The sequence below is a fragment of the Sylvia atricapilla genome, chromosome Z, assembly GCF_009819655.1.
Source record: "Sylvia atricapilla isolate bSylAtr1 chromosome Z, bSylAtr1.pri, whole genome shotgun sequence".
NCBI classification, from domain to species: Eukaryota; Metazoa; Chordata; class Aves; order Passeriformes; family Sylviidae; genus Sylvia; species Sylvia atricapilla.
The window spans coordinates 1,029,334-1,099,569 of NC_089174.1; the positions used below are offsets into that span (position 1 = coordinate 1,029,334).

The window sequence follows — 70,236 nt, forward strand, 5'->3', positions numbered from 1 at the left end:
CAGGAACAACAGGCTCCCGGTCAAGCAGCGGGTCCGTCCCGTCCCGCTCCGCTCCGCTCCGCTCGGCGCGGCTCCGCGCCCGCTCCGCTCCCGTCCGCGCCGGCCCCGCCCCGGCCCCGCCCCCCGGCCGGCGACGCTATCCTATTGGCGGCGGCGCGGCGCGCCGGTCCCTCCCCCGAGCGCCCATTGGCTGCGGCTGAGCGCCGCCCGCCCCCGCGCCGCCCGCCCCCGCGCCGCCCGCCGGCGCTCCGGACTGCGGGCAGTGGCGTGCGGCCGCCGCAGCGAGCGCCGGCGGCAGCGGGCTCGGCGCGCCTCGCCACCGCACCGCTCGGCTCCTCGCTCCTCGCTCCGCTACCGCTCGGCTCGGCGCCCCGCTTCTGCTCCGGCGCCCGCTCGCTATGCCCGGCCCTTTCTCGGCGCCGCCGGCACGGAGCTCCTGAGCGGACGGCGTTGGCGTGAGCGCGGGGAACCGCGGCTCCGGTGCCCGCACCAGCCCGCCCGCCGCCGGGGCAGCCCGGCGGGCGCTGCCCGCATGAGCGCGGCGGGCCCCTGAGGCGCGCAGCCGGCGGCCGTCGGGGCGCGGCGGGCGGAGGCGGCGGCGCGGCGATGGGGGCTCTCCCGGCGCTGCTGGGGGCCGCCTTGCTGTGGGCCGGCGCCGGGGCCCTCGTCAACCTCAAGTACTCGGTGGAGGAGGAGCAGCGGGCCGGCACGGTGATCGCCAACGTCGCCAAGGACGCCCGGGACGCCGGTTTCGTGCTGGACCCCCGGCAGCCCGCCGCCTTCCGGGTGGTCTCCAACTCGGCCCCCCACTTGGTGGACATCAGCCCCGGGTCCGGGCTGCTGGTGACCAAGCAGAAGATCGACAGGGACCTGCTATGCCGGCAGAGCCCCAAGTGTGTCATCTCGCTGGAGGTGATGTCCAGCTCCATGGAGATCTGCGTGATCAAGCTGGAGATCAAGGACCTAAACGACAATGCGCCCAGCTTCCCCACCGACCAAATCGAGCTGGAGATCTCGGAGACGGCCAGCCCTGGCACCCGGGTGCCGCTGGAGAGTGCCTATGACCCGGACTCGGGCAGCTTTGGTGTGCAGAGCTATGAGATCACCCCCAATGATCTCTTTGGGCTGGAGACCAAGACACGGGGTGACGGGTCCCGTTTTGCTGAGCTGGTGGTGGAGAAGAGCCTGGACCGTGAGACCCAGTCCCACTACAGCTACGTGATCACGGCGCTGGATGGTGGTGACCCGCCCAACTTCGGCACAGTGGAGCTCAGCATCCGCGTCATTGACTCTAATGACAACAACCCCCTCTTTGAGGAGCCAGCCTACACCGTCAGCGTGCCTGAAAATGCCCCGCCGGGGACGCCGGTCATCCGCCTCAACGCCTCCGACCCGGACGAGGGCACCAACGGCCAGGTCCTCTACTCTTTCCACAGCTACGTCTCCGAGCGGGCCCGGGAGCTCTTCCAGATCGACCCCCAGAGCGGCCTCATCACGGTGAGTGGTGCCATCGACTATGAGGAGGGTCACGTCTATGAGCTGGACGTGCAGGCCAAGGACTTGGGGCCTAACTCCATCCCTGCCCATTGCAAAGTGACCATCAGCGTCCAGGACGCCAACGACAACCCGCCCCTCATCAACCTGCTCTCTGTGAACAGCGAGCTGGTGGAGGTGAGCGAGAACGCCCCGCCGGGGTACGTCATCGCCCTGGTGCGGGTCTCGGACCGCGACTCCGGGGCCAACGGGCGGGTGCAGTGCAAGCTCCTGGGCAACGTGCCTTTCCGCCTCCAGGAGTACGAGAGCTTCTCCACCATCCTGGTGGATGGCCGGCTGGACCGGGAGCAGAGGGACCAGTACAACCTCACCATCCAGGCTAGGGATAATGGCATCCCTTCCCTGCAGGCCACCAAGTCCTTCACGGTCAAGATCACCGATGAGAACGACAACCATCCCCACTTCTCCAAGCCCTACTACCAGGTCATCGTGCAGGAGAACAACACCCCAGGGGCCTACCTCCTCTCGGTCTCGGCCAGAGACCCTGACCTGGGCCTCAATGGCAGCGTGTCCTACCAGATCGTGCCCTCCCAAGTCAGGGACATGCCCGTTTTCACCTATGTCTCCATCAACCCCAACTCTGGAGATATCTATGCTTTGAGGTCCTTCAACCATGAACAGACCAAGGCCTTTGAGTTCAAGGTCTTGGCGAAAGATGGGGGTAACCCCTCTCTGCAGAGCAATGCCACCGTCAGGGTGATCGTCCTGGACGTCAATGACAACACCCCCGTGATCACGGCCCCGCCGCTGGTCAACGGGACGGCCGAGGTGTACATCCCCAGGAACGCGGGCGTTGGCTACCTGGTCACCGTGGTCAAGGCAGATGACTATGATGAGGGTGAAAATGGCAGACTCTCCTATGAAATGGTGGAAGGAGACAGAGGGTTTTTTGAGATCGACCAGGTCAATGGAGAGATAAGGACCACCAGAGCCTTTGGGGAGAACGCCAAAACAGCCTATGAGCTCATTGTGGTGGCTCATGACCATGGGAAAACATCTCTCTCGGCTTCTGCCTTGATTTTGATATACCTGTCTCCGGCCCTGGATGCCCAGGAGTCCATAGGATCTGTTAACCTCTCCTTGATTTTCATTATCGCCCTGGGGTCTATTGCAGCCATTCTTTTTGTCACCATGATCTTTGTGGCAGTCAAGTGCAAAAGGGATAACAAGGAAATCAGGACCTACAACTGCAGGTAAAGATACCTTTGTTTATGTGCACCTGCGGGTCTGCTTTGATTCTTGCCATCGCAGTTACTTTTGCGTTTGCTGCCGTATACTTGGGGGTGGTGAAGAGGGGTGGCTTCGCCTTGAGAACAGAAGTGAGGTTCCTGTCCCCGCGAGAAAAAATTTCTTGCAAAGCTTTAAGAAAATTGCTCTCCGCGAGGAGAGCAGGGTAACGAATCGACTTAATTGCGCGGCTTGACAATCTGTTGCAGCATCCCCCGATCTTCCCTGCTCCAGCACAAAAAAAAAGAAGCTGGGAAGAGCGTTTTTTTTTTTTTTTTTTTTTTTTACCAGGGGCATGGCTGTTTCTTACAGGCAGCCCCCCTGTCCGCAGCGCAGCTCCCCGGGCTGGCGAGGGGGCAAAGCCACCGCAGCATCCCCGCAGCAAGAGGGTGCGAGCCGTGGCATCCCCGGGGCTGTTCAAAGGAGCTATTGTGTGGCAGCCGTGGGGCCGAAGCGCGGAGAAAACAGCGATGAAAAACCATCCCCCGGCCGCCCCCGGAGCCAGGCATGGCTGGCCGGGCTGGGGATTTCTGCGGCGAGCCTTTCTGTGCCCCCGGCTTGGATGGATGAGCGTGCTCCGGGGTCCGGAATGCCCGAGGGGAAGGTCAGCCCAGCGCCTGGAGCCGCTGAAAGGCTGATAGGGGGAAATCCAGTCCCCCTGAATATGTAACAGCCCCGCGATTATTGTCTCTCTTTTACTATTCTCTGTGTTACACAAGTTAGGAGACAAATGCTAACCACACATGAATATCAATCAGATGCCATAAAAGAGCAGCTGCAATGCCTCATAAATGGTTTAATCCTGTTACTAGTGAAATAGCCATGACTTCTCCATTCCTTCGGCACCGAGTCGTTTCAGAGAGGAGGGATGGAAATTAATTTTGCTCTACCTTGGAAACGCACGCTCGCCCCTGGCAATTCGGCGGCGCGGGGGGATGTGCGGTCTTTAAAGTTTTATTTACGCAGAAATAATGCCGGAGAGTCGGGGCATTGTACCCCGTTTTCACAGCGTAAAGTGCGTATATAAGCCTTTTTGCTCGATGGGGGAAAAATCATCTGCAAATAAAGGTCGGTCTGTGCTGTATTATGGGATGCCTAGCTTCAAGTGAAAGCTCATGGACCAGATTTCTTGCCAGCTCGGCCCATTAAAAGAGGATAGGACCTGAATGGATAAAAATCATGTTGTGGTGGTGCCCCTAACAGCTTCTCACATACGTATAAGCCCTGGGTTTTACTGTGACGGCTTAGGGATTAATGAAGTGCGGTTTAATTAAATAATTGGTCAATAGAGAAAGGACAGCAAAATGAATGCCTGCAGGAAATAATTGGGCTCTCTCATTGCCAAACTTAAACATTTAGGTAAACAAAACAATTAAAGCTTCATCAAGCATTGTTAGACGAGTCAGCAGCATATAGATTGTTGGCACAACAGAAATCCCTGCCTTCCTCTGATTTATTTGCACACTCAGGGGGGTGCTCGGGCTGTTATCAGTGTGTGTCTGAGCAGGAGTCAGCTGCAGAGGTGGGGAAGCACCAGGCAGGCTCAGCGGCAGCGACCGTGGGGCACCCTCTCCCCACGCCTTTAGGCTTTGCAGTGCCTTGTTTTAGAGATTCCTCACAAGAGCTGCTGGAGAGTCTTCAAAAAACGTGTTAATTTATGAGGCACATATGAGGGCTGTTCGACTTAGCGGCATTTTCGTGCTCAGGCAATTAGCTTTCTGGAACAAGAATATTTGCCCAAGATTCGCCTTTCCCGATAAACTGTATTATTTATTCATCCCGTTATTTCTGTTGCAGCTATTGGATTTTTTTTTATTATTTTTTTTTAAATGCTGCTATCATAGCAAGGCGAGGAGCACAATCCTGACTTTCAAATGTATATTTCTGGCTGTGCAGAGCATTTGATGTGCTTCCCGAGGAAATACCAAGCTGCCCAGTGCTCTGTGTGTACAAATTCGTGTTGGGGACTGTTGTGGTGCTCACTGTGGGGAGACGAGCCACAGTCACTCTGAGCCCAGCAGACCCAACTAATGCAAGGTGCAAATACTTTATCATTATTTGCTTGGGTGCTGTTTTGCAGTAACTTTTTTCCTCTGGTGTTTTGCAGAAGGCAAGCAAGGCACTTCATCAGTTGATTCTTTTGGCAGGTGGGAAGCAGAGAGGGAAGGAAAGGCAAAGAAAAACAAGCTTGCAGTAAAATAAAAAGGTCAAAAAGGATCATTTTTCTTTGCAAAACACACGGTTGTTGTTCTCTGATTTCTAGAAGGTGAAAGCATTTCCCAGCAGAAGGGGATGTGTGTGTCAGAGTGAGGGAGGAATGAAATTCAATTGGAGAAAAGATCAGGTATGATCAGGAGACAGTCAAAACACCAGTGATTTAGATAAAGCATTAATAAACAAACAGCTTTTGGAGTGGGAGAGAACTGAGCTTGCCAGCTAGGACTGCTTCTGGGTCTGCTTTATTTACTGCTATGGAAAATGAACCGGGAGAAAAATCTGCTGTTCGTTTTGAATTTTCATTACGGGGACCAAATTAAATCACTTTTAAAATCCTTATTATGCATGGAAATGAATGCAGGTACCCTTTTCAGTTCATGGGTTTTAACATCTCCATTTTCCTCTTCTGCAGGCTGGACTTTACTTCCAGTAGCTAAATATCAGCAATTACATACACTAGTTCAAAACAGAAGCATTCTTCCTTCCCGTTTTTTTTTTTTTTTTTTTTTTTTAAAATATTTGACCTGAAAACATTATACATATGAAAATAAGCTAAAGAGCGTGTCGTGCCACCAGACCCAAGCCGTGACGTAACGTGCATGACTAAGAAGCCTACATGGAGATGGGGGCCAAGCCCTCTGGGTTTCTGCGTGTGTGCTTGGCGGGGCAGGGTTTAGGATGCTCTCAGCTCCTCATTTTCCCCTCTCTGTCCCCCAGGATCGCGGAGTACTCCTACGGGCACCAGAAGAAGTCGAGCAAGAAGAAGAAGATCAGCAAGAACGATATCCGCCTGGTGCCGCGGGACGTGGAGGAGACGGATAAAATGAACGTGGTGAGCTGCTCCTCTCTCACCTCCTCCCTCAACTACTTCGACTACCACCAGCAGACCCTGCCGCTGGGCTGCCGCCGCTCCGAGAGCACCTTCCTCAACGTGGAGAGCCAGAACAACAGGAATGCTGGCTCCAACCACATCTACCACCACACCTTCACGGGGCAGAGCCCCCAGCAGCCCGACCTCATCATCAACGGGATGCCGCTGCCCGAGGTGAGTGCAGGAGAGGGTCGGTGCTGCCACACAGGGCTGGGCAAACAGGCTCTGCTGTGTGCTGGGCAGGGCACTCTCGGCTGGATTCTGCACGCTGGACGCCCCAGAGGGAGGCAGTGCTGCAGGATGAGCGGGGTGGCACTCACTCACCTGTGGGTTCTGGGGCAGCCCTGACCTGTGGCCGTGGGTGGATGTTTCATCCCCAGACACTGCAGAGACCCTCAGGAGTGCCCAGGTGGGGATGGGCCAGGCCAGGCTGTGTCCATGTGGCTGCTTTGCAGGTGGATTCTGAGCGTGGCGATGCTCGGCGGAGAAGACACTTGTCTTCAGAGGAGTTTTTTGAAGAGGTTGTTGAAAGGGGTGTTGGTGGCTGCTCCTCTGGAGGTGGCTGGCTATGCTGGGAGTGCAGACAGTGCAGGATGCCCCATTGTGACCACCTGCACACCTGGCCCAGTGCTGTCCCTTCACTGTTGCCACAGGAGGGATGTGTGGTACCTGCCAAAGGCAGGGAGAGGGACCACTCTGATCCACACCATCCTCATCAGTTTCTCGTAATTCTTTGGCTTTCCTGTACATCACAGGCATCATTTAATGTTGCTTGTTTGTCTTTCTTTGAATTATTGTTTGGTTTTAAGCAAAACAATCAAAGGTTTGTCATGTTTCCTGCTTTGAATGGAATAACAAAGCTGAAAAAGGAGCTGAAATATTTATGGCTCGCTCTGTTTTGTGTTCAGTGTGCTGGTGTAAATGCAAAATGCTGCTGCTGAAGGCAGTGGAGCTGCTTCAGATTCTTCCTGGTGCTGCAGAGAGCTGAGCCTGGCCCTCTGCAGGGCTGCTGGAGAGGGCTGGTGCCGGGAGCCTGGTCCTGCTGTGGTTGTATTGGCAGAATGCTCACCGAGCCCTGGGGTGTTTGACTTCCACTGAGGCAGAACCAGCTCTGAGAAGTCACGTACTGTGTTGGCCCACACGAGTGACCATTGCTGTTGGCGTGCTGTGGGCAGTGTTCCCTGAGGAATTCCTGAGTTCTGGAGTGTCTTTTGGAGAGGGTTCTGGAGTGCATCTCTGGCTGGTGCCTTGCTATGGGCACTGGAGCAGTGGAGCATCCTGTCAGCCTGTGATTCACTGCCACCAGTCACTAAATCCATCACATGCTGGCGTTATCCAGAAGTGCATGCTGGCAGTGGGAGGTCTCAGGTGCCAGGGAGGATGGAAGGACCGTCAGGAACATCATAACTCAGCTGATAAAGGCAACAGGCAGCTGCACGCAGAAGGCAGTGCTGCCTGTGCTTCTCTTTGATTCAGCAGCTGGGATGGGGCCTCATGGAAAGTGCCCTCCAGAGATTTCCCTGCCTTGTTCACCCTCCTGTAAGGGAGACGGGGTGCTTGTTTCTCCCTGTGGCTCCAGCTCACCCCGTTTTCCCATCACCTGTGCAGGTGAGCTGCACTGTGAAGAGCTGGTAGCTTGCCTGGAGAAGGAGGTCTGTCTCTTGTGATGGGTGGCTGGAGTGTCAAGTGGAACATTTCCCCGTGGCAGGGGGGCAGCAGGCACCTGGCCAGTCCCTGCAAAGAGCCCTGTGGCTCTCGTGTGAGAGAAACACATCCTGGTGGGGATCTGCTCACTCTCTGGAGGTGCTTTTAGACAAAAGGGCAGGATCAGGGCACAGGGTGGAGAAATCCCAATGGGAAGCTGTTTGGAAGTTTACTTTAGGGCGGGAATGTCAATTTTTGGCAGAACCCCAGTGTTAAGCTTCCAGCTGTTGTAGGCGAAGCTATCTCGCTGGTGGTGTGGGTTCTTCTGTTGGCTTCTAAAAATCCCAGTGACCCCCAGCCCTGGCACACAGGGCGACACAGAAACTCCACAGAAGTTGTTTCCTGGCAGGAGCATGGCAGGAAGCATGTCTGGGAGCAGGCTCTGCCGTGTGGTGCTGTGGCTGTGCAGGGTGCTGTTGGCACACCTCCGGGTGGTGAGGATTTAATAAACACAGTCCCTGCCCAGAGTATACGGAGCCAAACCATTCCCTGCAGTGCTTCCAGTGGTACTTTGTCTGGGCTGGCTTGAATCACTTCCAGTGATGAAGCGTTTCCCCCGGGGAGGCTTTATGAGGTGTCAGCATCGGGGAGATATCATTGCTGCTCCACCTAGGAGTGACTCCTCCCCATGGGAAGGCAAAGCATGGGTTGATAACAGATAAAATACCAGGTAAACGTGTCTCTGGCAATGTCACTTGGCAGATGATGGTTGTGGCTGGGGGTAAGTGATTGCCTCTGCAGACACGTGCTGCCCCAGCAGCAGTGGGTTTGTGATGTGGCTGGTCTTTAACGTGAGCCTCGTTTACTTTAGCAGTCAGGAGCCTTGAAATAAAAGTCCCTGAGGATGGCTTGTTTGTGGAGCTTCAAGAAATGTTTCTTCTAGTGCAGTGGCAGGTCTCGGGGCTGGGAATAATTGGGTTTGTTGGTGCTTCTCATCTTTCCCTGGTGATACAGAAAGGATTAAAAGTGGTGTCTGTGAGGGCTGCAATCCGCCCCGAGGATGCAGAAGAAGTTTGAGACCACCCTTATGAAGCTTTTCCCTCTGGGTGGGGCTGGGCTTGGCTGCCAGGAGAGCATCGGGAGGCAGTGGGGATACCCCGGGGTGCTCTGGCCCTGCTGGGAATCAGTGGTCCCGTGGGTGCCACGTGGGGATGCCTGCCCAGAGCCTCTCAGCATCCCTGTGGCTGCAGGCAGCGATGGCACAGAGCGTTTGTGAGCAGCCCTGGTGATCGTGGCTGACAGCGGGAGGCTTGGCCCCCGTCGGTGTTTGGACTTGTTTTGCAGCAGGGAGAGTGGGACATGTTGGAGCTGCGAGGGCATTGCTGCTCAGAGGCTTTGCTGCTGCTGAGAGCTCTTTTTTATCTTCCTTCTGAGCTGGAGGAGAAGACGGCTTCGAAACCGAAGGGGCTTGTTGTCAGGTTTTGCGTGTGTATTTCTGGGAGTTGTACCAGGAGATTAAAAATCAAAATTAATAGGAGCCATTAGGCAGCTTCCTTGATAAAAATGCGTGTTGCATTGGGGTGGTGTGGAAACTGGTCTGAATGCCGAGCCTTTTAGGATCCAAGGGACATGACTTGCATGTAGAGTAGCCACCCTTGGGTAACACTTACATGCCTGGATTTTGGCTCGATGGTTTAAAAAGTAAACAGCATGTGTGTGGTGGCTGTAGCTGCGTTTCAGAGGCAGTTTTACATCCCAGATTTGCACTGCTTTGGGAGATGATGTTTGTTGGCTGCTCCAGGATGGGAAACACCCCGGGGGACAGCAGCTCACTCTGTCCCCAGGTCTCCCGTGGTGGCCAGCCCAGGGCAGGACCTGGCATGAGAGAGGTGAGGAGGTGTGACGTGGGAGTGGGAGAACCCTCTGTGAGAGGCTGGATGTCCACAGAGCTCCTTGGCTGACTCTTTGGGCTCCAGGATGGCTCAGTGGTGGCGGCGTTGGGGAGTGGCAGCACTGACATCCCAGTGCAAGCAGAGGGATCCCTGTGACATCCCTCCCTGTGCATCCCTGTGGCTCAGGCGTGGTCCTGCTCTGGTGCTGCTTTGGGAGGGCCCACTGCAGAAGAAGGTGAAGGTGGAGCAGCCTCTGCCCCAGCAGGACCTGAGCCCTGCAGGGACCCGCAGAGCTCCCAGAGCTGTGTCCATCCCGGGGGGGCCGTGGCCATCCACTGCCTCCTGAGCTGATGGCCACCATCAGTAAGATGGGGAATTACTGGTTTTAGTGATAATCCTGGTCTAATCCCCCAACCTTGATACACTCCCACATAATCCTCACTCACACTGATTTAGTTGGGGCTCCTCCTGGCTGCGGGGATTATTTGAGGGAGCAACAGTTGCAGGATAAGGCCCCGTTGGTTTCAGATCTGCTTTGTACTACCTGGAAAGCGTTCTCCTCACTGTGGGAAATGGTTTTCTAAGCACAATAGAGCAATTTTCGTTTCAGGCAGCGCCGGCAGCTTTTGCTCTGGCTATCTGGCGGTGTTAACTAAAGCACATTTCTACAACACACAAAGATTTTTGTTTTGTAAGAAATGAAATCAGCGTGGCTGTTTCTCTTTCTCTGTCATTTCTCTACTTGTCAATTCTTTCTTCCCCTCCAGCTTATCCTCCTCTTCTCCGCTAGCCTTAAAAAGCCCCCAAAGTGTCTGTTATAATCACATTTTGTGTGTTACAACCAGAATGAATGTACTCACTTTAATATGCTGGGTTTGAGGAAATCAGTTTCTGTCTGGTATAACAGACAATTTGTTATAAACCATGCCATTTAGAAGTGAAGGGCCTTGCTTTAGTGCAGCGCTGGGGAAACGTCATGATATATAATTGGAAGGGATTTGGCTTGCTTCTGAGTAATTCTGTGTATAGAGCAGGGAAAAAGGGGGGAAAAAAAGGAGATGATTTCCAACCCGGAGAAAGTTCGCTGTGTTGAGACAGGCCAGGCTGATGGAACGAGGCTTATTTTCAGGAGCCGTAATAATTAAAGCATTATCAGAGATGATGTTCCACTAGTGGGAAGGCTGACTTCGCAGGCAGCGTTGCCAGTCTTGTTTTCTCCTTGGGAGGTCACTGTAACTCAGCACTTTTTTTTGTGCCTGCGACGTGATGCGCACCACGGCGGGTAAGAGCAGGTCAGGGCTCTCTGCTCCTGCCTTCCCGTGCCACGGCAGCCCTGGCTGGGAGCCAGCCTTCATCCTGCAGAGCCCCCCAAACAGGAGTGATGCTCTCAGCTTTGCACGTCCACTGCTCATCCCCTGCCTGGGGACAGCTGCTGGTCCCTGCCTGGGCAGCCAGCATCACTCTGCATTGCCAGGCAGCAGGGCTGGTGGGGTGGGGACCCCCAAACCTCCCTCCAGACCTCCCTCCAGGTCTGCTGTCCCTGCTCGCTGCAAATCCCGGCAGATCTCTCAGCTGCACTGCTCCCAGAGTGTTTTGTGTATCGCTGTAGGTTCCCTGACCCCTCTGAGTGTCGGCGGCTGACATTATGGAAATCAGCAGCTCTCCATTCTGCTCTGAGGTCAGCCTAACCAAATTATACATCTCTTAATGTGATCGCTCCAAGCTGTTGTATGGAGAAGTTCACTTGAGTACCTTGCAACAGAGATAAATACGCCAGCTCCCATTCATGTTTAACCATGCCATGCTCCCTGGGTCTTAGGCAAGTCCTTAGTTCCACAGCCTTTGGCTTTTCCTAAGATCATCAAATCATTGAGGTTGGAGAAGGCGTGTAGGAATGTTCAGCTAAGAGGTGAGCATGGCCAAGCTCCTCAGCAAACAGGATATGTTTTGTACTGTTGATTTGGGGCTGCCACCCCATCCTGGCAGCTCTTTGGGCTTTCCAAGGTTTTCTAGCCCATGGTAGTGTCCTGGTCAGGAGGGACCAAAGGGGTTTGCTCCAAGGGTCTGTGGAGGATTAGGATTGGTGTGGCAGTAGCTGCTTGTGTTTGGCAGCAAGACCTGTGTGCTCCCATGGGTATGATCATATTGTTATATATTCCATATGTTATATATAGATAGCAATATGTAAAACATAAATTCATATATTATACATATATAACGATATATCATATTGTTATATATATGTGATATATATATATATCATATATATATATATGTTCTGTCTTGTATTTGTGATATCCTACGTGGAATGATTTCTGTTGGGGAGGACCTCTAAGACCATCAGGTTGAAACATTAACCTAAAGCTGCCGTGTTCACACTTGTACCCCTGTGCATACAAAAAGTGTGTGTGGAATTATTACATATTGCACCTAATTATGTGAGTATATAATATGTCATATAATCAGATACATCTCATTTGTTTTTATGCTACTGCTTTGGGTTTTACGGTTCGCTTTTACTGGAAGTGGAGAGGCTCCTCTTGTTTTCATAGAATCATAGAATGGTTTGGGTTGGTAGGTTCCTTAAATATTTCCTCTTGGAAAATTTGAATTTCTCATGCATATTTCTAAAGCATAACTCGTGAAGTCTATAAAAAAAGCTTTTGGAACTATATTTACATGGCAGATAAGAATTTTCTCTTAAATTGGGAAAGATTTCTAGTAATTTTTTTTTTTTTTAAATTTCCTGAGAAGGAGAGTCTTGCATGGTACTTTATGGGCTTATCTTACAGCAGTATCCAAGTGAGTCTGTGCTGTATCGAGGGATTTGAACTCTGTGGTTTCTCCCTCTTGTTTCCTTTAGATACAGCACATGCTCATGCAGTGGCATCATGGAGACCAAGAGCAGTAGCCTTTGAATAACCTTGTGTGCATCTGCTTGGCTGGGTGGAAGAGCTGTATTTTCCAGCTGCCATTTCCTGAAGTCCCTCCTGAGGGCTTTGAGCCAGAGAAGCTCCTCAGCCAGGTGCCCTTCCACGTCCTTGGGCTCCTGCCCTCACTGCCTGTGCCCTGCTCAGGTCTTTCCTAAATTCCCATCAGCCAGCAGAGCCATCGTGCCCTGCCTGCTCCCATCCCCAGGCTCTGCCTGCAGGCTCTCCAGGAATGAGCCCTCCATCTCTCCTGGGACCCTTCTCTCATGACCTCTTGCCTGCTCTGGCAGCAGCTCCTGCTCTTGTGTGGGGGCTCAGATTTGTGGGACCCCCAGCCCTGCCCATTCCCCGTCTCCCCCCAGGCTGCTGGTGGGGCTGGCGTGGCCTTGCCTCAATAAATTATTAGATATTGTTCCCAGTAGAGGCTGTAGTTGAGTTCCAATCATTTTCTGTTAATTAAAATACAGGATGGTCTTATTTGTAGCATAAATAGTTGTAATCTGTGTACTTATAAGTGTAATTATAATTCAAATTAGAGTGTGCTCTGAATTGGCAATGGGTGGGGTGCTCTGCAGGCAGCCCTGCCCTGGCAGAGCTGTGCTGGGGCTTGGGGCACCCCACAGTTCCAATCCCCACTGTCCCCAGGAGAGCATCACCCAGGGCTCAGCAAAGGGACGCTGAGGCTGCTGGCAGCTCCCAAATTTCACTGTTTCTGCTGGGGCAGAGCTTGTCCCTGGCACCTGTTGGAGGGTTTGCTGGAGGAGACAGCACAACGTCACTGCTTCAGTGTCTCCCTCTGTTCCTCCTCAAGGAACAAAGTTTCTTGTCTGAATTTGGAGGGAAGTGATGGCTTATGTCAGCTGGACAAGTGATTAGTGCTGAGTTGAAGTGTCTCCCTGTTTAACATGGAGCTACAGTGAGTTCTCCTCGGTCTGGTGAAGGCTGGAGCACAGCTGATGGGTGCAGCAGGCAGGTGTGAGACAGAGATTGCACTTCCTGCAGCCTCTGATGGGAACTGAGCACCCACAGGTAATGCCAGCCTCGCTGGCGCCCAGGACAGACAGGGCAGTGATAAACCATGGAGGTCAGAGTGTGGTGGAACCCTTGAGGTCCTCATCTCGACACCCCGCTGAGGTCTGGGTGCGAATCCTTCGTGTTTCTCACGGGGATCTGGAGCTTGTCTGATTATACCATCGTTTGTAATGGCAGGTGTATGCCACAGGGCAGGTTTTAAAATTCCCGTGTTGGTGGATTGCATTAACCCATCCTAAGTCAGGTATGTAAAATTCCATTAAGCGAAACCCCTCTGGCATTTTCTCACCCGTGCTCGAGCTCTGCAGGCTATGCTAATGCAGTGTGTTTGCTCATCTATTAGAAGGATGATGGCTTTAAAATAATAACATTTATCTTTGGCAGCAGACCTACAATAGTGCACACCGAGTACAATTTTGTGAAAGGCTCTGCAGATGTTGCCTCATTCAATCTAGGTCAAAAAGAGTGCTTAGAATCAAAAAGGTTAGAAAGAGATCAAATAATTCGGTGGTTTTATTGCTGAATAATGTACTTGGAAAATATCATTCACCGTTATTAGACTAAGTGAGTACAGAAAACATAGGACTCAATAGTCATTTCTCAGTATTGGCTGATTTTACTGTTTTTATAATGTAGCTAAATTCCCTGTTATTGATTCTAGCATCGATTATCGATCTGTAAATGTAAATGTGAGTGATGGTGGGAGCGCAGGGAAGTTGGACAGTTAGGGAATTAGGCCTCCTCTTCCCTGCAGTGCCTGGTGGTGGGCAGCACACGCTGCAGCAGACTGCTGCTGGTTTTGGGGAGCTGTCAGGGCTCTGGGAGCCGTTTCCACAAGTGGGGATGAAAAAACAGGAAAACACCCATTATGTGTGTTCTTTTCCATGCCTGAGAGCTTATGTAAACTTGCTGAGACAAACCCAGATGGGCTGGGACGCCGGCACCAGGATGGGGCTCGGAGCCCGCGCCTGCGCCTCTGTCACCTGCTCCCTCCTGGACTTTTTCATATTCAGATTCACATCTGGATGCTCTGGCAGGGACCCAGCTTAGGCAACGTTCAGCCAGCGAATCCTCAGGGCTGTTAGCTCAGATACAGCACCAGAACCTGTCTGCCCTGTGAATCACTTCCCGGGCGCTGGTGAGCGGTTCCCCTCTCTCCTTGTTCAGCCTCCAGAGAGAGCTCTCCCTAATTATGGGGATTGGGTCAGTGAGAGAGCAAAGCTGTGTCCCTTCTGGGCTCTGTGTCCCGTGGAGAGCCCCTGGAGCAGAGCTGGCAGCATCACTGTGGGAGCCACAGGCTCCTGCAGGGCTGGGGCTTGCTCAGCCACACCATGGGTTCCTTTGTTTGGGAAAAAAAAACAAAACCGAAAACAAACAGACGAATTTTGGAATATGTTCATCTCTTGTTCTCTGCACTTAGTTGTTGTCAGCATTAATATGCCATTAACACATGCTCATTAGGAGGAGAATGATTGTACCCTGCAGAGTATGGGGGAAACCTTCATTAGGCACTAACATATTGAACTGAGCTGCAAACTTCACTTGGGAAAACTGGGGAATGTTCTGCTCGGCGTCAGGTTTCCCTGATTTCTCCTTTTGGTCTGATAAAAGCTCCTCATCTTCTGGCACGTACTTTTGGCTACAAATGAGGAAGATGTGCAGGTGAGCCTGGGCTCTGCCTGGGATCAGGGTCCAGCACTGAGATCCTTTTGGGATCTCAAATCCAGATCTAAGACTTCCTCATCAGCACTTATTTCTCCATGCAGAGAGGACACAATCCAGTGCCCTCCCTCCAAAGGGCTCTGTTGGCCCTTCAGCCTTAATGAGATGGATTCTTCACGGGGCTGGAGATGCTGGGGGGGCAGATCTGTTGAGAAAGGAGGTGTCATTTCCACATCCTCTCTCCTCATGCTGTAACAACGTTTTAAGTGTTCATCTGGCCTTGCTGCCTGCAGTCTGCAGCCATAACCTGCCGTGTGTGACAGGGCAATTGCTCGCCCTGCTGATGATTGCAGAGGGGCCTGGTGTTGTTCCCTTGTTTGCTCCAGGCGTGTGCCTGGTGCTCTCCTAAAGACAATCAATAAGAATAATTACTGAGGGTTCAGGTGGGGGTGAGGGAGGAGGGGGCTGGAGCACACAAATATTTGCCCATTGAGACCCCGTTTAGGTGCAGATTCCTCTGATAGGTAACGAGGGATGGACAATGAGGACCATATGTGGTATTTTAATCAGAATTTATGCTAAATGGAGTGATTTCGTAGGTTTCCACAGAGCTGGCAGCTGTCCTCTGTATTAGAAGTGAAGGTCCTGGCTTGTCCCTGCCCCACTGCCCTCTGCCCTGGGGTTTTGGAAGGTTTTTCAGCGTGGGCACAGTGTGGTCCCATCCTCTCTGTAGGTATAGCCAGGGGGGAATCCCACAGTTTTCACCAGTAAACCTCAGCAAAGCTAAAATGACATTTGGCTGGGCTTGGTTTGCTGTTGTGAAGGGAGCTGAGAGCACAGCCCAGTGAGGAGCACAGGCAGGTCCTGCTGGAGGTGGCTCCTCCTGCAGCCAGCAGCAGCCTCAGGACAGTGCTGAGCATTCCTGCTGCCTGCAGGACAGTCCCTGGCTGCAGGGTGTGCTGGGGATGCACTGTGGAGAGACCTGCAGTGCCAGCTGGAGGGCTTCTTCCTGCAAAGGTGAAGACAGAGAGGGGTGAGACTGTCCAGCCCAAGCTCACGTCGCCTTTGGTGATCCAACTCCCTTTTGTCATTGATCCCAAAACTAATGGAATCGTGCCAAAAACAGACCGTGATGGTCTGCCCTGGACAGGGAGGGAAAGGAGGTGGTGAGGTGAGGTACCAACACGTGGCAGGTGAAGCTTGGAAGCCTTTCAGTGTCCCCCAGTGCCTCTCTTGGAGGACCCTCTCCTGTGGTGGCCAACTGGCCACTGCAGCAGTTCAGGAGGCAGCTTGGTGGCTGTCCTAGCTCAACCCAGCTCGTGGCTATTTCTCTTCTGAGCTCCCTGACATCTCCCTCTCATCCTGCCACGCTGTCTGCAGAGGCAGAGCAGCCACAGGCTCCCGTCTAATCACAGCTCTCCATGTTGGAGATGTGGCTGTGTCCCTTTGCTGGATGCTGCATGACTCATGTAATCACCATGCGAAATGCATCATTCATAAACTGTTTAGCGTGACCTTTTGTACAGTAGCACTAATTATTATTATCACAGAAGCCCAGTAAACTAGACTAGTAATTATCAGGGATTTATTTGGATGGACAGCTAAGCTATTCTTGGCAAGTTAGTCAAAGCAGTTGTCATGACAGCCACACAAATGTGTCTTATGAATTGGGTTAATTAGGGTAATTAATAACTGTTGTTTTGCCCCTTTTAACAAGGTATTTCTGAGATGCTATCAAAAAATAGCAATTGTATCTAACAGAAATAGTCTTCTTTTAGCAGCAACCTTCACATCACGAAACAAAAGTAGTAAATACCTGTTGGGTTGTTGTTTCACAAAGAAATGTGTCATCCAACCTTGTCTTTGAGGAAAAGCAGGGGGTTAGAGGCTCTGCTGTAATTTTTCTGCCATGCCTCCCCTCCTGGGCTGTATCACCAAGAGATTGATCATCATCCTCACTGATATTATCACTATTTATTGTAATGCCGTGCTGTTGTCACAGAGAGCTCTCTGCCGTGCCCGGCTCCGTGCGGGTGGCGAGGGCAGTCCCAAGGTGCTCCCGTCAGTCAGGGCAGGCTCCACAAGGACTTGGAGCCAATTTTAAAGTTGTGACCATAAATGAGAGCCGTTCTGCTGATGCATCGTCACCGCCGTCATCGGGACAGCAGGTGCCAAACCGCCGCGTCCTCGCTCGGCGGAGCATCTGCTGCCTCTGAAAGGAGGGTTTTGCTGAATAAATGGATTTGGTTTTTCATACAATCACGGAAGATCCTGAGCTGAAAGAGACCCGCCAGGATCATGGAATCCAGCTCCTGGCTCTCTCCAGAAACAAAGCCGTGACTGTCGTGGTTGTTGCTGGCGTCGAGTGATGGTGGTAACTAAAACTCTTAATGATCAAAGAGCACCAAAAAGCCTCAAAAGGGAAAAAAAAAAACCCCCATAGTCCCCATCTCAGGGAGCACCTTGGTGGCCTTGTAGTGAGTTGCAGCCTGTGGTGGTGATGGTCCTGTCCCATGGCAGTGTGCTGGGTGCTTTCCAGCATGGAGCACTGTCTCCCCAAGGACTGCAAGATTTGGTGCTGATGATGAAAAATGACCCAAGATTATGGATGCAACTGAGGAATATTACGTAAGTCTTGTAGGAAAATGACCTGAATAGATGAGTGAAGGCTCTGGCTGGTTCTCCAGCTGCACTGAGCTCTGTCTATTTATATCACCTCTGGGCTTTCGAAACCCTCTTCTAACTAAAGCTCATTTGATAACGCATGTCTTTTAAGAAGAAAATAATAATAAAAAAAAGGAGGAATAAAAAAAGAAAGAAGGAAAGGGGGGAAAATTCCCTAAAGAAAGACACCTCTATGGAGAAGGTAGGGTTTTAATGAAGAAATATTTTATACTATTCTCCTACAACCTTAGGGCTAATAGCCTGGAACTGGTACTTTGGCTCCTTAAAAAGCCCAACAAGACAAGCCAATTACGGCCTCTGAAACATTTTTATTTTTAGTTCCTTGTAATAGCAATTTATCCTCGGCTATGGTACATTAACTGGAAGGAACAAGAAGTAGTAAGGTTTTGGCATCTTTGTAATAACCAAGGGGCTGTGTTTACCAGGCTGTTAATAATGTGGGGTGGCTGTGGGCAGGGGAGAGGGCACTGTGAGGATGGAAAAGGGCATCCAGATAGTGCCAGATTGAGATCCCCTAATCTGGTGGGCCCTTTATTGTCATTCATTTCCCTACAGTTTGTTCTGGGAGAACACAGGCTCCTGTTAGCTTGAATTCCTCAGTTTCTGCTGCCCCAGAGCTGGTAGCATGGCTCAGAGGGAAAGAAGGGCTGTGCAGAGGGTGAAGGTGTGTCCCCAGGGATGCTGGAGCTGGTGGCACCTTTGGGTTCTGAGCTGAGCAAAGCCAGGCTTCACATGCACTCCCCACACAGGGTGAGACAGCCATGGCAGTGGGAGGAAGGCCAGTCCTGCTCAGATCTGCTGCCAGTCTCATGGCTGCAGGGTAATTTTGTGGGCTGGAGAGATGCGTTTTCCTGCCCAAGTAGGGGGAAAAAAAAAACAACTAAAATAAGGGAAAACTGGTTTTGAGAAAGAATTTTGTTGTGAGCAAAATCCCCTCGAGGCTCCGAGTGGGAGCTGCCTGAGGCTATCCTGATTGCAAGCCTTCCCAGGCAATTCCAGATAAACAACGTGAATGATAACAACCATGAGCATGCAGGACAGTGTTTGTCTTGGTTTGATTATCTGCCAGTGTGGGGGGATTTGGGCTGAGGCCAGGCAGGAGCTGCTGGTGCAGAGGTTTCACTCCAGGGCTGGGTTTGGATGGCTGTGACCATGTGCCAGGGGCACGCGTGGGACCAGATCTGGCCCCTGGTGAAGCCGTGGGAGGAGGAGGACTGGGGGTGTGTGGGTCTGCTTGCCCAAAAATCAGAATAAATGGGGTTTGCAGTGGAAAATGGGCTAGGGCCAAGGTCCCTGTGCCCCCTGGGTGCTGCAGGGCTTGTGCATGCTCGGGGGTGCAGCCCAGGCATCCCATCCCTCTGATGTGCCGAGCTGGCAGCAGCATCTCACGCCTTCCCTATTTTTAACTCAACTACAATGATTTTTGGTTTTTCTTTTTCCTTTTTTTTTTTTTTTTTTTTTTTTTTTTCTTTTTCCCTTCTTCTTTTCGCGGGGAGAAATCTGTGATTTCTCCTGTTCCATGCAAAATGCATTGGTCTGACCTGCCACTCCAGAAGGTGAATGACAGGGAGTTTCATTTAGCCCTAGAGATGGGAACATTTCAAAAAAGGTTCTTCTGTTATATTTGTTTTCATTCCTAATGGCAGGAGGCAGGGAAAGGACAGTTCTGAAAGGTTTTTTAACAGATCTCTACGTCATGCCCCATCACCCTGAGCGTGCAGATTAGATCCAGATTGTTTTTTGCAATAGTTAGGGAGGGGTGTAGTCTGTGCTGGGAGCTGCATGTGTGGATCCATTACACATCTGAAAGTCCCAGGTACAGGTGATGGGAAAACCCTCTTCTATTAGGTTTATTGGCTGTTACATCCCTGCAGGGAGTTTTCCTTGGCATATCGAGGCAGGAGCCCTGTGCAGAAGGCTCAGGGGCCCTGTGCAGAAGGCTCAGGGGCAAGCTGAGCCCCCTGCCCATCATTAGGGGTACATGGGAGGGAGGCATTGCCCCTGCTGCCCCCAAATCCCTCCTGTCCCAGCCAGGAGTGAAGCACTGGGTGGCTGCCAGGGCCTCATCAGCCTCCTGGCTGCTCTTGGTCCGTGTAAGAACTCGTCTGTATGCTCCTCCCCAGTAAGCCTGCCCCAGGTTTGGGTCAGTATTTTGCTTTTCAATAGATTTTGAGGGGTGGTGGTGCTAAGCAGGTGTCTGCTGTGATGGTTCCAGTTGGGAGAGACCCCTGTGCCATGTCCCCCAAAAGGCTTTGGTGTTTTAGATACCGTGTGAATGCAAGGCAGCTGTTTTAGGATTGCATTTTTGTTCTTCGTAACCACACTGTAGATTTCTGATCTGCTGACAAATCCAAGTGGGTGACACTGTCTGTGGCTTTGTGGGGTGTAATTTTGGCTTTGTTGTGTGCTGCTGCTCCTGGATTCAATCTGAGTTTTTAATCCTATACCTTTTTTTTTTTCCAAAATCACATCTCAGCAGCAACTTTTCTCTTTCCTCCCTTCAATTTTCAAAGAAAAAAAATGACAAAGCCTGTATTTATTTGGGGAGGGGACAGGAGTTCAGGGTGGATTAGTGGGATGCTTGCACTGTAATATGGTTTGGCTTGATACTGCTGCTTAGTCTGATCAGAGGAGTGATGCTAAAGAATGAACTCTCGCAGTGATTTTTCTGCAATGCTTTTTATTTCATCAAGAGAAAATGGAGGCTGGACTCAGTTCCTTCAGTGTTTAATAATGTCCATCATAACGAAATGCCCTTTATTTAAGCTGCAGTAATAATTAGAGGCTTGGTGGTGTTAAGTAGCCATAGAGTCTGGCTCTGAGGAATGTTCATTGTACCTCATTAAATTTGGAATTACTGCTTAAAAGGCCAGAAATAAATACTCTGTTTATATTTCGGGGATAGTAAATCTAAATGGATGCTGTGTTTGCACATCCTCGTCTCTGCTCGTTCCTGCTGAAGCGAGCGAGGCACTGCTCCAGTAGGCTTAGGCAGCAGTCAGTGTCTGCAAAACAGCCTAACCCCAAACCCAACCCTGGTTTCATTGATCAAGTGCAGGAAAATGATCTGCTGTATTACATCTAATTATAAAACATCAATATCAGATGCTAAATGCACTTACTTTGCCAGAGACGCTGCGTTGGTAGTTCACAGTTTGCAGTCTCCTGCCTGAGGAGCTCTGGCAGTGGGCTGGGTGTGTGGAGAGGGCTGCAGAAGAGGATGCCAGAGGTCAGGTTCTTTCAGCTCTTCCAGGTGACTGGCTTTAAAATACTCTTTAAGAGCTGAATGGCTTAATGTTTTCCTTCTTGCCTGGGGCTGTTGGCAGTTCAGAGGTGCATCCTCTGCTCCTCTGCCTGGCTTGTGCTGCAGTGGAGTGGCTGGAGAGACTGATGGACACTGTGGCCAGATGGGTTTTTTCCAAAGGTGCTGACCCTGCAGGGGACAGGGTGGTGTGTTCCTTGGTGTGTCCTGGGCATTGCTCCCCAAATCAGCCTCTGCTGATTTTCCCCCCTGGTGGAAGCCCCAGTAGCTGTTTGGGTGGTGTTTAACCCAAACCCTAAAGGGCTGCTGCTGCTCTCAGACCTCTCAGACATGCCAGGAGATGCCAGTGTGGCAGTCAGGATCTGGGAAATAGGGGTGTGTTTGTGCACAAACTGATCACCAAGCTGATGGTGGGCAGGGAGGGGAGAAGCAGAGCTCCTCCACGGGGTCAGGCACTGCACCTGGGCACATTTTTTTTCCAAAATCACATCTCAGCAGCAACTTTTCAGGCACGGCTGCTGGCCCCTGACCCACAAGGCTCTGAGGCAGCCTTGTCCTCGTCAGGGTCAGTAGCAGGGGGCTAATTACCTGCCATCACACACAACGGGGAAGAATCTCTCCTGACATCCTTTGTGATGTGCTCCCAGCCCGGAGCTGGGGCTGATGAGTCTGGTCAGATCCTCGGTGTGCAGAGGGAGACCAGCAGTGTTGCTGGGCTGAGGGCATCAGCACCAGCCTGGCTGTTCCTCTTGGGCTGTGGGACTCCATTCCGGTGTTCCATGGGGTTTCCTACTGCGCCTGCTTCCCGATGGGAAGGAGCCTCAGACTGCTTCCTTAATTCCCATGGGTTAAATAAGCAGTTTGCTAAATGATTATGACTTTCTCTCTTTGCTGATGCGTGCTTCATTTGACCTGGTCCCTACTTAGAATTTTTTTGCTGTTTCCCAAGTGCAGCTGGAGCGTTCTTATTTGATTTGCATGAATTCTGTATCACCCACGATATTATTCAAACCACGAGAATTAAATGCTGGTGAGATCTCCTAATAGGCAGCATCAGTTCTATTGCAGATGCTGGAGCCTGTGATTGTGTGCCCCATGGAAAACAGAAATACAGAGGATACAGAAGGACCAGGAGAAGCGGCCTTACCAGCCCAACCCTTCCCACCAGGGAGGCCCAGTGGATTTTTGGGAACAATTTGCCATTTCTGTGGTCCCCAATGATGCCTGCAGCACAGAGGGAAAGTCAAGAGAGTGGTGCTCCAGGTGGAGATTTGCAGCTTGATGAAGAGGATGAGGAGCCATCGCATGTTTCTGCAGGATTTTGTGAAACCCAAAAGAAGAGATGCACATTGCAGCCTTGGAGAAAGGTCCGCTTTGTTTTTTAATAATAAAGGGTGACATGCAAGTTTTATTAGCAAGGCACGTAGGGGGGAAAAAAAGGCTCAAGGGATAACCCTGAAAAAGTGGCGCTAAATGTGTCATTTTTATGAAGCTGATTTTGTGAAGAGTCCCTACATGCTTTGGCAGGAGGTTGCAGCAGGTTTACAATAATTTGTGGAAAGATAGAAATGTTTTCACCCTGAAGTGAGAAGAAGGGCAAAAATCCCCTGCGTTGAGATGCTTTAGAGCCATCTTCTGAGGCAGAGGCTGGCAGATGGATGGATACCTGTCACTTTGGGTCCAGCTCCAAACAGCCGTGGGCTTTGCTGGGGGCTGATGTGTGGACTGAGGAACTGAACCCTTAATCGAGAGCCTGGATCCACATGCGTTGGAGAAAGCTGGATTATCACCTCTGTGGAGTTCAGTTTGAAAAAAAACATCCCGCATTTGAAATGGCTGAAAAGTGGGAAGAGTGATAAAGAACCTGATGCCAGGCGACTGCCCTGGCTGCAGGGACATGTCTGTGCTGAGCCCATCCTGCTGGCATGGCCCAGGACACATCCCTCACCCTGGTTTCTCCAGCAGTCCACAGTGCTGGCCGTGCCCAGAGGTGCTGCAGCCCGCTGACCTTTCTGCTGGCACTTGCATTAGTTCCTCTTAAACTGCCTTTGGACCCGCCAGGGTTTATTTCTGTTTCTAAGGCAGAGAGTGAGCAGTCGTTAGAGCAGTGCCCTGTTGCTAGCAGACCTTTTGCTGTCGGGGAAGTCACCCCGTCGATATCCAGGTCAAGAAGAGTTGTACTGACGTTTATCCATCTATTTTTTTTTTTTTTTTAATTTAATGGAATTGGCAGTCCTCAACCAAAAGCAACCGCTAGGGGAAAAAAAAAAAAAAAAAAGTTTCACATTTCCCTCCTGATTGCTCGTTTCAGAGTGTGTCTGTTGTTATATTTATATTTGTGTTGCTAAGGCAGCGGTTAAAAGCATTTTTCAAATTAGGCACTGGTAAGCTGGATGCCAAGCCAGGCCTCTTCTTTGATGGCATTGACACCAACACGTCTGCATCTGGAAAGCAAATCCCGAGCCTAGAGGACAGCAGGATTGCTCTCCTTCCTCCAAGAGAACCGCAGGCTGAGGCCACAGACTTTATGCAAGGTGTTATTCAGCGTTTCCCAGTGTCTGGGATGTATTGTTTATTCACGGCACAGAGGCTGTGGGGCTGATCATGACAAGTGTAAGCATCCTTTCTTCAGTTAGAAGGAGCAGGAGATAAGAGTTGGCAGCATGTGTGGGAGGTCCTCGCTGCGCCTGGCTCTGAGCACAGAAAGGAGAGGCTGGACTTGGGGCTGGGCTGCCCTTTGATTTCTACAGGAGCGATGCTGATTAGTGAGAAAGCGACAGTTCATTTGCTTTTGCCAAAATAATGAAGAAGATGAGGGCCAGCCTCTCAGTGCTGCACTTGATGAAGAGCACACTTTCATCGGTGCCAGCCAGCCTTACCTTTTCCCTCTTTCTTGTGCTTTGACTTTGTTCTTTGGGTCTCATTAAGAGAGGGAGCGGATCCTTTCCCAATTAAAATGTTGACATGTCGAAGATGCTCTCCTTTCCCATCATTTTGCCTCTGTTTGTAAGTGGTTGCACCTCGCAGGATGAACTAGAATTAAATCAAGTGAACTTTGATTGAATAATGCAAGCTGTAAAACAACCCTTCTCCCTGAAAAATCTCGTTTCTTTTTTATTTTTCTGTTTTGATCCCTTGGTCTGCATGGAGATAACCTTGACAGATAATCCCATGGCTAAGTGAAGAAACTGGGCTGGAGGGAGTGTGCTGTTGAAGGAAGGATGGGCAGCCAACCCTTGTGCCAGGCTGGGTAGCACAGGCAGCTCTCACCTCTGAGGGTGCAGACCCAGGGAAGAGGATTTTCCGTCCTCCTGGCCATGTCACTGCTTGTTTTGTCTGAAATCTGAAAGTAATTATCATTCCTTATGCTGTGTCCAGTGCTGGGGGAATTCCAAGCCTGGGAACGGATGCAGTGTCCTGCCCCTTAGGAATCCTCTTGTTCTCTGGGGGTGTAGGGCTTTCATCAGTAGTGTGGTGCAGGGCATCCTGAGGAGGGGGGACACACGGGGCAGGGAATACACAGGAAGGACATAACTCCTGTCCATTCAACATAAATCACAGGAAATTTGCTCGCTGGTGAGCGAGTTGAGCCAGGATGTGCTCTTTGTTTTTGGTTTGAGATCAATACAGCGAAGCTCCCAGTGATGTTGGTCGAGGGGGATTTAGTGCCAGGTCTGTGTCTGGGCTGTGGCAGTTCGATGGCAGCACGTGTGGTGTCTCCTCAGCCTGTGGGATTTTGGTGGTCAGTCTTTCCCTGTGGATGACCTTGGGTGTTGCTTGGCCCCTGAAGCCTCGGCGATGCAGCGTCCATGCTCTGAGTGTTTTAAAGCTCTTCAGTGTGCCTGTGTATTGAAATTTGCTGTCTGCATCCTCTCCTTTAGCTGTTCCTCTGCTGGTTTTCCCAGGGCTGCACACACAGGGATGGAGGTGATGCAGGCAGTGGTGGGTGCAGGGGTTCTCCCTGCTGCTGGTCGTGGTGATGGGGCTGGGGATGCAGGGATGGAGCCAGCTGAGCCTCTGGACTTGCTGGAGCTCTTCCCACGTCTGCCAGCGATGGAGGGGGCTCCCCTCTGTAAGGAGCATGCCAAAACTGGCTCCATCCCTGCTGCCCTCCATTGCCTGGCTGCTCTCAGCTCATTTGCAGGGCTGGGGCTGCTGTGGGGCTGTTTGGGGTGAATTCTGCCTTGGCATGGCAGCGCTGGGACTGATGGGCAAACACAGGGTCAGGTATTTTCTGTGGAGTTTAGGTTCCTGGGCATCATACGCTTTGAAAACACGTGTGTCTGCTTGCTCCTGAGTTATAAAGCATCAAAGTCATCCGGCAGGACCACAGATGCAGGAACTGCAGGGACCAGTAGTTTGTGCAGTAAATCTCCAGCGTGACTCTCCAGCAGTAATTACTGTGTGAAAGTAATAACCGAGCTGTGCTGAGTGCTAGGCCAACTCCCCCGGCTCGCTGCTCCTCGCTTGTTTCTCTCTGGGAGGTTCCTGTTTGGTAAATTAGATATTGTGCTGTATTTCAGAAAAGGTTACACTTAACCAAGGCTGCCTCTGCTTTATTATCTTGGCAGAGCCGTGTAACCTCTGCTGGGGTACAATTGGATTTCACATTCGGCTCTGCTGCAGTGGCCCCACTCCCTGCATCCTGCCATTGTGATTACGTTAGCAGCAGACTCTGCTTTCCTTTATTTATTGAGACATTAAAGATGCATGCATTTATTTTTACCGTGTTCATAATTGCCATAAAAACAGGCCATAGCATCCCAGAGCGGCTCTTTGGGAAGGAGAGCAGCCACGGGGCTGGGGCGAGGAGGAGCGTGGCAGAGAGAAAGCAGGACAGGGCTGTGGGGCAGGTGGATGTTCCCATCTCTGTCCTGGGAGCATGCTGCTGTTGTCCTCGAGGAAGGGGAGCAGAGCAAAGACTGCTCCTTCTGCTGCTCAGGAGGCAAGGAGCATTCCCTGGCCAGGAGCAGTGCGCCCAGGTGTGATCCCTGCAGGTCTGGGGGAGCTTTGGGTGGATGGGCAGGTGGGCTGGAGTGCCTGACTCGTGCAGGTTCTGCATCCTCAGGGGTCCCTGAAGTGCAGGAGGGATCCTGGCCGGGCTGTGCAGATCCCGTCGTGTTCCACCACTGTGGTTCATTCACCATGCATCTGCCATCACATCCCACTACGGACCTGCCACTGCATCCCACCACACAGCTGCCACCATGGTCTCCTGGCTTTCCCCCTGCTCTCCCCTACCTCCTGGCTGCTTTTTTTGGTTCCTCACCTGCTGCCAGCCCCAGAAGCCCAGGGCTGTGTAATCTGAGGTTAAAAGATGGTGTTTCAAGTGCAGAACGAGTTAGTGGGTTTTGCTTGCAAATGACAACTCCTTTGACTTTTCTCCCCTTCTTTTACTCCCCTTCAACTTTTAAGCATGTCACCCATTGTTTGCTTTTTTATTAATAACAGATCCCACTGTCTCTGCAAATGAAATGATGTAAAACAAAGAAAAGTGCCCGCAATAAATTCTCCAGCAGGGGATTACCTTGCTGGCATTTACATATCTATGCAATAAATATTTTAACATGTTAATTATACACTAATAAGAAAAATACCTTTTGAACTTTCAGTCAAATTGACACACAGAGAACTGAGTCCATCAGGGAATTAAAAGCAATTAGTTTTGTAACAGAGCATAGTCACATTGTTTCTTCTCTGCAAATTGTTCTGTGGTCACCAGCCAGCCGCCTTTTTTTTTTTTTTTTTTTTTTTGGGAAAGTTGGTGGGAAGACTGACAGGTACTGGAGTTTTCTCTGGCTCTGCCCTGCTGGAAGGGGCCTGTGCCATCATGGGATGCTCCTTCCCTCCTGCAGGGTTTCACCCTGGCCCTGCAAACCTGACTCTTCCCAGTCATGGAGAAGTCAGACTTGTAACCATCTCCCTTTTCTTTTCCTCCTTCCAGACTGAAAACTACTCCTTTGATTCCAACTACGTGAACAGCAGAGCTCATTTAATAAAAAGGTACGTAGGCTTGCTTGAAGGGCTTGGCTTTGCCCAGCCAAATCCCAAGGGTTTAATGTTCTTTCATACTGCGTTATGTACTACTGTCTTATTTTAATATGCAAAACGTTTCAAGAGTAATAATTTGATTTTAAAACAGTACTTACTTCCCATTAAGTCCCATTGCTCATGCTTTGCAATAAAGGAAATACTTTTTTCCTTCTCTTTTGCTCCTTCATGCTGGGAAGGTGCAGCAAGTGAGGTAGAGTGCTGTTACCCTGACAACTTTCAAATTCTGAGAGTTTATTCCATTTGAATGCACAGGAATAAAAGGATAGATTTGGGTGGTGAGATCTCCCTGCCACGTGAGGTGGGGAAAATTAAAAAAAAAAAAAAACAAAAACAACAAATTGTTTGGGGGCAGGTAATTGGGTTGGATGCAGCTCACAGTTCTAGCTCCCTGTTTTAGTTTGGATACCAAGGCAAGCAGCACTTTGCTAGGCTGATCTTCTCCGTGTGTGGAAGGAAACAATCAGTTCAAGTGCAGCCTGGCAGTTACCCTTGGGGAAATGGAGCCCTTTGGGTGAAACACTGCTATCCTCAGAGCCTAGCAGTGGTGAGGGAATGTCTCAGGGAGTTTCACACCGGGGTTACCCAGCCGAACCCCACTGGGCTGTGTTCACCCACGGGCAGCATCTCCCCAGGGAATTGCCACTGCCTCCCGGGAAGGGCACTGACACAGCACGATCAATACCCTCACCAGGAGCTGCAGGGCTGCAGGGCCAGCTCCCCAGACAGGATGAAGGTGCAGGATGGGGCCAGCAGCTCCTTGCCCACCTCCCTGCTGTCCCCAGGGTGTGTGGAGAGCAAGGTGTGCCCGTTCCTGTGCCCAGCACGGCTGCGCTCCGTGACTCTGCAGAAGCCATCACTGAACCGAGGGTTTTTACAGAGCGCAGGAGCCGGCCCTGAACTGCTGAGATGTGATCTGAGCAGTAAAAATATCCAATTATCTGGCTGGCTGAGGTCCCATTTGTTTACCTCTTAAGAACCTGAGCAGCGAGGGGAGCGCATTGTGCGAGCCGCGCGGTTCAGCCGGCGAAGGGCAGGTGTATTTGCCTGCGTGGCTCCTGGTGTTTAACGATGCTAATGTGACTGCCAGAGTTGGCTGGCCTGTGCCACGCTGCTCCCCGCCAGAGAGTCTTCAGGCACGCTGAAAAAGCCCCAAATCTATTAATCTTTCCTGGCTCGCACCTAAGATAAAGGCAAACAGCGCTCCCGCCTGCCGCAGCGGGGCTTGCTCCGAGCCTGTATTGTTTGGGAAATGCTGCTGCCGCCGATTCCCCCGGACCTGCCCATCCTTTAGAGAAGTGTCAGCCACGGAAGCATGTCGTGTGGCTGCTGCATTACGGTCTGGCTCACTGCGGGGAAGATAAATGCCTTGTAACGTGGGCTGCCTGTGCATTACGAACAGCAGCTCCGTGTAGGACAGCAGTTCCCCTTGCTTCCTACCTTTGTCTTGTATCTAAAGTACAACGGGCACAGCCAGCGGTGCTGTGCAGACATCTGAGAACAAAAAATATTTTCTGTAACATCCTGTGGCATCATTTTCATCCTTTGCCTTTATGAAGATGTTGTAGCTCTGCTATCTTTGGTGAGTGAATCTTCTCAAATCCAGCACTTAATTAATCTATTTGTACTTTTGCTGTGTTGTCTGCCTGCCTCTCTCACTCATCTGCACGCACACAAATGAATTGTAGATTTGTAGTGCTTTCTTAACTCAAAAATCTTTGATGTCACCTGCAATCAAAGTCAGTGGCTTCAATAGGGACATCTTTATTTAAAAGCTAATGTTTGAAGGTTTACCAATTTATATGTATTTCAGAGCTCCCCCCTCGTGTGCTTTTGCAGAGCATCAGATGGTAGGTGGTCTGCTTGGTTTCCGTGGAGACACAAAAGGGCTTTTCAAAGTAATGAAAATCTCCAGCTCTTTGGGGCTTTGAAGCCCAGGCCGTGTCTTTCGCTGGCGTTTCACTCCACTTCAGCCAGTGAGAAAGTTTGGAGAAGTGGGTGCAGGTGGATCCTCCCGATGAGTTTTCCCATGCCAAGGCTGGGTGTGGAAGGAGAACAGGGTGGGTGTCCCCAGGGACACCCCCAGGGCTGTGCCACCTGTGGCAGGTGTGTCTCAAAGGTGTTCCTGCTGTTCACAGCAAGCCAGTGTCCTGGGGCATGGCCCCTCTCAGGGTGTTGGGATCCCAAATGCAGCCAGAAATGTTGCTCTTTGTAGAATCACAGAATGGTTTGGGTTGGAAGGGACCTTAAAGGTCATCCAGTGCCACCCCTGCCATGGGCAGGGACACCTTCCACTATCCCAAGTTGCTCCAAGCCCATCCAGCCTTATCTTGGACACTTCCAGGGATCCAGGGGCAGCCACAGCTGCTCTGGGCACCCTGTGCCAGGCCCTTACAACTCTCACAGGGAAAAATTTCAAATATCTAAATCTCATCTCTCTTTTTCTAATTTAAAACCATTCCTCCTTGTCCTATCACTGTCTGCCTGTGTAAAAAGCCACTCTCCCTCTTTTTCGTATCCCTATCACTATTTGCCGATGTAAAAGGTTACTCCTTTATATGGGTCCCCTTTAGGAACTGGAAGAGGCTCTAAGGTCTTCCCAGAGCATTGTCCAGGGTGAGCAATCCCAGCTCTCTCAGCCTGTCTTCATAGGAGCTGCCCTTCTCCCATCCTTCTGGCCTGGGGCTGTGTTCCATGGGCTGTTGGGGCTGCTCATCCCTTGGGGGAAATCTGGGAGCAGCTCAGTCCTTGGTCCTCCAGCAGTGAATGTGCTTGCACAGGCTGTCAAGGATGTTTGATACAATCTGTGTATTGGATTTCCTTAGAGCTGCATGAACTTGGACCCAGAGTCACTGGTTTATTTTTAAAAACAAGAATGCATCATCATGATCAGAAGACGTTCCTGTTTCCAGGAAGACTTTTGTTTTTAAGCTTTACATGATTAGGATATGGCTTATAACCTAAAAAGCGGGGTTTAGATCTTGTGCAACTTCAGTGCGAGGTAGTACAACTTGGGAGAGCCAAGTTGTAGAGGAGACAGCTAATTTAATGTATATTTTTAAAATTTTATTTCAAATCCTGCTTCACTCTGAGTATCTGTAAGGCCCACGGCAGCCTGAGGGCACCCACGGGCTGACACCACACCCAGGGCAGGAGCAGCCTGTGGGCTGTTGGTGTGTTTTAGGGTGTTTTAGGGTGCCAATCAGGGGTGTTGTCCCCACACTCCCTGCCCCAGCTCTGGGCATTGTCACCGGGTGCTGTGGAGGGCAGGGACCTGCCATCCCCACGGGTCTCCCTGCAGCAGTGTGCCACCTTATCCCCCACCCAGCAAGTGACAGCTGTGTTTCCCCAGCAGCTCCACGTTCAAGGACTTGGAGGGGAACAGCCTGAAGGACAGTGGCCATGAGGAGAGTGACCAGACGGACAGCGAGCACGACGTGCAGCGTGGCCTCTACTGCGACACGGCCGTCAACGATGTGCTGAACACCAGCGTCCCCTCCATGGGCTCCCAGGGCCCCGAGCAAGGTGAGGCCCTGCTGTGTCCTGGGGGGTGCCCGGTGCCCCCCACATGCCCCATCTGGTGGCTCTGGTGCTGCCCTGGCGGCTGTGCAGTGAGGATGCTCAGTGCTTGCCGGGGATGACGCATCGTCACGGGGCTGGGTAAATTAATCTTCATGCCACGCCTGTCAGGTAAGTGAGCAGCTGGGATTATCCTCTACTCACAGGCAGAAGAGGCAAGGCCCTGAACATCTATCTGCCTGGCAGTGAGTGAGCACTGGAGTTGGGATTAGGGCAGGAATTAGAGGCGCTGTGCCCAGGGCTGGTCCCTGCCTGGCTCCCCTGGCAAGCACCCGGGGTGTGTGCTCTTCCCAGCATTCTGTCCCAGCTCTGCAGCTCACAGGCCAGCACTGTCCAGGAAACTTTCCCAAAGGTCAGCAGAGCATGTAGGCAATTAGTCAGGCATCCCACAAGGAATTAGCTCAGACCAGTGGGCGAGGGTTTTGCATCTTTTCGCCTGCACACGTGGCAGCTTTCAGCTCTTACTGTCCCTGTGTGCAGGGATGAAGTCCTGCTCTGAAATCAGACTGGTATTAGCTAGAGGAAGGAAGTCAGAGGAGTTCAGCTGAGCCCGAGTGTCGCTTGTACTTGGGCATGAATGTCGCTTTTAATGTCTGAGGGATGCAAACATCCTATGCAAACATCCTGTCTTTTTCAATTAAGAAGCCTGAGTGTGGTTTGGTGCTCTGGCGCGGGGGAGCCTCGGGGCACTTGGCTATATCTTGAGATAAGCTGTAGCTGAGGCTCAACTGGAAGCCCCACTGCTAAAAGACTTAAGGATATGAAAACAAAACGCTGTGATTATGAACTGGTCTTCAGCTGTTTAACTCAATTCATGGTAAACATCATTAAAAGCCTTTGTTGTGCTGTCATAAAAGAGTCAAACGGGGGAGAGAGAGTTCTTGCCATCTGCGCCTCCGAGTGTGGGATTTTTCTGGGGAGAATCTGATGGCTGTATTAATTCTCGATAGAGTCTGTTAAATGGCCGTAGTTAACCCTGTAAGACTCCACCAGGAAGGGAACACAGAGGTCACCTACACATTCCACGCTGCCAGCCACACTAATTGGAGAGGGATGGCATCCGCAGCGATAATGTATTTCCAGACAACCCTACTGTGGCCAAAGATGAAAAAAATTAAACATTTATATAACTGTACAGTGGCAGTTTAATTCTCTGCGGACCAGCACCGTGTCAGAGAATGCAGGCTGATAGCCATCATTTATTATTCTTCTGTTACAAAGAAATGCTTTTTCATTTCGATCAGGAGAGGGTTTCCTAAGATGCATTTGTAGTAAGGGACGACTGTAGAAGCAAAAATGTTCGTAATTGATTCCCATCCTGGTGAATGGTCTGAGCAACATCTGCTAATTTTGTGTCACATTTCTTCAGCAAAAAACCCAATCTCAATGGACTGCAGATAGGGTTTTACAGGGATTACATGTCTGATAAGTCTGCGTGCTGGCTCTGATAACAATGCAAATAAGTTAAAGAGGCTGAGTTGGAGGCAGAGCTCATTGGAGAAGTCAGATGGAAGTAAATATGGTTCAGTCCACTGTAGCATGAGCTCCTCACTGCATGTGAAGTACGCCCCAAAAATCAGGTGTTATTTCCAGAAGATGACTTCTGAAGGCAACCTCTCTGTCTCCCAGTCCTGCAGTGGCCAAGGGGGTTGGTGCTCCTGGGGCTGGTTTGTTTTTGGGAGGAAAGCAGCATGCCAGTGCTGCACTACCTGCAGGCAGGTGTGTCACAATCAGCTCTCCTGTCCTGCAGGACCCTCAGTGTCCTGTGGGAAGAGCTCAGGGTAACCCTGTGAGGGTATCAGGGTGCTGGTGGAGCTCTCAGAGGAGCAGCACTGGCGGGGAAGTGAGTGGTTACTGTCACAGAGGCTGAAAAAATGGTTAAAGAGAGTGTTCCCTGAGCTGATTTGTCAAACAGGAGCTGTAGAAAATAATCAGGAAAATCAAGACGCTGAGATGATGGTGATAACAGCAGTTCCCACATGATTAAAGTGGTGGTTTTGGCTTGGTAATTTTTTACCTGATTTGGGGGCAGAGTGGCAGGATGGGGAGGAAACACAAGAAATTCATTGACAAGGACGTGCAGGACTGTTGGCTGTCTGCTGCTCCAAACACAGAGTTCTTGTCTGAAGAGCAGCCTGGCAGCTCGTGTAGCCGTGCTTCGCTTTTGCTTGTCCCTGCCCAAACTTAATCTCATGTAATCCCAGAGAAATGGGGTGGTGGGGGAGTTGTTGGGGTTTGCTCTTGATGGTAATGATCTCCTGGGCTGGGAGCCTGGAGTGGTTCCCCCGTGGTCAGTCTGTGCTGGGCATGGACCTCAGCTTGTGCCACCACGAGTCCTTCATGAGTGGCCAGCTCTCAGGCTTTGTCCCAGGAATTCCTGGGTCTGTGTCTGCTCAGTGGGTGACCCTGGATGTGCCAAGGCAGACAGTGGTTGGCAGAAATCCTTGCAGATGGGTGGTGGAGGATGATCCCTCTGTGGTGGCTCAGGGTGGCCAGTGTGGACCTGTCTGGACAGCCTTTGCCTACTGAGATGCTGCATTTCCTGCAGAGGGAATAAGTAGAGGTAGGAAGGGATAGGCCTGGATGGGTCCAAGCTCCTTTTCCTTCTTAACCCAGTGGCACCAGTAGTGAGTACTTAGGTGTGGGAGCCCCGGGGAGCTGCTGGTGTTTCAGTTTCCTGGTGCCACTCTTGGGTGGGAGTGACACCAGCTGCCAGTCCTGCTGGCAGGAGCCCTCTCTCCTCCTTTGGAAATGACTTGGATTTCCAGAAAAATGGCAAACCATAGCGTGGAGAGTGTTGAGCCTCTGTGGGTAGCAGCAGGTCATCAGAAATACTGCCTGGAGCTCAGCCACATCGTGTATTTTGGGAGCAGGACTTTTGCCCAGTCCCTCTTTACCTCAGGATCTTAATTATTGATTATAAATTCATCTGATGAAAAGATGGCTTTAATTGCTCTAATATGGACCCAAATTGGAGTTCATTATAGGCCGGGATTGTTTTCCTTCCCTTGCTAATTGACACCAAATGGGATGCAGAGGAAGGCGGGCACTGGTGCTGTTCCACCTTCCTGGATTGCCTGGCTGCCGTCTAATTGTTTGTTTATTTGTGGAGGTGTTAAGCACTGCTGGGAGTTGACATGTTCTCTCTTCCTAACGACGCCCTCAGCTGAACTTCCAGATGGATTTCTTTGGGAGGGAGGTGTTTTCAAGTGGCTGTTGGAGCTGTGTTTTGGGATGGCTGGAGAAGTCTTGGGATTTTGGGATGGCTGGAGAAGTCTGCAGGAGGATGGGGTTAAATCCTGGTGATGCCTTGGAAGGCTGACCTGGAACAGAGACTGGGCAGAGCCAGAAAATAAAGTAAAGATTTATTGAAAGGTCTTTAGGATACACCTTGGGCAGGACAGGAGCCTGGCCGGGGATACACCCAGGATGGACTAAGAATTGTCACAAAATGGCTGAGTGGTCATGAAATCTTATATTTTTATGCGTTTTGGTCCATTTTGGGGTTGAATTGTCCCATTCCAGCTGCAGGCTGTGAGGTCCCATCCTTCTTGTTCCTCCCTCCAGCCCACCCTTGGTTGTGCTTTGGGGCTGAAAGTTGTCCTTGGTGTGCAGCAGGAGAAGGATTTGTTTTGTGTCCCTGCTGTGTGCAGAGCTGAGTGACACTGACTGTGAGCTCAGAGCTGCCCCTGGGCACCACAGAACCTGGGATACAGGAAGGATAAAACTTAAGGCATCACTGGCGTCCCCTTTGTGTCTTGGCCTGTTTTACCCCAAGATGGGGTGGATTTTCTCCATATCCTGGTGAGCCAGTGGCTGGAAGTGCAGCCCTGGAGGAGCCCCTGGTTCCCAGGAGGAGCTGAGGTGTGTGGTGCTGCTGGGCAGGGCTGGCTGCCCCTGTGGATGGTGGCTCTGCCTTTGGGCTGGAAGCTCCTGACACCTGTTCCTCCCAGCAACGCGGGGAGATCTCAGCGTGAAATGTTTCCCAACACTGCAGACTGTGGTGGTGGTTTTCCCTGGAAATGGCAGCCCGGACCAGATGTTTCACAGGGTAATTGAAAATTCCATTTTATCAGAAAGCGTTTGCTGTCAAAAAGTTTTATCTCTACTTCAACAAAGGGGTTGATTAGATCCCTCAGGACCTGAATTAGCATCTTTGAGGCTAGATGCTCTGTTTTGTGATTCAGGTGGTTATTCCTCCCTTGGTTTTGCTCATACTGGTACTTTTTTCTTTAAATCCCTTTGCCCTCTTCCAATCATAGTGTTTGTGCAGGTTTGGCTTGTTTTCTTTGTGTGGATGTGCACAAGCACCTAGATATGCTTAAATGTATTCTACTGCCTTTTTCACCTTGCCTTGAGCGAGAGCCATTCTCCTACTCTCTAAGTCACAGGAGCTCTTGCCAGCATAGAAATCAGAAAGGAAATATTTTGAATATAAGTTTTTAATGTTAGAAGCAACAGATTTCACACTTATCTTAATTCCCAGTGCTGGCCAGCGTTTTAGCCATCAATTACAGGGAAGAAAATCACTGGTCCAATGAAGCAGTGATTCACTGTTTAGGATAAAAATAAAAATAGAAAATACGAAAATAATAAGCACACACTAATCATTAAAAAGGCAGTGTTAGAAATAGTCACCACAGCCATAAAATAGTGAAAAAGCTTTAAAGTCAAAATGAGAGGATTTTAAGCAATGTCAGTAATGGATCTCTACAGAGAATTGCTTCTAAAAGCATCACTTCCACTTTTCTGGTGCCAGATCAGCAGTAAAGGTTCACGTGAAATGTCATCTGGAAAGACCTGATCCTGCATACATTTCCACATCTGTGTAACTTTGCTCACAGGGGAGATTTAATTGTATCTGAGTCCCATAAACTCCAGCAAGATGAAGGGTTCTTTGAATAGAAATGGGTTATATTTAAATAGTTATGTTAAGTCTTCTTTGTGCTATCACACCATATAGAGGTAAGATTTGGATGTAAAGGAGAAATGGTCCCATCATATTCACTGAGACTTTTCTTGCTGGTTGCATCCCGAATTATTCCCACATATCATCATTTAGGGGGTCGGGTTTTATCTGGAGCATTCCAATTGGTTCCTATGCTCATCTCCATAGTGTCTGGGTGTATTTCAGTTGTGAATTGGGAACATGACTAATGGTATTAACTGGAGGCAAACACAGGTATTAGGAACTGTTGATTTTTTTAAGCTGATTTCCAGCAGTCGTTCTACCTACAGCCCTCTTTCACTCTGCAGAAAAGCCTTTCTGTAGAGCTGCATCTACACAGTGACCTAAGTGACACATTGTAGGGCTTTGGAGGCTGCATTTCTCTGGAAGTTTCTACAAATTAATAAAAGTACCTACTTTCTTGTATTCATATATGCAGCACAAGACATAAAGTGTAACATTCACGTGTGAGTGACAGCAAACCCTTTAAGATGGATAAATGCTGTAAGCTTTCTTTACAGGGCAGTGTCAATTATTACAGCTCCTCTGATTTCTGTATTATTGCACGGCTCTGGTAAAGCAGCCTCAGTCAGCTCAGTGGTGCTCCTGCAGTGGCCAGCCTGGGGGGAAGCAATCAGCTTCTCACAGCACTTGGAAAGCCCCAAGAAGGATTTTTCTGACGAGTGGGTAAGCTGGTCTATGGGAAGAGGAGTTGATTGTCTCATGATTCCCACACTTCTCAATGATTGCGTGTTGAGCATCTCAGTCAGCTCCGTGTGCAGGTTACTGATGCTTTTGTCCACGCTCTCCCCGTCCTCCCCGAGCTCCTGGTGACATTTCCTAACCAGGATTGTGGAGGGGCATAATATCATCTGCTAGACCACTGAATGTGACTCAGCTCCTCCTTCAGAGGGGGATGTGGACAGGCAGAACTGGACAGAGGGACAGCTTCAATCTCCCTTCACCTCCGTGCCACATCACAGCAGAGCAGGGCAGTGGTCACTTCAGGAGGTTTAACCCACTCGTGGACTTGCTGTGGTCACTTCAGGAGGTTCAACCCACTCATGGACTTGCTGTGGTCACTTCAGGAGGTTTAATCCACACATAAATTTGCTGGTTGGCACAGACAGATCCCTTGTGCTGCTCTCCCTTAGTTTCTTAGTAACACTGAGCACAGCTTGGAGAAGTCCTTGCTGGAAAGTGCTGGAGGGCAGGGGTGACACTGAAGTCATCTCCTTAGCAATAAGTGAGGCCAATCCCTCTTTGCAACAGCAGAACTAAATAACAAACAGATGTGCAACCTCCTTTGTTTGCATAAGAAGCATTGTTCTATATCCCACATAGTCCTGGCACTCTTCCTCTGGTTTTCAGGTTCCTTCAAAGATAGTTCTTGCAGAGTCTTCATCACTGAAGTTGCTCCATTCAGGGTCACGGGATTATAACCTTTAGATCCTCAAGTTTTTTTCCCCCCCTAAGCACAGAGAACACTCACCAGATGTGAACATTTTGGCAACTTGGAGAGGAGAATTAAAACTTGAATCCATGCCCTGTTGTGTAGGTTTGTAATGGATGAATGATCAGCCCAGAAATTTGGAGAGTTTCAACTGTTTTATTGTACTTTTTAATGAGATTTTGTCAAATTCAGTCGTTGCTTACCCATATTTTTGCTGGGTGACTGGAGAGCAATTTATAGGAGGTATGAAGAAGAGGTATTTCAGATTAGAGAATTTCAGCTTCTATTTCTGCTTGGTTTTGTTAACTGTTCCTAAACTCCAGCTCAAGGAGAACCTTAGCAAGAGAAGATCTTTGTCTCAGGGTTCAGCTGAAGATGGGGTTGTTTTAACCCTGGCTCTTCCAAAGCCTCCTTTTCCAGGACCACTACCCAATACTTGCATTTTAAGATATTTTAAGATAAATAAACAGTTCGGGCAAGCTTGCAGCTTGCTATTGCCTTACAAACAAGTCAAAAAAAAAGGCTCAGATGGCCTCCTTTCCTCCTTTGCCAGTAACTTCTAAGGAAACCTTTAACACTTTCCTTCTCACAGCAGTTAAGACTGGCAAAGTGGTCAAGGTAATGGCCATCAGATTTAACAGTGGGGAAGGTATATGAATAAAACCAAACCTTCTGCTAACGCAGCAAGCCAGCACTTCCCAATCTCCTCCTGTAATCAATCTACATCGTTAATGACTCTGAAAACAGACTGAACTGCTGGGGCTGGCACTGGGAAACTTGCATTACAAACTAACCATCTCTTATTAACCTTTTGGTGTTTCCTTCACAACACTAATTAGAGCCAAATAAAACTACTGTTTGTGAAACTCTTAAGTTAAAATATAATTTTCAGAGAAAATATGGTGAACTCCAGAGCTCCTGTTTGCTTGGCCTTTCTTTTTAATTATGATAGAGGATGGCTGTTACTTGTTTAACACAGGCTTACATGATTAATGCTGCAATGTTACTGTAATTAAAACAGCAAAAAAAGATGTGATTGGGGCCCGTATAATTTACAGACATCTCGGCATTCTGGTGGCAGAGCTGCTCTAAGTGTTGCAAGGAGGAATCGTAAAAATTTATTCTAATTAAAATTGCCAGATTGACTAAACAACAGGTGACTTATGTAACTTGAGCGACTTGCGCTCGGGGTGAGAAATCATCTGAAATCAGTGAATTATACAAAGCTGGCTATTATTCTGCTAAATGGGAAAGTGTGTGCTTACCATGGCAACCCGCATCAGTTTCTCAGCCACTGGAAAATACAGGGCCCTTTATTAAAGGAATAATCAGCAGGAGCAGCTCAGTGACCCCGGCTCTTTGGGGCAGGGACACTGCCCTGTGGGTTTGGGGCAGCTTTTGGGGCACAGGTGAGCTCCAGCAGATGAAACCCTGCCACGGTACCTGTGGCAGGTGTGCACCAGCATCTCCAGAGGGGCTGCCACAAGTTGGGTGCCTGTTGTTTTTCCCTCCACAACGTGGTGTGGTTGCATTTATGTGTGTGATAATGACAAGTCATTTGGACCTCTGTTAATTAGGCTGCACGCTGCAGAGGGCTGTAGGGCAGGGGCTGGGTGCAGGGGAAGGAGCCCACCCCTCTCCAAATCACGGTGATATGGGCGAGTGTCTGAACTGCTCCAGTTCCTGCAGATATCTGCTGAAGGGAGACACACCACTGGGTTTGTATGTAGGTTGTTTTACTAAATGATCTACGTAATAATATATAAGTCAAAACTCTGTAATAATTGGCACCAAACAGCAGAGAGAACTCGCAGCTTTTATCTGTCTTGAGGGAAGCGCTGCCACTCAAAACTCGTGAGTGCTATGTTTTATTTCTCATACAGCATATGTGAATGTAAGACTGGGTAGATCTAAATGGGTCACAGAATTATTAAGAGGTTTGGCAGCCGTTCCTCCCAGTGCAGGTACGTGGGGAGGGGGTGAGCTGGGGAGCAGCAGCGTGGGCTGTGCCAGGCTCTGGCTGGGTGTGTGTTGCCTTTGCTCAGTCATTTCCCCTTCCATCCTGCATTTAACCCTGTGTCTGTTTGGAAAATAAGTTCTTTATGGCGAGTATTATTATAGATTTATGTTAGTCATGATGTGTATAATCATGGTATGTGTAATGTGGCCCCTATTTTTGCTGAGTATCTGTAATGGTAGTGATCAGCTTCCCCACTCTCACCATCAGCTCTCTTAGTGTTTTCATTTTTCATCAGAAACCCCTTTTTGTTCCGTTTTCCTTATTGCATTTCACCCTTTTGCAAGTCTGGAGAAACAACTTGCTGTGTAACTGGCTTCACTGGCTACCACCATGACGTTGTGTTTCATTACCAGCATCCACAGCTGGCTGGGGGTGCTGGCACATGGCAGCAGGTGACAGGTGGTCACTGCTGTGTCCCCTCACCTTTGGGCAGTGACAGACACACCTGGGCCAGGGCAGTGGGGTTGGGTCGAGGTGGGTCAGGCTCAAGGTCTGGGTGTCATAAATAGGGGGACATCTGGGCGCGTGGAATGACTGGCTGTAGTGAAACCAGAGCTGTATCCCAAAGAAATCCTGGGTTAGCATCAGTCCCTGCAGTAAAAGGAGTATAAATTGAACCACAGAAAAAAAAAAAAAAGGGAAAAAAAAAAAAAAAAACAAGATGAAAAACCCCCTCTCTGAATGGAAGCAATAGGAAATGAAAATTGCTGAGATATACTGTCATGTGGGTAGTGGTGCTACCAACCTTGTGCTGCAGTAATTACCTCTATGCATGCAATTTGTGCTCGGCTACGACTGATTTCCCACATCATCCGGTGCCCAGGCTATATTCAATCAGTCCCAGCTGGAGAAAACTATCTTGGATCATTTGGGGAGATTTCACCACAGATGCTACCTTGAATCCTGGGGAAGCGTGGCACAGCCACCCTGGCACAGGGCTGGAGGTGTGGTGGTACAGGTCAACACCTGGCCAGAGCGTTAGGAACTGTGTAAATGCATCCATCTCTGAGGGTCCAGCCCTTGCAGATTGGCTTAAAATAATTTTGGCGAGACTGCTCTTCAGAGGTGTTTTGTAAAGCAAAAAGTTCAATAAACAAAAATAACAAATGTTACAGAAAACAAAAGAAAAGCCACGCACAGGTGTCCAAGAAACCTCTGACACCCTGCTGAAACACTCCAAAAAGCCCTCTAGTTTCTTTGTGCTGCTTCCCAAATATTGAATGTTTTAGGAGGGACACTTTGGCCTGCTGCCAACAGGGAAAGGTGCAGGATTTGAAGGACGGTGACAAGGTCCCACAGGCTCTTCTCTCTCTCGGCCCCGAGCCAGTCACTCTGAGAACAGCAAAGAAGTTTCTGGGTTCTTTACCTTATAAGAACTGCAAGGGGTGAGTCTCCAACTTTTCCCTATATGGAAAACACTTGCTGTGTGTGGGAAATGCATCCCTACACTTGCTGGGTGTGGGGACAGTCACAGGAGGGTCCCTCCAGCCAGGGACATGGGGTGCCACATCCTGTGGGGTGCTGAGGACCTGCAGCAGGTAGGGGTGGAAGGTGAGGAGCTTCTGGCACTTCCTAGGGAGAAGACTTGTCTCTGCTTGGCTGCGTGCTGGAGAAAAGAGCAGGTTTTGTGGTTGTTCCTGCGCTGTTTTATGTGAAAAAATGAAAGAGTGAAGAGTGTCGGTTGGAAGTTTTTGTGAGAAGCCAAGGGAGGTGGGTGTCCTCATCTCCTGCAAAACCAAAATAGGTCGAGCACTTGATTTCCTCTGACTGCTTTGGAAGTGCTGGCTTCAGTGAAGGGATGAGGCAGAGGAGGAGCTGCCTCGCCTGCTCGGGCACGTTCCCAGGCAGCTCCTTCAGCAGGCAAAGGCTCCCAAGGCAGGTGAGGAGCCTCCAGATTTGCCCCAGGAGAGGGACTTTCTCAGCTACCTGCGATCCTGGATTAGGTGCAGCTCGGTGAGAAGCTGGAAAGGGGCAGCTCTTGTGTGGGAAGAGGGATTTGGCTAGAAACCTGAAGTGAAAACTGTGCATAGTGGTAATTCAGGAACTGTCAGAGAAGGTGGTTTTTTTTGGGAACAGTAGCTGCATTATTGGAAGGTATAAATGCTTTTGAGGAGAGTCAGGCACACTCAGGTGTGTCCTGGAAGGTTTCTATGTGTATGCTGGACTTTGCTTTGGTTTTTACTCTCTGTGTTTACCAGTCTGTCTTCATCATCATCATCACAGAATAGTTTGGGTTGGAAGAGACCTTACAGATAATCTACTTCCAACTCTCTTGCAATAGGCAGGGACATCTTCCACTATCCCATGTTTCTCAGAGCCTCATCCAGCCTGTCCTTGGACACTTCCAGGAGTGAGACACCCTCAGCTTCTCTGGGCAGCCTGTCCCAGGGTCTTGCTGCCCTCACAGTAAAGAGTTAATTCACAGAATCACAGGGTTGGAAGATGCCTTTAAGATTATTGAGTCCAACCTATGCCCTGACACCTCAACTAAACCATGGCCTTGAGTGCCACATCCAGTCTGTCCCTAAACACATCCAGAGATGGGACTCCACCACCTCCCTGGGCAGACCATTCCAGTACTTTATCACTCTTTCTGTAAAAAACTTTTTCCTGACATCCCACTTGTATTTCCTTTAGCACAGCTTGAGGCTGTGTCCTTGGTTCTGTCAGCGCTGCCTGGAGAAAGAGACCAACCTCACCTGGGCACAGCCACCTTTCAGGGGGTTGTACAGAGTGACAAGGTCACCTCTGAGTCTCCTTTTCTCCAGGATAAACACCCCCAGCTCCCTCAGCCATTCCTCACATCCCTCACCAGCCTCGTGGCCTCCTCTGGATGTGCTCAGGTGTCTCAATGTCCATCCTGAACTGAGATCCCAGAGCTGGACACAGCACTCAGTGTCCATCCTAAACTGGACACAGCACTCAGTGTCCATCCTAAACTGAGACCCCAGAGCTGGACACAGCACTCAGTGTCCATCCTAAACTGAGATCTCAGAGCTGGACACAGCACTCAGTGTCCATCCTAAACTGAGATCCCAGAGCTGGACACAGCACTCAGTGTCCATCCTAAACTGAGATCCCAGAGCTGGACACAGCACTCAGTGTCCATCCTAAACTGAGACATCCAGAACTGGACACGATACTCAAGGTGTGTGCCCTCACCAGTGCTGAGTACAGGAGAAATTCCTGATGTCTCATCCAGCCTGGGAGTCTAAAGCTATTCCCCTTGCTCTATCACTCCACTCCCATGTCAGAAGTCCCCTCCTGCTCTGCTGCAGCCCCTTTATTTGTTATTTGTGCTGCTGACACTGCTCACCAGCACACTTTGGTGGGGGCTGTGTGCTCAGGGTGTCCTGCTGCGTGTCGTGTGGCAGGCTCCCACCCCTGGATCCCAGGAATGCCGAGTGCCTAGCAGCTCTCTCCGGGTGACTTCCGTGTCCTGCATCTGTTCTGACAGGCGCTGCTTTTGCAGCTGCTCCCTGATGAGTTTTGGTCCCTCAGATGCATTGATTTACAGACCTTTCCTGTGCAGTACAGCTCTTCTCGATGACAGCCCATGAAGCACATGATAACTCAGCAGCCTAAATTATTCAGGCAAATTGAATGTGTTTGGCTTGTTCCAAACTTTTGTTTCCTTTCAGTGCTGTCAGGAGCGCAGGTAGCCCTGATGCTTGTATTGCAACTCGTTCAAGTGCCTAAGGAGACACAAACAGCTCAAGTATAACCCGTGTTTTACCTTGTTTGTCGCTTACTTCCACCTTGTTGTGCTTTTTCTGGGCACTTCTGGGCCTCATAAAAGTGTTTATCTTGCACCTACGGATTGCTCCCCTCTGGTACACTGCTAGGTTCTGGGAGTTCTCTGCATCATGTGGTGGAAAAGCCCCTGTAAATCCAAAAAATTTTCTCTTCCACCCTTTAACAGAAGTATATTCACTCATGCAAATATTTTGACCCATTAGTCATCACCGTAGGATCCAGAAACCTCATCTTAATGAAGACAAGTAATTAAAATTAACAATTCTACCTGCAATTCCCCCATTGCCTGACCTCTGCTTTGTCAGTGTTCCTCCATTGTTACTAGGTGGATGTGTTAAATTAATTCACTGTAAAAATCCACACCAGCCCTTCTTTGGGCAGCCTTGCCTTGCAGGGACCACTGAGCTATGGCAAGCAGGTGGAGGAGGAGATGCCTTGTCATTGCAGACATGTCCCCTGGCTTTCTGGACACTGTTCAGGAGCTTTTGGGCGTAGGTGAACAAATTGGCTTTCGCCAAACACGCGTCTGGAGATTTAGGACTTCGCTCAAGGCCTTTTGAATGTGCCAAGATTCTTTCAGCTGAGAGCACTGGGGTTGAAATAGGACCTGAGAGAGATGGCATCCTCAGGGGACGTGCTCTGAACCTTGCTGGAGACACTGGTCATCTAAGCCTGTCTTCAGAAGTAAATTGAGGGAAGAGATCTCTGCTGCTGAACATCTCCCTAATTCAGTGAACAGAAGACAGAGCCTTGGGAGATGGAGTTTTGCCTTGGAAAATTCCAGCTGCAAATGAGATGCATGATTTTAGGAATTAGAATAATTACCCCCTGGAACAGGTTCCCAAGGGATGTGATATATTCTGTATCACTTAGAGTCTTTAAATCACATTTGCATGTTTTTCGGAAGAGCGTGCCTAGTCACTCAGAGTGAAGGGCTGTGCTTGAGAAGCACAGCGTGACAAGGGCTGAGCATCCCTGGCTTTGCAGGGGAGCAGAGCAGGGAGTCACCCTGGTTCCTGCATGGATTGAGCTCTGCAGATCCTCGGAGCGCTGGGTTTTGGCACATCCTCGAGAGGAGCTCACAACTGTCCCCTTGGCCGGTGCAGGAATGTGCAGAGCTGAGCAAGAAACGCTGGGGATGATTCAGGAGAGAGCTCCCCCAGCCAAAATCTGCCTTCTCTTTCCAAACACACGCAGTCCCTTCCTCTGAATCAGATGTCCCCAGGCGCTGAGCAATCCTGGCTGTATCAGTGTTTCCAGGACCTTCCCTCCCACCTCTCCCCCAGTGATGAGAATATTTTTGAAGATCTCATTTCCTGGCCTTTCCCTTTCATCTCTCAAAACAGCAAGTAAATGAACAGCCCTTTAGTTTTTAGTTACTGCACTGCACCCAGTGAGCTATCAGAGGCTGTTGACAGTGACTTTTCTCTTTTCCATGCTCCTGCCTGCAGGATTTGGGGAGATAATTCATTTGGTCCTGGTGCTTTGTCAACTTTCAGCAGTTGTAATTGCCTAATGATCAGTGCTGATGCTGTTGTTAAGCCTGTTAAAACTTTGTCCTGCTGAACAGCCAGACTGTGCCTGTCTCATCACGTTGTGCCTGCTGTGCTGGCTGGGGCTGCCTTTGATGCTCCCACCCTGGCCCCATCTTTGGCTGCTGCTTCCCACCCACCTCAGGCGCTGCCGAGGGGATGGATGGATGCAGCAGGGTGCTGCCCACACTAAGGAGTTACAAATAGCTGGAGAATATTCCCAGAGAGAGCCAGATGCTTTCCAGGATGAATCCTGTCCCACCTGTGCCGGCCCCATGGACCCTGCAGCTGGCTGCTGAAACGGGTCTGGAGTCTGTGCCCTGGTGGGGTGGGTGAGAGCAGCTCTCTGGAGGAGGCTGTCACTGGTAGGGCACTGCTGTTCAGCAGCCTACTGCCGTTTCTGCTTTTCCAGCTCTCTTGTGCCTTTCCCGCCCTCGTTAAAAATTTTTTTTAGGGCTGTAATTGGCCGCATTTCACTCTATTGCCTCTTCTGCTGCTCATCCGAGGTGCCCAACTGGCTGGTGCCATCTCTGGAAGCCCCTGTCGCTCACCCTCGCCTCTTCCAAGGCTGTTTTTTAATGGCACACACTGAACATTAGTGCATTACCATCCCTTTTCCAAGAACAGTCTCCATCCACTCTTCTCCCGTCCCCCAGTGCCTCATCCAATTTAATTAATTATACTTAGTATATTACGCATCCTGTCAAAGTTTTTCCTTTCCGAGGTTTAATGGTTTTTTAATTCTAATGCATGCTGCATGTGTAAGTGTTTCAGCAGCGAGGCGAGCGTGCAGTGGCAGAGAGGCAGCATTACATCCCTGTGCCGCAGACAGCCAGGGTGGGTCCTCCCTGTAGAGAGGCTCCAGTGGAATTGCTGCAGGACTGTGCTGCCTGCCTTCCCCCTGCATCCCTCTCCTTGTGCTCAGGGGGAGAATCAGGCCGATTCCACTGCAGAGGGGCACCTTGGGGTTGATCCCACTCACTGGTGGGGCGTCTCTGTGGAGCAGGAGGCTCAGCCCCAGCGCCCACTCTGTCCTCTCTGTGGCTGCAGCCCTGTGCTGGACTCCAGGGTAGTGAACTTGCCTCTTCTCCTTGTGCTAACTCCGTCTGAAAGCAGCAATTACATCAGTCATCTCAGCCTTGCTTTATCCCTCTGAAGGAGGGCGGTGTTGAGGATGTGGTGGGGACCAGACTAATCAGGTAACGCCGGCTGGGGCTGGTACCTATCGCTCTTTATTTCCCAGTGACACTTAAAAGGTTTGGTCAGGAAGGTGGTTCAGGAGGAATGGCTTTGTGGGGTCTCATACTGACTAGCTTTGGGTATTTCCAGATAAAACCTGCTCAGACTAAGAGGGTTGTGGGTTGGTGGTTGTTTTTTTTTTCCTGCCTGTCAGTGTTGCAAAGTGCTTAGGTTTTGAAAATCCAGCTGGGCTCCGTCTGTCTGTCACACCATCGCTAGGAGTAACGATGCCGTGGTGCAGTTTTGCTGACAGCCCTGTGAACTGGGGCCAGGAGCCAACACAATCCAGCCTGACCTCGGGGCAGTGCTGCAGGAATGTGCCTCGGGAAAACAGAAATCCTCGGAGGCTGTGCTGGCAGAAGCTGGGGCAGAGCTGGAACAGCCCGTCCTGGGGAGCAGGGGCCTCCCAGCCTCTGGACCCACAGCAAGGGGTGTGTGGGAGGGTCCCAGTGTGGTGTGCAGCCCCCCAGGCAGGACTCAGGGTCACTGCCCAGGTGCCTGTGGGTTGGCAGCAGCTTGGCCAGGAGGGCTGGAGCTGTGGAGCCGACTGCTCTCCTTGCAGTGCTTGTGCAGGTCTTGAAAATACAGATATTTTCCATTCCTGTTGTTCAGTGATATCTCCCTGTGGCTCTGCAGTTTGACAAGCCCAGACACACTCCAGGGCTCGTTCTCCATCTCACCCCCTTGGCTGTGGGGCCAACAGAACGGGATGGGGTGGGGCAGGATGGGACCCCAACTGGATTGCTGGAATTGAGCTGGTCCATGACTCACAGGTAAGGTCATTTCCCCAAGCTTGTAATGAGGTTTTAGATTTAACTCTTGACCTTATAGTGGTTTTGCATGCGTGCGTATCTACCCTCTGGATTAATGAAGGTAAACTTAATTGCCAGAACGAAGTTTTGTCTAATTAAATGGATCAGATTCTCAGACTTTGGCAATTCTGTCATCTCTTCTGTTGGCCCCAGGGCCAGTGTAACCCACAGCTGGCATTTCCCTGGCATTGCCATTATCCCTGGAGCTGGAGCCTGCTTTCAGCCTTCTCTGTATCTCCATGGCCATGCAGAGAAAACAGGAATGTCCCTGTGAGTCACGGTGCTGGGTCAGGCTCCCTTGGGTGCTGGACAGTGTAGAGAAGCTTTTGCAGACCTGTCCCTGTGGCTGTCCCAGATCCCTGTGGGATTTTCTGATGGACCTGCCCCCCCTAGGCAAACATCTTCTCGTGGAACATCCCTGTACTTCAGAGTAAAGATCCACCAGCATGGAAAAACCCCCGTGCTCATCTGAAAAAGACTGAAAGTAGAGCACCAGGGAGGGGATAATGCTGAGCTCCAGGGTGGAGGCATGGGAGGTCAATGTCATGATGAGAGATGGCCAGCAACCAACATTGCGGTTTTTTAAGAAAAGGCGTAAAATTCCCTAGCTCTCTCTTGATGATGGGGAACGCCCCATTGTGCTGGGAAGCCTTCCAGCTCCCTCCACTCTTCAGAGCTGCACACTTTTAGAAAGTACAAAGAGCTTCTCATAATGTTTTGCCTTGTGGGTACGTCTATGATTAATTCCGTGCAAGCATTACTGGTGCAATAACAATACTGAAGGTCCTAAAACTGAAAAAGGAAACACATTTGGCTCGTACTTCATACACAATCACTTACACTTAAGCTATTGATAGTTGATTGGGATCTGTAGACTGCTGGGCTGGTGCCACTGGGTTTCTGAGCGCGCTCAATGGCTGGAACAGACAGCGAGGCTGTAGGTTTTGGCAAGCTGTAGGTCTCATTAGTCAGGCTGACTGTATCTGACACGAGAGATTCCCATCCACCAAGATGAAGCTCACTTCCCTAGGCTTTGGCTGACGTCCCAACAATATTTACATGAAGGACAACAGAGGATCAGTGTTAGATTAAGGCTGTGAGTTTCCAGTAGGCAGACAGTTAAATATTCTATTGAAATACTCTTTTGATTATTTAGATAATAATGAAGTTTATGCATGTCCTTGAGAAATCTGGGGAAAGGCAGTTGTTTTATGCTAAGCATGCAAAGATGTGTTTAATCTTGATAATAGGAGTAAATTATGTATCAGCGTTTATAACCTCGGCTCCTCTATTTCTCACTTGTTGTGTGGAGCCACCAGAAACCTCTCAGGGAAGGGGGAGCAGTGCTGGGAGGGTGGCAGCAGGAAGGGGCAGGCAGCCTCCCCACAGCACCCTGGCCTTCACACCCCTGCAGGAATGGGATCAGGATGGCTTGTTCTGTTTTGTCCTGGCCAAGGGAGGTGCTGGTTGAAGCAAGACATTAACCGTGAGCCCCCCGAGGAGAGGGCAGGGATGTGCTCTGACAGGCACTGGGCCAGGAGCTGGCCCAGTGCAGGCAGCCAGGAATTGCTTCTTATCTCCCCCAACTGTAATTTCTGTTTTGCTGGATTTTTATCAGAATTGTTGAGTTGCCGTTTTCTGACCGATGCCTGATTTTGAATAGGAGAGAGTAATAATTTGATTTATTGCTGCCGTTGGAATGTGGCTGCGTGGCTAGTCCTGCCTTGCCCTGACAGAATATGTGAATTTGCTTTGTCTATGACAATAGCAGAGAACAGTAACCTTTGGATTAATTTGCTGTAGCGACTAAAGTCCCATTAAATGGAAGGCAGCTGGTGTCAGAGGCATAAACTGAGACAAAGTTTTGCTCCCAATTGTGGGAAATGTGTTTAAACAGACTAGAAATGTTTCCATCTCTGCAGGGTATAATATACTCAAATGGTTGCATTAACATGAAAAAAGTATAAGGAAGAGTGTATTTAGGACAATCCCTCTGTATCCAGTGCTAATGAAATTGAATTCCAGTAATGAAGTCAGGGGTTGTATTCTGCGCCCGTGCAGGCGGCGCAGGAGCTGCCGTCAGCATTAATGGGAGCCCTGCCCGTGGGTTGTGGAGCAGTAATGGCTCGAGATGGAAGAGGCCCATCAGAGCCCAGAGTGCTCTCCTCTCTCTCCCAGGGCTGGATCCCGCATCCCAGACCAGTTAGGATGCTAATGAGCCCTGTATGGAGGCACGGGCAGAGGAGTTTCGGAGGTGAAATCCCCGCCGCTCAGGGGCCAGCACGAGCTCCACGGACCACTTAAGAAAAGGATTAATTGGAGTTTAAATGGTGTGTTCCGCCGGCCTTCTGAAAGGGAATTAATTTTTCCTTGTGAATGAGGTGGGGATTGGCCTGCGGTCCTGGATAAAGGGGAGCAGCCAGCATTAAATTGCATTCTAGCCCATAATACCTCCTGGGTCTGACTCCGCTGTAGTGCATGGCATACCCACACTCCAGCTCCTTCTGCCTTTGCTTATCACCCTCCTTCCCTTAGCCTGCTTCTCATCCCGAAGGCTTCAGCATCCCCAGAGAAAATCCTTTGCATCAAGTCTGTCCTTCCCCTCCAGCCTGCAGCTGGCCGGGCACCCAGGTCTGTCTGTCCCTCAGCCCTCATTCATAAAACGGAGATAGTTCTGCAGAAAAAGGGAGTTATTAATGGTAGTACACAGCAGGGGAGGAGGTGAATGGCTAGCTCCTGGCTGGTGTAAATCAGTGGGAGTCCTCAGCATTTTCTGGGAGCTGAGTGTGTCTGCAGCACTTGGAAGCGAGCCCCCTTGCACACCTCTGCTGACCATTCCAGAGGCACTGCCCATGAGCTGCATGCATCCATGGGTCCTTATCAGCAATTGCCTAATAAATGAATCCAAATCACAGCCCTTGTTTCATTAAAATAATTCCAGTGCTTCGTCCAAGCACTGTTGACCTTCTGTGTTGGGACAGACAATCCAGGATTAAAAGCGCAGCGTTTTTAGATTGCATAAATCCCAAATAATGGTGAAAGAGAGGAAAAGAAAGGCTTCTTGTTGCGGTAAAAGAGCATTTGTCACTGTCCCTGGTTATTAGTATCCTCTGAGCATTGTGCAGGGGAAGCCACGCCAGGATTACATTGCTGCATTGACTGGAGATTTCTTATTAGGAAAGGCGAGGAAGGCACTGTAAAGCCCATAGGTCAAAAATATAATACACTATTCCCTACCTCTTGTTTCCTGATATTATGCTATTAGAGGAGATAAGGGAGAGGTGCAGAGTCTTAATTTACAAGCGAACGATGAACCATGGCTGGGGACTGTTTGTATTTTGCTGGAGCTTATTATTTTTTCTGGAGTGTAATGTGGTGGATCACTGCCCCTGAGCCGGGAACAGCCGCTCCTTTTGGGGTGGAGGGGGTGTGGGCTCCACTGGTGTGCTGAGGGGTCTGGGTGCTGCACAGGGGCTGGGGGACAAGCCTTGCACCTTGTGCATACGCTCCTGAGAAAATGAAGGTGCTGGAGTTGAAAAGAAACCCCGAAGTAGCTGGAAGAGGAGTGTTAAATAATGCAGTTGCGCATTGTCCATGAAAGATGGCTAACCATGAGTAAACATCCACAACAGTGTTTGATCCCTTCGTGTTTACTATTTATTCATATTTATTATTCATAAATTCTGTCACAAATGTTGGGCCTGCACCCCAGTGAGACATTTGCATTTTATTTTAAGTTTGATTCCCCCCCCCGCCCCTCAGTTTCATGAACTGAGATTTAATGATTTGCTTTTCCACATTGCTCCCGTGCTGGCTCTCCCTGGTTCTCCTCTTCTTGTTTCAGGAAGAGATTTCTAACATGGAAAAGTGATATTTGAATAGATTCCCCTAAGGCAATCAATTTACTTCTAATTTGTCTGGAACTAAGCTTTTCTTTGTTGCAATGAGAAAGGATTGAAACTGCTGTAAAATTTATTAGCTTCCAGGAAGATTTTGAAATGAATTTTTTAATGATCGTGCTGTTTGCTGTACCCAGGAGCGGTGTCATCGTGATTACAGTATAATCATACGGTTGCTGAAGAAACACCAAAATGTGGAGGTAGAGCCAGGCTCCTGCACCAGGGGACCTGTGGCACCTCCCAGATGTGGGCACTGTCCAGGTGTGGGCACTTTCCAGGTGTGGGCATCACCCAGGTGTGTGCACCACCCAGGTGTGGACACCATGGCCGGTGCTGCTGCAGGGCTGGGGGCTTTGGGCTGGGGCTCACCCACCTGTGCATATCCCCAGCAGGCTGGGATTCTTCCAGTCACTCCTTTCCTCCCCTTATGTTTGGTTTTCAAGCAACTCTTCTGCTCCTCTTCCTTGCTCCCCGTGTAATAGCACAAATGAGCTCTACTTACTCACCTCAGCAAAGCTGCTCTGACATGGATTGGATTGAACTGAGCTGCTGTTTGGAAATGGGAACTCCAGGGACTATTGTCATCGCCCAAATTGCACCTTAGATTGTATAACAGCACATGTCATCTGGCCATTTATCAGGAATATTACATTCCCAGGCACTTGCACCTTGCTACGATTTAACTTTGTCTCTTTGGCCAGCGCTGCAATTCCACTGGAGATAATTCAATTGCTCTGAGAGCTGAATGGGCACCTCGCACACCCTCTCTGTGTTGCTCTGCTGCAGGTGCCTGGGTGCTGGACAGGAGATTTGTACACCATGGACATTCCTTAACACCCCCCTGCAAGGAGGGAAGAGCCTGTGCTGTGTGGAGCTGGAGCTTCTTCCTGCAGTGCCCACCACGTGTCCTCTGCCAGCTCCTCCTGGGCTCTGGCTTTTGAGCATCCATCCTGTGTACCTGCTCTTCTCACCAAGAGCTTGCACGATGGGATTGGGAAGTGCTGAGGGTCTTGGCTGGGTTGGGAATTTTTTCCTCTCCCACCAGGTGTTCCTGCAGCTGCTGCCTGGCTGAGACCCACAGCAGTTGCCTTCGTGCTGGTCTTCTGAGTTGCATGTGGAGCTCTGATTTGAAATCTGAAGCTTAACATGGATTTTGCTTTACTTGTTGAAGAACATATTTATTCCAGAGGTGGCTGTGGATTTTGTGTTATTTCATATTTGCTATGCAAGGGCTTATGTTTAGTAATGACGTATTTTTTCCCTGCCAAGTCTGACTTCAGGATAACTGCTCACCTCTTGATGAAAAGGCTTCTGCCAGGATGTTTTGTACCTGAGAAACGTTTTAAAAGTGACCCTGCCCTAAGGGGCTTTGAGACAAGGGTCTGGATTTGTGCTGGGTGAGGACATTGCTGCAGTGGGACGTGCACATCTCTGGTACAGCATAACACATGTAGGGCACTTGCCCTCAGATGAGTTGCTCAGCATGTCCCTGGGCCACCTGGATGCCACATGAGTGCCCCTACAGGTGTCCCCAGAGCCTGACTGGCAACAGAATTATCCCTTCAGTGTGTGCAGTGTCCTCAGCTCCTTAGAAAGTGCAGCTCTGGTCATGTCCTGGGCCATGGTGGTCTCCATCCCAGGGCTGTGGTGTTCCCAGTCCCCAAGCCATGGTGGTCTCCATCCCAGGGCTGTGATGTTCCCAGTCCCCAGGCGATGGTGGTCTCCATCCCAGAGCTGTGGTGTTCCCAGTCCCCAGGCCATGGTGGTCTCCATCCCAGGGCTGTGGTGTTCCCAGTGCCCAGGCCATGGTGGTCTCCATCCCAGGGCTGTGGTGTTCCCAGTGCCCAGGCCATGGTGGTCTCCATCCCAGAACTGTGATGTTCCCAGTCCCCAGGCCATGGTGGTCTCCATCCCAGGGCTGTGGTGTTCCCAGTCCCCAGGCCATGGTGGTCTCCATCCTAGGGCTGTGGTGTTCCCAGTCCCCAGGCCATGGTGGTCTCCATCCCAGGGCTGTGGTGTCCTGTGTCCCCAAGCCATGGTGGTCTCCATCCCAGGGCTGTGGTGTTCCCAGTGCCCAGGCTATGGTGGTCTCCATCCCAGAGCTGTGGTGTTCCCAGTCCCCAGGCCATGGTGGTCTCCATCCCAAGGCTGTGGTGTTCTGGTTCCCCAGGCCATGGTGGTCTCCATCCCAGGGCTGTGGTGTTCCCAGTCCCCAGGCGATGGTGGTCTCCATCCCAGAGCTGTGGTGTTCCCAGTGCCCAGGCCATGGTGGTCTCCATCCCAGAGCTGTGGTGTCCTGTGTCCCCAGGCCATGGTGGTCTCCATCCCAGAGCTGTGGTGTTCCCAGTCCCCAGGCCATGGTGGTCTCCATCCCAGGGCTGTGGTGTTCCCAGTCCCCAGGCCATGGTGGTCTCCATCCCAAGGCTGTGGTGTTCCCAGTGCCCAGGCCATGGTGGTCTCCATCCCAGAGCTGTGGTGTTCCCAGTCCCCAGGCCATGGTGGTCTCCATCCCAGGGCTGTGGTGTTCCCAGTCCCCAGGCCATGGTGGTCTCCATCCCAGGGCTGTGGTGTTCCCAGTGCCCAGGCCATGGTGGTCTCCATCCCAGGGCTGTGGTGTTCCCAGTCCCCAGGCCATGGTGGTCTCCATCCCAGGGCTGTGGTGTCCTGTGTCCCCAAGCCATGGTGGTCTCCATCCCAGGGCTGTGGTGTTCCCAGTCCCCAGGCGATGGTGGTCTCCATCCCAGAGCTGTGGTGTTCCCAGTCCCCAGGCCATGGTGGTCTCCATCCCAGGGCTGTGGTGTTCCCAGTCCCCAGGCCATGGTGGTCTCCATCCCAGGGCTGTGGTGTTCCCAGTCCCCAGGCCATGGTGTTCCCCAGCCCGTGGCAGCTGGCAGGTCCTTGCCAGCCTGGTGCACTGGGTCACTTGGGAACTGTGTGTTGGGATAAGGTGCTCACGCTCACACAGAGCAGTGCCAGAGCTCGGGAGGTCTCACCCTGCTTTGCCCTTCCGTTGATCCCCCTCCCTTTTCCTCTCTCCAGGCCTGGTCAGGCAGCAGTTTCAGCCTGCTCAGTCCCTGCTGTGAGCACAGAGGGGAGGGGAGCTGCCTGTTTTGGCTGCCAGGCACTCACCATGCCACGTGTGTGTGGTGGTTATTACCTGGGCTTCGCTCCCTGCATCAAGAACATTTTATCAGTGCAGACAGTAACAGTTGTATTGACTAGGGCAGGTCTGGGGCTGTAAAAGGACTTCCTGTTGTCCTATTTTTGATTGCTAAAGTGGTGAAGAGCAAGACAGAACAGAACAAGTAATGTGAGTGTGAGTGTGAAGGACCCTCCTGGGTGCCATCAAGGCTGGGTGAGTCAGACTGAGCTGCAAAGGGCAGTGCCAGGAGCGTGCCCTGCAGCTCCCTGCCTGCCTCTTCTTGGGGCAGGAGGAGGATGCAGGGATCAGCCCTGGGGTCAGCCACTGGAGGAGCTCAGACCCTGCTGTGCATGCCTTTGGATCTGGGATAGCAGAGGAATGGTGTTTCTGTGCATCAACAGGCCTTGCTTAAGGTGTAAAAATAGTATGTTTTATCAACTACACGGCCAAGGCAGTGATGGATGGGTGGGTGGCTGAAGATCCCCATTCTGCCATGGAAAAGTGGCTGCTGCCTGGGGCTCTGTGCTGGTCCTTGTGTCTGCTGCCAGGTCAGGGCTGCTCTGGCCAGCCTAGACACATGTTGTCCCCAAGAGCAGTGTGGTTTCTGGCTGCAGGGCATGGTCTGAAAGCTGAGACAAGTGCTGAGCACAGAAGCAGAGTGACAGAATGTGCCATGGAACTACCTGTTGTCTCAGGTCTGTGGATGATGATGACTTGTGCCCCTCTGCCTGTCAGCCTGGCCTCTTTGAGACTTGTTAACATTCCTTTCCTAATACTAAGGATTGAAGCAGTGTAATTAAATTTAATGCTTTCCAGCTCCTTTCCTCCCTGCATTTCAGCTGCTGCAGGTTCTAGACAAGCATGGTGATGTCCAAAGCTGATCATCTCCCTGGCGCAGAGGCACCAGGCCAGTGCTCTTTAATGAACTGCTCTTAAAGCACAGGTGCCTTTCCAGGCTTTGAGGAGTATCCATCCACTTGCAGTAATCAGGGAAGTCCTCCAATTGTTTTTAGCTGCAAAATGTGCCAGTTTGGAATAAATGGGTCAGGGCAAGACAGACCTGTGCTCCCCCTGGAGTGAGGTTTGCCTTGGCTGTGGTCCCACGGATTTGGGGAGGCTGAAGTGTGCTGCTGGGCAGGGAAGGTGAGGAGAAGCAGCTCCCCTGTGCCTTCCTGTGCTGGACCAGCCAGCCCAGCACACTCCCAGATGCAGCCTTTCATGTTTGTGGAGAGGCTGAAGTGATGTGTGCTCCAGCAGCACGCCCAAGGTCACACAGCACAATAAATCAGTGTCTCATCGGGGATGAGAATCCAAGATATTTCTGTAGCCCCTCCAGCCATCACCAAGTCCTCTGCTATCACAGCCAGACTACACAACTTTGTATGCCTGTAGCACCCTTTTGAAGTTAAGCTGTGGATAAATAGGGAGACAGCAACATTTTCTGGGCAATTTTTCTTTTTTTCTTTCTATTTTGCTCAAGTACTTGAAATTAACAGAATCAAAGTATAAGATCATGGGCTTTTAGAGCTCGGTGCTGGATGTTCTGTGTGTAGGGCTCAGGGCATCCTTCTCTCAAGCTGCTGTAAAGGCAGCTGCCAAAACCCAGACCTCCTCCCCTCCGCCCAGCCCTGTGCTCCACATCACTGGGTTGCTGCTCTGATGTAGAGAAAAAGCTGATGTTTTACCCATATATTTTTCAATTAATTGGCTTCTTCTCTTTAAAAAAAAAAAAACCACCCACCCCTTTCTTGGTGGTTCTTTTTTTCCTTTTTTTCCCTCCTCTTTTTCTTTTTCTTTTTTTTTTTTTTTGAGGTCTGCCTTTTACTCGTTTATTCTCTGTAAGTGTTAAGCTGCTCATATTTTGGTGCATTGTGTTATGTGCTGAGAATTTTTATCAGCCGCCCTAGTGCTCGCATGTGGTGGAAATACCAATGTGTCTGAGGAGCGGAGGTTATGCACACAGATGTACAGAGCACCAGAATGAAAGGTTTGCAGACGGGCAGGGAGGGAACCCGGGCTGAGTCTGCACCTTTGCTGCCTTCAGTCCATCAAACCGGCCCCCGCCGAGCGTGGGCTCGTGTGCCTGATGGCATTAGAGCTTTAAATGCTGCTCCGAGTGTCTGTAGGTTATGGGAGGAAGGAGCCGCGTCTCTGCGTGGGGAAAGGCTGTGCTTTATGAGGGCCAGCTGCAATTACGAGCTCTTATCAAATGATGGAGAAGGCCAGGCTGAAAAGCAGCCAGGATCCTGCGGTGTTGGGTGGGAGACACGGTCGGGTGCTCAGCGCAGGCTGGGCAGGGTGGAACTGCTGAATTTGATTTCCAGCTTCGCACTTGGCTGAGCCTGGCTGCTTCCCCCAGCCCCAGTTTGTCCGTCTGTGATGTGGGGGTGAAGCTGTGCAGTCCTCTGGGATTGACTGGTGGTGCAGGAATGCACGCAGGCTCCGGGCATGAGAGTTTGCACTCGCCAGGGAGCCCTTGGACCTCATCATGGAGGGTCCTTGGAAAGGGTTAAACCACCAGTCCGTATTTCAGCGCTGTAAAGTGGTGTTGGGACGACAGCCCCAAGTCGAGAGAAGGAATCTTTATTGCTCCTGTATGAATAAAGCCCCAGCGCTGGGAATGACACATTTAATCTTCAGTGGAGTGGACAATCTCGGAGATTTATAAAGCCTCTGTTTGTGTGAGAGGTCAGTGGGGATTAACCAACAAGTTAAAACACATATACAGCAGAACCACAAAGAACCTTCCCTCTTCCCCCTTTTCTTTCCTCCCTCTGTTCCTTCCCCTCTCTGCAAAAAGTCAAGCTTAAATGTCACGTCAGCCCAAGCTTAAAACACGGTGGCTTTTAGCGCTGGTCACTAAACCCAGGAACCACTGGCTCTGAGGGCTTGACACGTGGACAGCCCCGTTGTGATGGATTTGCTGCCGTCGCTCCTTCTCCAGCCTTCTGTTCTGGTGCTGACAGGTGACACACAACCTATCGGAAATTACACTCCAGACTGTAGAGCCTTAAAAGCGATGGCTGTTTGGGGCACAGTCACTGCTGTTTGGGGTACAGTGACTGGTGTTTGGGGTACAGTGACTGCTGTTTGGGATGTTTGGGGTACAGTGACTGGTTTTTGGGGTGTTTGGGATGTAGTCATTGGTGTTTGGGCTGTTTAGGGTACAGTCACTGCTGTTTGGGGTACAGTGACTGCTGTTTGGGCTGTTGGGGTACAGTAACTGGTATTTGAGCTGTTTGAGGTGCAGTCACTGCTGTTTGGGGTGTTTGGGGTGCACTGACTGGTATTTGGGCCGTTTGGCGTACAGTGACTGATGTTTGGGCTGTTTGGGGTACAGTAACTGGTGTTTGGGCTGTTTGGGGTGCAGTGACTTATGTTTGGGGTGTTTGGGGTACAGTGACTGGTGTTTGGGGTACAGTCGCTGGTGTTTGGGGTACAGTGACTTGTGTTTGGGCTGTTTGGGGTACAGTGACTGCTGTTTGGGGTGTTTGAGGTACAGTGACTGGTATTTGGGCTGTTTGGGGTACAGTGACTGCTGTTTGGACTGTTTGGGGGGCTGTCACTGCTGTTTGGGGTACAGTCACTGCTGTTTGGGCAGTGACTGGTTTTTGGGGTGTTTGGGGTACAGTGACTGGTTTTTGGGGTGTTTGGGATGTAGTCATTGGTGTTTGGGCTGTTTGGGGTACAGTCACTGCTGTTTGGGGTACAGTGACCGCTGTTTGGGCTGTTTGGGGTACAGTGAGCACTTTCTGGGCTGTTTGAGGTGCAGTCACTGCTGTTTGGGGTCAGGGGATCTCCTGTGCTTTGGGAGGGGGGCTCAGCGTGCTGTCCCCCAGCCCGGGCAGGCCGGTGGCCGCGGGCACTCCGGGCTGTGCCCCCGCTCACCGTGCCCTGTGTTTTCTCCCCGCAGAGCAGAGCGAGGGGTTCCACTGCCGGGAGGAGTGCCGCATCCTGGGCCACTCGGACAGGTGCTGGATGCCCCGCGGCGCCGTGCCCAGCCGCGCCAAGTCCCCGGAGCACGGCAGGAACGTCATCGCGCTGTCCATCGAGGCCACGGCGGTGGACGCGGAGCCTTACGCAGACTGCAGCACAAAAAGGACCTTCGCCACCTTCGGCAAGGAGGGCGGCGAGCCGCCGGCCGAGGAGAGGCTGCCCAACCCCAAAGGCAAAAGAACGGTGGACTCGGCCACCTGCAGCCCCAAGGTGAGCGGCGCCGTCCGCGAAGCCGGCAATGGCTGCGAGGCCGTCAGCCCCGTCACCTCGCCCCTGCACCTGAAGAGCCCCTTGTCCGGCAAGCCCGCGGCGCCCTACGGTGCCGGGCACGGCCGGGAGCCCTTTGGGAACAGCGGCCCTTCCCGGCCCACGGAGGCTGAGCCCCGTGGGGCGGACAGCGAGAGCGGCGGGCAGGAGGGGAACCCGCTCCTGCAGGAACGCCGGGAAAAGGACTCGCCCGGCGCTCGCAGGCTAAAAGACATCGTCCTCTAAGCGGCATCCCGCTAGAGTAGGATGGGGATAAAGTATGGGAGACAGCACGACTCCCAACTGCAGATTGTTTTTATTCGCTTACCAATGGTTTCACAGATTGCTGTATTTAAAAGCTTTCCCTAAGTGTATTGTTTATAAATGAAGCTATCGTTAGTGTGACAATCCCACGTGTCTGACAGGCGGCAGGGGTGTGCAGCCCGAGCGGAGGAAGCCGGCGTTTGGCTTTTTTTTTCTTGCCGGGAGGCTGCTGGTGGCGGGGGGCAGAGGCCAGACCCCCCTCGCCACCCGCGGTCCTCAAGGAGCGCTCGGCGTCCCCTCCTCGGAGTTTATATATTTTTATATCTCGAAACGAAGAAAAGTTTCCATTCCCGGAGAGAATATTGAGTGGCTGATTCCTTATTCGGACATCTTTGGTGACCACCCCGGCGGTTTTGTAGTCCGGACAAAGTCGCGGCTGTTTCTTGTGTGGGACTGTTCAGAGTGGCAGTCGGGTGGGTTTCGGTTCAAATTCACCCAGCACGAGGTTGTTTGTATTTTAAGGTGTTGGTGTTTTGCTATGGACACCCCTGCATTTATGAATCCTTTTGCTGTCACATACTTATCTGTACTATTATTGTATTTGATATTGCAAATTACTGTATGTCTAGTGATGGCAAAAGGCTTTCAGGCTTAAGAGAAAAAAAAAAAAAAAAAAAAAAAAAAGAATAAAAAAAAAAAAAATCACAAGCTTCTTACTTAAACTTTGGGGATCTTGCATTTTGCAGCTCTGGTGGATCAAGTGCTTCTTCCAGCCCCCACCATTGCCTGCAGCCTCCCCCGGCTCCTGCAGGAAAATGACAGGGCATTACGGGAGGACATTTTGGGGAAAATCCTGCCTGGATTGCAATTGTCAGATGCACTGTGCTGAACTTTTCCCCTTACCCGTTTCTTTTGCATAATTTCAAGGCAATGCATGGAAAGGGTTTGTTTTTCGGTATTTTTTTTTTTTTTTCCAGAAGTTGGTTATTTTGGTTTTTTTCCAGTTCCCAGATTTAGCTATCCCTCGCCTCCAGTCATTTCCAAGTCAAAGAGATGGAATTATTTTAAGAGATCTAAATTACCTTCTCAATTAGACACACACACACTTCCAAGTCAGCGTTTTCTAGCCATGATTACACCAAGAGTGTGTATGTAGGTATGACATCATGGCACGGATTTTAGACTGTTCCAATTTCTTTCTATCCCTGCATCATAAATAAGTATGGAATGAGCAATAGTGATGTTAATTTAGGGGCAGACAGGTGATATGTAACAACGCTACTAATTCAATTAATGTGCCTTCTTAATGGAGAAAAAATTAAAGCAATTCTTTATTTTTTCTCATAATTAAGGACTTTTTTGTGTGGGTACAAATCTACTCATATAAAATTGATTTGAAAATTGAGCTACTTTAATAGCCATTTTGTAGAAGGGAGAGAGGGAAGGGATTCCACAGCTCTCTGCTCTCTTGCAGTGATGATTCCTCAGTGAGGTATGAGTAAGGTAGGAGGATTTCAGTTAGTGTATTATTTTTATTATTATTATTGTTGCTATTATTATTAACCCTTCATTGAACAGATTTCCCTACCCTCAGTAATGTTTCCTAGGATTTTAAATTGATTATGGAAGGAAAAAATACATAGCTCTTGCCAATGTTTGCTGTACCAGCAAGTTGAAATTAGTGGTTTCTAGAGGAAGAGTCTTTCTAGGTCTATGTATCATGATAAAGTATTTGTTACTTGATTTATTTAAATGAAAAACGACAAGAAAACAAGTTCCAGTTGTTATTGTCCTCAAAATAAAGTTGAACTCCAGCCATTTATTCCTTCAGGGCAGATTGATCTTGCCTGAAGCCCCAGCTGGTCCGAGACAGGTCCAGAATCAGCCTGTTCCCCCTGCCACTTGCTAGGGCCAGGAATTGGGAAAGAATCAACAAAAGAGCAGTTGTCTAATGAAATTTGTGATGCTTCCCTCACTGGTGTGATGACTACCTCATTCAGCTCCCATCCCACGCATTAACACGATGTCCTGCATCCCTCCAGAAAGCAAACTGGGGTTTTCCCCCCCACCTTTGCTGGATTCTGAGCCCATTTTTCAGGGATACCTTATTTCTGTTCCTGCTGTGTTTCCTGCCTGTGCACTGTTACTGCTGTCATTTATTTCTGGTTTTTTTTTTTTTTTTTTTTTTTTTTCCCCCCCCCAAATGTGTGTTTTATTATAACACAAGCGAAGAGGAGAGGGGCTGGCTCGGGGCTGTTGGAGTAACCTCATGTTCTGTAGCTGTTAAGCCGAGTTTGTTCTGATGTCATCTGGTTTTGTCAGCTCTGGGAGGGTTTTTTTTGGGAGGAGGGGAACTTCTCTCCTGTGTTTGCTGAGAGACAGAGCCCACGGTGCCCTGTCTGTCACAGGACACCGGCTCCATGTGTCCCCATCATCACCCCACTGCCAGGAGGAGACCCTGCTTCCCCACGGATTGTTGGGTGGGGAGTGTGGGTGCCCCATCATCATCCTCCTCAGCTGCCTGGAAAAGCTCCAGCCCTTAATTCCTGCCGAGCGTTGCCCCCTGCCTGCGGAGCTGCCACCACCAGCCTGGTGTTTGGGATGAAAAATAGATGCTAACTGAAAAGGAAGAGAGAGAGGAAAAAAAAAAAAAAGAGAAAGAAACATTTCTCTAATTTACCCAGAGGAAACGTTCCTTGCCACTCTGAATAAAAGCACAGCCGAGAAAGAATGTGAAATAATTCTGTATTAAAAGGGGGCATTAAAGAGGTCAGTAAACCCTTATGCCTCCAAGAAAATCATTTAAACACCAGTTTTCTGGGCTGACCCGGGCTGCAGCAGGGGATGTGAGCGAGGGGCCCTTCCCTGGTATGGCCTTGCTGCGTGAGGCCAAGGGGACACCCGGGGAGCAGCCCCAGCTTTGCTGCCTTGGCCCTCTCCAGAATATTTTGGTACTCCTGTCACTGTCCCTCTGTGTCACTCGAGATGAGTTCAGGCTCCTGGGCAAATCACAGTCTCTTGTTTGTGTTTTATTTTGGGTTTTTTTTTTTTTTTTTCCTACTTGCATCGAAACTGGCCATGCAAAAAACGTTCTGAGCTGCAGGGCGGGCAGGAAGGCTTTTTGGAAGGGTTCCAGATGTAATTATTGTGCTTTTTTTTTTTTTTTTTTTTTTTTTAATAACTTAAACCTGTCCTCAGATTTGGTTTAGGAAAAATCGCTGGGATCTGTTGGTTTCCTTCAGGCAGGCTTGCTGTGCTCCCCTGTTTCTCCAGGAGAGCAGCAAGCACCGACGATTCTCCCCCGAGCATGACGAGGACCCCATCTGGGGCAGATTTGGGGCTGGGGGCAAGGGGCTGAGCTCTGCCCTGGGAGCCCCTGGCCTTTCCCAGCTGGAGGCTGTGCTGGGAGGGATGGTGCAGGGCTGGGGGGCACGAGTGATGGCTGGAAAAATCCCCCTCCCCTCCCAAGCACTGTCTTACTGAGGTTGTTGCCGTTCCCTGTTTGTTGTGAGCTGGAGGTGGCCTGTGGATCACGCTTTGTGCAAAAGTGAACTTCTTTCTTTTCTTTTTTATTTTTTTAAATTTTTTTTTTTTCATTTTTCCAAACAGGAAACGAATTGCGATTTTTTTTTTTTTTTTTTAATGTGAAGAACACACTGTCTTGATGAATACATTGACATTATTCTTGGAGGTGGGGGTGGGGGCGGGGGGCGGGGGGGAGAGAGAAGAAAAAAACCAACAAAAATCCTAATTTTGAATGGAAATCACATTTGTCTGTCATTGGGTGGGGGGAAAAAAAATTAAATAAAATCGATGGTCTTGATGCTACAGCTGCTTTTGCAGCTATATGGGTGATCTCTGGTCCCACCTGTGAGCTGCGGTACCCGGCAGGGAGAAGCTGTGAGCTCTGCTGAGACACAGGGGGAGCCTTTGCCGGCGTCAGGTGATGTTCAGCTGATGTGAGCCGGGGCAGAGGCTCCAGACGCCCCTCACAGACCGGCTCTCAGCAGCTCCCGCCCCCGGCAGCCCGCGGGGCCGGGCGCGGTACGTCTCGTCATGGTGTCTCCGTTGCCGAGTATATGAAGAATAAAATCGTTGTATATGCTGATATGTATGTTATGTACATTTTTTCCACGGTGATTGAATCATTGTAAACAGCAAAATGGAAAAAAAAAAAAAAAAAGGCAAAAAAAAAAAAAGAATCACCATTCTGTCTATTTTATGAAGATGATAAAGCAGCTTTATTAAATTATTATGATTCTGTTTCCAAATGGTGTACCTGCCACATTGGGATTTTTTCATCTGATGAGAACTTTGTTTTCCACCTAAATGTGATTTTCTTTTCTCTGCTTTGAGCATCTAATGCATTTTAGTATTAAAGCAATTATTGAATAAAATGGAAAGTAAGTGTTTGGTTAAATACGCCTCAGTGGGTTTGTTTCGATGGGCTCCAGGTGCTGGTCCTGCAGAAGCCAGTGCACGGCTGGGTGCCACCCCAGCCCCGTCTGTGTCCCACAGCTGGTCAGCTTTGGCACCCGAGAGGCTGCAAACCTCAGGCAGAACTTTCCTGGTCCTGAGGAGGGTCATCACCGTCCCCAGCAGTGACCAGCTGGGACAGGCAGGCTCTGAGCCCCATGAAACTGGGCACAGTGCTGGTCCTCTGCACTGCCACTTCATGGGAAACACGGCTGTGAGAGGGGTAGGAAACACCTCCAGCGCACACTTCACCACTGAGGCATGGCAGACTTTATTTTCTGCGGTTTTTCAGCAGCTGAGGTGCTTTGGAGGGGATGATGAGGAGCATCCGCTGCCTCTAAATTAACAGTGGACCACATTTACGCACGGAGCATCTGAGCACTTCTTGGCTAGCAGGCCAAATGCTCCCACAAGGTCTCTGCCCACCCAGTGGCTCAGTCAGGGTGGCACCAAGGTGGACCTGGAACAAAAGCAGTGACTGGGAAGCCTTTTCCCTGGGGTGGGAAAGTGCTTGAGCTGCACACCTGAGCATCACCCTGCCTGACAGGGACACACAGGAACAAAGGTCAGCTGCACACCTGGCTGAAACCAGCTTTTAAACCAGCGGGGTCTGACTGTCTGGCCTGGGGTCAGCTCTGTCACAGGTGTGTGCTGGCACGGAGACCTCCAGATCATCGCTCACCGCCAGCACCTGCAGCGCGTTTGCACCCCCATTAGTGAGTCACTTGGCAGGTGGGTAAAAGGAGATCCATCCAGGCTGTGGGAGGGAGGCTGGTGGTTTTTGGAGGGGGGTGGTGGTTTTTCAGCCCGTACAGCGGTGCTGTAGCGGCAGCAGAGTAATTCCCGTCCCCGAGGAGGCACTGGGCTGTTGCGGCATTCCCGAGCTGTGACCCTGCCCGCTCCGGGGACCTGGAGCCAGGGCTGTGCCAGCACCATGGGCACAGGTAGGAGCTGATCCTGAGCGGGGAGATGCTGCCCAGGTGAGCTGCCCTGGAGCAGCGGGCGGTGGGTAGAGGGGGCAGAAGCTGGGGGGCTCCCCAGGCTGGGTGGGGTTCATCGGGGGGCCGTGCTGAGCCCCATCCCAGCGCTGAGCGATGAGATGGGGCTCAAACCCCGCTGCCCGGAGTGAAGATTTTCCCCATGGCATCCCAGCCTGATCCCCATCCGCAGCCTGCCGGAGCCCTGCGGGTGCTGGGTTTGCTCCTGATTTAATCACTCCGCTCCAGGACCCACCCGCGGTGCTGGCTGCGGGGTTGGCCATGTCGGGTGGGAGAACGTGTCCCTGCTGCGCCCCCCGGGCTGTTGTCGCTGTCCCCGTCCCCTGCAGCGTCTCCTGTGCCGAGACAGCGGGCTGGGCTCCGCGAAGCGCCGGGAAGGGCCGAGGTGGGCGGCCCGAGGGAGGGATCGGGCGTCTGCTGCCGATAAAAACGGGATCGCTCCTGCCTGCCAACGCCGCTGGGGATGTGCTGCATCTCGCTGGGTGCCCAGGGAAGGCTCCCGGGGAAGTCCCTGGGAGCGGGGATTTCGGCCAGGCTGGGCTGTCTGTGCCGCCGCTGATAACAGGAGCAGCCGGGGTGGGGAGCTGGCTGCTGTGAGGTGGGCATCACATCCATCGCTGGTCCCCCGAGCTCCCCACCCTCCCTGGGAGAGGGTTCCTGGGGTTGGGCAGGTGGCTGGCTGCCCCTCTGCCCTGGGAGAGAGTTTCTGGGGGTGCTGTGCTGCACCCCGAGGTGCGGACCCCCGCCCTGCCTCTGGCTCAGCGTGGAGACCAGCTCCGTGAAGCCAGTGGGAGAATAAATTAGCAAGGAAAGCAGGCAGCCCCCACTGGGCAAGGTTCAGAGACCTGGATCTTGTTCCTGTTTCTTCTGGACATTATTCTGTATTACATTTGATGTTAAACTGGAATATCTAAATAGGGCCAAATTGGATTAAGAAGCAATGACTTATTGTACACTCTGACTGTTAAGCCCACAAAGACAAGAACAAATAAATTGGAGGAATCAAAGGCGTGAAAGCATAGAGGAAAAACATATATAATATATCTCTTTGAAGCAGGGCTCTGCTCAGGGCTTGTTGTGGGCCCAGAGGGGCAAGGGATGGTCCCTGTTCTGCCTCTCTGTTGTCTGGATCCTGGTTCTCGTCCTGTGTCTGGCGCTGGTGGGGAAGGTGCTGGACCAGCTGCCTGCTTGCCTTGGGCAGGAACCAATGTCCAACTTCTCCAGCAGCCCCAGCGGGCTTCCACTTGTTTAACTTGCAGCTGCTTTTTGTTTTGTGGTGTTGTCCTTTCCTTCTGAACGTGGTGTAAGCGAGCGTCCCCAAAGAGCCGTGGCAGAACAAACACAGGCAGGTGCACAATTATAGAGCTCACCTCTGCTGCCGCACACAGCCCTGCTCAGCTCCCTCCTTGCTGACAGAGTGGGCTCTGCAGGACGGATGGCTCTTTGGGGACAAACTCTGGGCTTTGGGGTAGACATCATGCCACTGACGGGGGTGTCTGGGCAGCTTCTGTGGGGACACAGCTGAGATCTGCTGTGCTGCAGAGTGATCAGTCACTGCAGCCCAGCCTGGAAAATAAAGCAACCCAAGGAGGCAGCACTGTGGTGCTGCTGTGGAAAACTCTGCCTTGGCAGTTTCCATTAATACAGATAAAAAATTGAGACACAGGGCAAACAATATTAACCCCATCACTGATCAAGCTTAAAAGCTTTTCCCAAGAAAAATTGTCTCTGGATTGCAGTTAAATAATGGGCAGGGGGTTGGCTGCCTGCAGAAGCCTCTGCCATGGTGCTGGCAGGTGCTCCTGGCCAGAGCAAGGGAAGGTGGTTGGGATGGCAGCAGAGGGTCAAACACCAGGCTGATCCCTTGCACAGCTTTAGGGCATAAGAAGCTCCAAGTTAGTCCTATGCTTTAGGGGAAAATGGCACAGAAGCAGATCATCAGCCTTGGCAGAGGCCAATCTATGCTGCCTGAAGGTGATGAATTGTCTTCCGAGGCAAAAATAAAAAGGAATTATGATAATAAACCCCCCAAGGGAGAAGCTTAGTGTGAGGGTTTTCAGCTTCCCAGACAGGAGGAATGGAGGTTGATTGGTGGGTTGATATCCCCAAATGTGGAGGCAACAGGGGCAGGGACTGCCTGTACCCTTAGGGCTGCCCGTCACCCTTAGTGCCAGCCTTGGTGGGTGTGAGGCCCCTGCTTGGCCGCTGTGGTGCTGGTGAGCCTTCATGGGGCAAGGGCCACCCTGGAAGGGCTGGATGTGAGGTGGGGATCTGGGCAGGAGGCTCCAAGGATGGGGGTTGCAGCAGCTCCATCCTGGCACTGCTCTCAGAAACCCTCTGCTGCTCCACTCCCTCGGTGCCCATGAGGAGAGTGGGCAGAGACACGGTTGTTGTGACTGAGAAAGAGAAAATGAGCAAACAACATTCTCCAGGTTCTTTTTTTTTTTTTTTTTTTTAACTCCACTCTGTGTCTGCTGCACACCAGCTCAAAGGCTGTTCTTTATGTATTTGATTCTCTGTAAAATTGATCTTATTCTCTTTGGAGGAGTTAGGTTTAAATCACAGGATGAAATTCTGGCCACAGTGAATCAATAACAAATCTCCTATCAACCTCAGCGTGGGGTAGAGACTTTGGTCATGGAACTTAGGTTCCCTGCTTCCCAGTGGGAAATGTCATCTGTTGATGGAGGACATTCTTTCCTTGCTCAGCAAGTGAGTCCCAAGGTCTCCATTAAAGCACATTGGCTCTCCTGTCTTTCTGCTCCAGCCCTGTGCTTGGGGCTGAGAAAAGGGACAAAGTCTCCAGCCCAAAATTCCAATGGAAAGCCTCCAATATGCTACCACTTGCTTCCTCGGCCTTCCTCTGGTTCACTCTCCACCTCTGCCAGGATGGTGCTCGTGGGTGTGAAGGCACAACACAACAGTGGCTGGGTGAGGCAGGAGTTTTGCTTAGCTGGCAGTGAGCTCTGGCTCTCCACCATCCCTTCTCCATCCCCAGTCCCAGCCTCCAAACCCTAGCATGGCTCTGCATCCTGCTGTGCCTCTTCCCTGGCTCATGGTGTGGGGAAGTTGTCCAGGATTGACACTCACAGCATTCTGAGAGGGTCTCCCAGGTCAAAAAAAAAATAAATTACATTTTATATATATATATATATATATATATATATATCCCCAGTATTTTAAATTTCTAGTTTTAGTATTTTAGTCTTAAGGGTGGTGGTTTTTTGGGGTTTTTTTTTTTGTTTTTTTGGGTTTTTTTTTTTAAATTTTAGTTTTTAATTCCTTTTTCTTGTTGCCACAGTAAATTCCTCCACCTCCTTGAAGATGATGGGGGCTGGCGGGACAGCCAGGAGCAGGATGCAGCCCCTGTCAGCGGAGGGGTGATCCTGGGCCCCCCGAGCCGCCGTGCTGGGCTGGATGGTGGGTCCCCCTCCCCAGAGATGTCCCCGCGGCAGCCCCCGCTCCCCTCCGCGCTGCCGGCAGAGGGAAGCTCCCCCGAGGCAGATGGTACAGCAAAGCTGTGTCTTTATCGGAGGATACTGGTAGTGTTCAGCTGCTTTTGAAGTCTCCGAAGAGCGCTGGGGTATTTCTTGATCTGCTCTTAAATAAGTCATTGGCGCTGCTGTTAACTCGCATTAAGCGCTGGAAGATGCCGGGAGAGGCGGGCGCGGCTCGGCAGCCGGGACCGGAGCCTGCCTGCCGGCACTCGGGGCACGGAGCCCCGGGCCACGGCCTCGGGAGGGGCTTTGGGCTCTTAAATATTGCATCTGCCAAGTTTATTTTAGCCTGGGCCAGGCTGGAATCGCTGCGCCTCCAGAGCAGGGTCTGCCGGGGGAGCAGCCTGGGATGCTTTAGCCTTGGTTTTGCACCTCAGTTTCTCATTCCCACTTCAGCCTGGGTCCCTGCACGTCCTTGGGCACGGGGGCTGTGCTCTGCTGCCCGCAGAGCTGCTCCCTGCACATCCCCACACCTGCCGGGGCGTTGCATCCCTGCCGAGAGCCCTGATGGAGGCAGGAGCTGCTTTTTGCTTGAGCGCTCCGTGGTTGACACCCGGATACCCCTTTTTTTTCCCCGGTCCTTCGCCTGTGCTGAGCCGCGGGAGGAGGAGGGCTTGCCAGGAGGCTGAAGCAGTGCCTGATGTCCACGAGGTATTCAATGTTAACAGAAACACTGACAGGTCAGGCTGTGTTTCTTAAATGCTCCTTTTTTCACTTTTGCTCGTTCCCCTTGGACTCTCTTCCCACCAGCAGCACCTTTAGCGTTTATCTCATTCGAGCCCTCTAAGCAAATCTTATCTCTACATTTATTGCATCTTTGGGAATAGTAATTTTCAAGTCAGCTTTCACATTACTCCATATTTGTTACTAGTCCTCTGTCGAGGGAAAACCTGGCTCTTTATTAGTTCTCTGCCTGATACAAAACATTTAATTTGAACAGAAACCACCAGGAGAGAGATACATATTGCTTTTCATAACCAAAGTGTCAACATCTTGACCAGACTGTAGCTGAAGCAATCTTTACCATATGGTGGATTTTTATACTTGAACGTCACATCTGCATCCCCGCTGCCTCTCCTTTCATTCCAGAGATGCTGTGCTGGTGATAAAAGGCGCTGTCTCTGTGTCCTTCCACAACACAATCACAAAAGGACCCCTCGGCAGATAAGGAACTAAACCAGAGATACAATAGCTGTGGCTTCCCACTGGCTTTCTGCTCAATGGCTTTCTGCTATGCCGTTAACAAAAAAAAAAAAAAAAAAAAAAAAAAAAAAAAAAAAAAAAGAAAGAAGACAAAGAATAGCAATGAAGGAGCATGTGTTGGGAAAATAAGCCCCAGTAAATCCCAAGGAGGGCATGGCTGCGGAACACGCTGGGAATAGCGACTAGAAGTGGGCTGAAACAAGATGAAACCGTTGTTTTTGGAGTTGTGTTTTTTTTTTTTTGTTTTTTTTTTTTTTCCCCCCGAATTCCTGGTAAATGGATGCTCCCCACAGCTTCACTGATGCTCAGGGGCCTTCGGAGCATTCATACTTGGTTTTCAGGAAAATGGGGCCGTGCTGGTGTTGAGCTTTATTGCAAGGTAACGCAAGAATCTGCAATAACCTCCGCTGGATCCTGATAGGAACGGGATGTACAAAGTGTCTGGCTTGAAAGGCTGCTCAGAGCCCCGTGCCGTGGGGCAGGGGCTGTGTGTGGCTGTCACTGAGCAGCAGGCTAAGGCAGTGCACAGCCCTCTGCTGAGCCGGGTCAGGGCTGTGCTGGAAGGGCTCCGAGCATCACCTCTGATTTCTGTCTGCTCAGGCACTGCCTCTGTGCTGCTCCCCAATCCTCCACCGCCTCTCCCTACCCCTCCTGAAGGATGCCAGGAGCTTTGTTCCTGGAACGGTGATGTGAGCATCAGACCCCTTCCTGGCAGCCGGATTTCTTGGCATGCTGTCTAAATTGGCTACAGATGCCCAGTTGTATTGTGTTGAGGAGGGAAAAGCTCTGCCACCGGCTCTCACCTGGGCTGGGCCACAGCTCTGACCTGTGAGTCACCACGTCGTGCTTCCAACAGCAGATATTTTCACTCTGGCGTTTTCTTAGACTCCTGTCTGTCCTCTTTCCTACCCCTGGGGCCTCGCGTTCTGCCACCTGCCTTCCCACAGCGCTTTCCACATCCCTGCTTTGCAGAGCCTGTGGGCTTTGCTTGGGTGCAAGGAACACCAGGGTTGGGCTCCGTGCTTGGCACGTGCCCCAAACGCTTGCCTCAGCATTTTGCATGCCGCAGAGGGTTTTATTGTATTGCTTTAATGGAAAGTCATGCAGCTCTGAACCCCAAATACACAGCTCTGTGAGAGTAGTGGCTGGAGGAATCCGCAGATAATTCAGTCCTGCCTCCCTTAAGTGAAATAGGATGTTAATACAATACAGTGGAGAATCGCTAATACAATCCTATTTTTATACTAGCACTTTCATGTCATATTAGAAGAAGATTCGACTTTTAGATCTTTTTTAGCAATTTAGCACAGTGAGGATTTCATTATACTGACAGAACTATTGACAAAAAGAAACACATTAGAATTGGGAGGATAATGGTCCTGGGGAAGAGGAAGTTTTGCAAGGCTTTTCATTTAAAACTGGACTGGGCAAAGTAACAGGCACTGTGCTGAGGGGAATAATCCTGCATTAGCAAAGGGGTGGACTGGCTGACCTTTTAAGTCTTGTCACAGACTAATAGAAGTCGGAGATGGAAGAGACTTTCAGGTCACATCAAACGCTTCTTCCAACCCAGCGCAAGATTATTTCTCGATATATTTGATGGTGGTTTTTTCCACTTCTAAAAGTTCCAAGTCACGAAGCTTTCTCTCCTAAGGAGCCTTTTTCACACTGCTTTACCCAGTAAGCGTGCGCTTAACTTTGCGCACTATCATTAATTCCCCTGAATTAAAGTTGTTAAATCCTGCCGAGACTTAAATTGGATTACTCACAGCCTGCAAAGTTAAGCACCTGCATAAGACTTTGCAAGAGGGAGGTTTAACAGATCTTAGCATTAAGTTCTTCTCACTTTTCCACCTTAATCTTTATTTTACTTCACAGTCCTCTCACCTTTCCCTCGCCTGGCTCAGCTCAGCCTCTCCTTCTCCCTCCTGCTGATGCGCTGACAGCTCTCACCTTCCCCGAGGTCGAGATGCTGATCTCTCCTCCCCAGACTGGCTGTGGCTCTGCAGGCATTGGGGTGAGAGATGGGGAACTGCCTTGCCAGCAGCAGCGTGGCTTCTGGCACCGGGTTTAAACTGGGCTGGCCTTGCTGCAGTGAACAATTAAAGTGCTTTTGCCACCCCTCTGCTCCATGGCTGCTTCGGAGCAA

The 70,236-nt window shown here is 50.7% G+C and overlaps 1 protein-coding gene across 1 annotated transcript; it reads left to right on the forward strand.

Annotated features, from left to right (window-relative positions):
• Window positions 1–606: 606 nt before the first annotated feature.
• Window positions 607–58,128, forward strand: PCDH19 (protocadherin 19). Its single transcript, XM_066338589.1, has 5 exons — window positions 607–2,747; window positions 5,716–6,043; window positions 26,921–26,979; window positions 30,383–30,552; window positions 57,321–58,128. The coding sequence occupies exons 1-5, from the start codon at window positions 607–609 to the stop codon at window positions 57,893–57,895; spliced, it is 3,273 nt and encodes a 1,090-aa protein (XP_066194686.1). The 3' UTR covers window positions 57,896–58,128.
• The last annotated feature ends 12,108 nt before the right edge of the window (window positions 58,129–70,236 follow it).

What these genes read in the sequence shown, in the direction of transcription:
- PCDH19 (XM_066338589.1), top strand. Translation starts at nt 607, where the DNA reads ATGGGGGCTCTCCCGGCGCTGCTGGGGGCCGCCTTGCTGTGGGCCGGC. An exon ending in ATCAGGACCTACAACTGCAG is followed by an intron (nt 2,748 to 5,715) that starts GTAAAGATACCT and finishes TCTGTCCCCCAG; the next exon opens with GATCGCGGAGTACTCCTACG. An exon ending in CTCCCAGGGCCCCGAGCAAG is followed by an intron (nt 30,553 to 57,320) that starts GTGAGGCCCTGC and finishes TTCTCCCCGCAG; the next exon opens with AGCAGAGCGAGGGGTTCCAC.